Below are 72,089 nucleotides of genomic sequence, written 5' to 3' on the forward strand. Positions count from 1 at the left end.
GGACCTATCCTTTCATTCAGGAGCTTAAGATTGTGGTTCAAAGGAAGCCGGACAGAAAAGTCTGGGAGACACTTACTTCCAATTAACCAGCAAAACTCCAGAAGTAGAACTGTGGCTCAAGTGGTTGGTAGAGGGCCAACCTTGACTGAAAGAAACAAGCAAGAGTGAGGGCCGTGAGTTTAAACCTTAGTGCCAGGAAAAAATTGTGTTTCCATGTGCAATAGGTGAAAAGTGAGTGACTTGTATTGTGAAGGGAAAAAAGTTGAAGCATATTTATGTGATAAAGCCTTTGGCTATGCAAATTTTCATTATATTTTCTATTTAAAAATAGCCACCTCAGGGGGGGGAAATGGGTAAGGGGGAGGGGGGAGGGGGGTATGAGGGACAAGGTAACAAACAGTACAAGAAATGTATCCAATGCCTAACGTATGAATCTGTAACCTCTCTGTACATCAGTTTGATACTAAAAATTTGAAAAAAATAAATAAAAATAGCCATCTCTATAATTTGACAATAAAAATATTACTTGTTTAGCCATTTATAATCCTCTTGACCTTTTGAAAATATTTCCATGTCCATTTGCATGTTACATAACAAAACCCTGCACCATTTCCCCCACATAGTCCATCATAAATATTTCTTACATTTTTATGCCTGGTGGAGTAGTTACTTTCAATATTGTACAATAATTGTCCAATTTCTGTACTAGAAAAGATATATTTCCTATTTGTTGGCCCTCTAGGTTGTTTCCCACTTTTCATATCCGTAAATAATACTATGATGACTTGTACAAAATTTTCCAATGAAACAAAGAAGGAAACTTAAGAGATGTTTCCTGGATGCTCTCTGAAGTCAAAACTCCTTGTGGCAAAGGGCTCTGAGCTGAATGCAATAGAAATTCACACCAAAGCTTCTGAGGCTCCTTCTTTTTTGTTCTTATATTATCCCAAATGTCAAAATCCCAGCAGATAGGTAGTGTAAACAAATAGAAAGCAATCATGAAGTGCTTGGATTGACATTCAGTTTTCTGCTTTATGAACCCATTCTAGTTTGATATGTCCGAGAGACATAAAGTGTGGAAAAGAGGGCTCAGTCACCTTTCTGCTTTATCTATTTGTTTATTTGATCAAAAGGAATGTTTCTGTCCTTAACACCTCCTTTTCTACTGCACTCCAGATAAAGTAACCCTCCTGTAGGGCTGAGTGAGTGTCCTTCTAGAAAATACCTTCCATTTGCATTCTAGCAGTGTTTTCCAGTCTGTTAAACAATGGGTTTTCCAGATCTATCCTTGGAACTGCAATCATGCTCAGGTAAGCTCCTACCACTTTTGTAGCAGTCAGTTACCACCATGAGCTGGGGCAGGGTAGGACCCTCCTTAGAAGACGGTGCCAGTTAAACCCAAGTCCCTATCACCCACCATAGTGCCAAGATGGCACCAGTTAGACCTAATATCGTTATTTTACTATGACTACTATAAAAAAAAAGCTAGTTTTAAGTCCCAAGAAAACATATGATCTCTGTGCTGATTTAAGACAAGTTAGCTATCTGGCCTTATTACTTATCTGTAAAATAGCATCTTTATAAGGAACTAAATAAGACACAGGATGCATAGGGCTTTCCTCACCACCAAGCACTGTTAGGGGGTTTGAGAGGGGAGATTCCCCGTCCCTCCAAGAGTCCATCACCACCAGGCGAAGACAGTCTCAAGCAAAACGATGAATTTATTGGGGAAATTCCAGATGGACTGGTCCCAGGTTTCAGAAAAAACATATTACACATAAAGGACAGAGACATAGAGACTTACTTCCGGAAGACTGCATGCCCTTACCAACAAACCAATTCAGCTCCAATGAAGAGCGAATTTGGGACGCCATGGGGATGAGAGACAGGACACAGAATGCGAACATGGAGACATATAGCCTGGCCCTAAATAGGGTCAGATTAGGGGGCTGGGTCACAGGAAACTCCCAGTCCTAAGCACTTGACTGACAGGTTCAGTAACCTAGAGGGCATGTGCCCACTCCTGTCTCTTGGGATTCAGGAACACCCATTTCCTGGGGATGGGACTTCCCTTCCTGTAGGAATCCAGGTTCACCCATCAAAACAAGATGCTAGATACAACTTGCCATGTGGCCAATATGGTGCTGGCCAGATCTGACCTCCATCTTACAGCACAGAGTGAGTACTTGCTGAAGGGCGGCTATCACTATTACCTATGGACAGAAGCCAGCATGCACAGTTAACGGACTCCTACCTGTCACATGTCTTCAATGGTCCCTCCTGTTGGAAGTGACTCACTTATTTTGATCTTATTTTATATTCCATCATTAACTTGGTAATGCATTTTTTAAAAACAATATGTTGCTGGGGATTGGTGCTTTATACCTATAATTCTAGCTAATTAGGAGGCTAAGATTTGGAAGATTGCAACTGGAGGCCAAGCCAGGCAGAAAAGTTTGTGGGACTCTCTTTCCAAAATACCCAGCAAAAAGCAAGGGTGGAGACATGGCTCAGGTGGTAGAGTGCCCACAGAGCAAGTACAACCCCTGAGTTCAAGCTCTAGTACCAGCAAAAAGAAAAAAGTTAACTATAACAAACACACATTCTTTTAGATTTGGGGTCAACTCTTGAGAACAGGTGTGCAAAGACACTGACAACTAAAGTTCTCTTCAATAACTGATGTCAGAGGAGCAAAGAATCAAATTCAGGGCTGTCTGATATGCAAGGTCATGGTCTTTTCTCAGCATTGTGCTCTATTGCTCACCTCTGTAGATTCCTCCTTTGAGTCAACGGAATGTCAGCTGCCTCATCAAATATGTGGGGCTCTCTTTTGGAAACAGAGTGAAGTTCTTAAGATGGCAAAGAAATAGTCTAAAGGAAACATGGGGGTTTTACTTTCGCTCTCCAGACACCCCACTAGAAGGGACGGGTTTATAAAATCTGATACTAACAGCATTCATATTCTATCATTTATCTCCAACTACCTTGAAACTATTCAATACTTTTAAAAGTTCAGAAAATACATTACAGCAAAAAATAAATCATCTCAACAATTACTGTAATGCATGACTCCAATCTGTGGCATTTTCCTCCGGGGGGAAAGCTATTGCTCTGACTTATTTCTTTTCAATTGATTGCTGGGATTTCAGTCTCTTCAGACCTTTTGCATTAGAGGAAGAAAAGAGTCTGCTATTTTGTCTCAATTTGGGGAGTTAGAAGTTTATCACATTTTTTCCCATTTAACTTCCTGGAGATTACTTTTTTTTTAAAAAAGTTCCTTTTCTTTCAGGATATGAAGTTCAAAGGGAAAGTGCTACAACAGCACCATCATAGCCTCCAACTTGGAAAAGGAGCGGTTGAAGCTGTCACTTCTGCTTAGCTACTTGCGTGTGTGCGTGTACCTGTGCTCACACGCTGAAGCCTTGGCAGCCTTGTACTCTCCCCTTAGCTTTCTTGCTCATGGACGGTGCACTAACATTCGAGCCAGGCCTCAGCCTGGCTGTTTTGCTGTTTCATTGGAAATGGAGTCTCACACACTTTTCTGCCTGGCAGACTCTGAACCTCTGTCTTGAGATCTCCGCTTCCTGTGATGCTAGGATTACAAGCGTGGACCCCTGGCTACTTCTACTTTTCAACAGCACTGAAGAAGATGGATCTTGATGAAAACCTTGTGAAAGATTTTGTTAAAGCACTCCAAGGGAGGGCACTCCTAGCATTTTCTGCCCAAGGACAGCTGCTCTTTCCTGACTTTTGTTTTCTGTCACCATAGGGACATAGTGTGATGAGACCAGAAGGTCTGCTGAGGTTTCAATTATTTTAAAGCTCAGGAGATTTCAGGCAAATGTGCACTTTCCATCGGAATCACAGTTCAGCGGGGTCAATACATTACAGCTAATACTTTACCGGGCTACCAGCACAGTTTCAAGTAGTTCCCATCAGAAAAGATTTGGATTTAACTAAAGGTCTGTGATTCTGTGCAGGAAATTTCTACTTTAGAACAAAAATGTACCTTTATTAGTGTTCAACTATAAATGTTAACATCACTGTATCAGAAAAATTATAGTTTCCAAATTGCTACACATCGGTTGAATGAGCACAGAACACACTCACTCCGCCCCCTTGTCCTCAAATAATAGGATTTCTGAAGTCAGAAAGCACCTGGGAGATGATTTGATAGAACAAGAAGTTATTTCTTCCCTAACATTTAGATTTAGACTTCTCTTTCTTTTCTTCCTTCTTTCTTTCCCTTCTTTCCTTTCTCTCTCTCCTCTCCTCTCTCTCTCTTTCTCTCTCTGTCTCTCTTCTTTTCTGTTCTTAGAAAAATGGAGGAGCCTGAGCCTCTGTGTGCTCAAGGCTAGCGCTCTACCACTTGAGCCACAGTGCCACTTCTGGCTTTTTCTGAGTAGTTTACTAGAGATGAGAGTTTCATGGCCTTTCTTGCCCAGTCTGGCTTTGAACCACAATCCTAAAATCTCAGCCTCCTGAGTAGCTAGGATTACATATGTGAGCAACTGTGTCTAGTGAATGAACTTTCCCTTTCTTTCATCACTACCACCCAGGTTTGACTTCAGAGACTCCCACCTTGTTCTTCTTCTTGGATTAGCTGATGCTCTATCACTCAAGGCATGCCTTCATCCCAGAGTTTTAATGGTTATTTTGGAGATGAAAAACATCTAGCAGACTTTAATACACAGGATGGCCTTGAACCATTATCCTCCAGATCTCTGCCTCCTGAATTGCTAGGATTCAAAGTGTGAGCCACTGGTGCCTTATAGGAAACAACACGTACAGGAGGTTTGCAACACTGTTGAAGCTTCTTATTTTTCTCTTCTAGCTGGACCTCCAGTCTTGTAATTCCACAGAGGCCAGTTTTAAAAGACAGGTGAGGTAGAAAACCTTCCAGCGTGAATGTTACATGAAGATGTGCTTAATTCTACTTACAGCTTGAGTAGCAAATGTAAAAAATTTGAAATTTTAGGGCAACTTTAGATGAGTTCCCTTCAATTTTTCTCTGGTAGCTACTTGTTGTAAGAACTCCATCACCATGATTTCTCTCCCCATGTTTAACAATATAATCAATCAAACTATGAAAACAAAATAGGAGCAATAAAACATCCCAAATACCCATCTCCCTAATTCAGAGTTTTGAAGGTTTGTGTGTCCTATACATACACACACATACTTGAAGTGCCAGACTTTGAAGTCAGGCCCCACTTTACCACGTGAACCCCACTTTACCACGTGAACCTGAGATAAGCAGGCCCTGTGAGCAGACGCAGGACAAGCCCATTAGGGCCCAATCGGTCTAGAACTCTAACTGCTGGGAATGCTTAACTCTAACCGCCCCTAGAACGCCTCAAACCCTAAGCCAATCAGATTTGTACCTGTGTCCTAATCTTGCTTGCTTGAACACCTGATTGTTGTAACTTTGTTTTTTGCCTTTATAAGCTCTGTGTAATCGGAGCTGAGGGCTGCCTCCTAACCTCCGCTGTGTCGGTGGGTAGGACAAGGCCTGGGCCGCAGCCCTGCTTGAATAAAGTCTTGCCTTGCTATTGCATTTCGGAATGTCTGAGTCTCGGTGGTCTTCTTGGTGGTGGTCTCGCAACTTGGCACAACAATACTCTCTGCCTCTCTCTTCCCCCTCTCTCCATTCTTTCTTTCTCTCTTTCCTTTGCTGTAACAGAGCTTGAATATAAGAGTGTCCAGCTTGCTTGGATTGCTTGCTTAAGGCTAGTGGTCTGCTTTACCGTCTCAGCTGGTCCAGCTTTTGGAGCTGGAGTCTCGCAGGAGGCTCAGATCTAAAATATGTGGTTCGAAGCTGGCCTAGGCAGCAAACTCTGCGAGACTCTTATCACAAATTAGTCACCAAAAAGCCAGAAGTGGACCTCTGGCTATAGTGCTAGAAAGCCAGCCTTGAGTAAAAAAGTTAAGGGATAGCAACCAGGCCCTGAGTTCAAGCTCCAGTATCAGCACACATGGGCCTCCCTCCCAACACAATAACAAAAATAAACACAAATGATCCTCCAAACAAAAACTGTACCATGCTGCATACTTCTGGAATATCTTCTATTCCAGAGTAGAAATTTGTTTTGATGAGCTGTAATACAAAGAGTGTGTGAGGTTTAAGACAAACATCCAAACTTAACATGTCAAGCAGAAACTTGGAAGTACTCACATCCCTGGTGAATCGATCTTGTGGTGACGGTGACTGGAGGGACTCCAGCAAATGGGATTTGATCACGTTTGTATCAATATTCCATCACTGGCTGATTGTATTGTATACAATTTGCTATTTGCATTTTCCCTAAACTGAGTATCTGTGTAAAGAAGTTAGGTTGTGTAAACTCTAGGGCCCCTTGTTGCTCCAAGAGGCTCTGGGTCTTCATTATGTTTTGGAGCTCTGCTTGCCTAACTTTTCAGTCACCTTATTTCTAACAGATGCCAACTGTTTACTGAGCAGAGGTCTTCCACCATTGTGAAATACCCTGGAGAGGTCCCAAGACCCACTCAAACCTGTATTGTTACTATTTTTCTCATTAAGTTGTTACTGCGCATCAGCAAAGGTCAAAAGGGTCAACCAATATCTTGAATGCAGGGTACACACCATAAGAAATAATCCAGTAATGTGAAGATTTTTTTCTTTTCTTTTTGCCTGGTGCCTTTGGCTCATGCCTATAATCCTAGAAGGCTGAGATCGCCTCAAGAGTCCCAGAGACTCTTTATTATCTCTCATTAACCACCGGAAAGTCAGAAGGGAAGAGTGCCAGCCTCAAGCTAGTGCTCATGTCCTAAGTTAAAAAAATAAAAAATTCTATGGCCTTTGGCTTATTGAGTATCCACCTATGACTATGGGGTTCATTCAGTATTACTAAGTATTATCAGAGTGCAAACCCTGCCATTAGGGTTACTACTTTTGTTTTCTAATTGAAATGTTTTCTTCCTTAAAGCAGCACCTCTGTGGGTAAACAAATCAAAGTGTGGGATCCACTGTTAGAGAAACTATTTTAGGCACATACTGAAATTGTATCAATATAATCACATCAACCTTTATTAACATCTCTAAAAAAAGTTTAACCATCACTGGCATCCTTTCTTGGCGACTCGCGCAACTGTAAAATGAGCTCCGTGCTTTGACACAGGCTTTACACAAGCATGGCATCAACAAACGATCAGTCAAATCCACCACTTCAGCTTACCCAGCACCCCTCAAAATGTTCCGTTAGTACCCAGAGAAACAAAGGCCAGTGGCTCATGGGAAAGGCTGCAAAAATATCAGGGTGGTTTTAATTTCAAAGATAGCACGGTGACCTCTTTGCCAGCTTCTGAAGTTGCTGTAACAAGTCTCAAGTGTGCAAGACCTCAGCGCTTTCCGGGCAGCTGGGCGCCTGCGCACTAGGGAGGCATCACAGCTTAGGGGGGGAATGGGCGTGGCGTTCACTGTGGCGCGCAGGCGCACTAGGCAGCCTCACGGCTCGGGGATGGGTTTGGCGCCTGCTGGCCGGCCAGGCGCAGGCGCAGGCGTAGGCGCAGGCGCGCTAGGCAGCCTCACAGCTTGGGGATGGGCGTGGCGGCCATGGCGATGCTCTCGATGGCGCACTCGTCCGAGCCCCGGCGGATCCGGAAGTAGCCGTTCTCCCCCCAGTTGGTGCCCCAGCTGTTCTTCACGATCCAGTAATCCAGGCCCGCTTTGGGCTCGGTGCCGTAGCCCACCAGCAGCACGGCGTGGTTGGTGAGCTCGAAGGGGTTGAAGGGGTCGCGCAGGCCGGTGTGCTGGTAGACGCCGCCGCGGTAGTGCAGGAAGTCGTCGTGGACCTCGAAAGCCACCGCCAGGGGCCCGTGGCGGACCAGCTCCAGCTTCATCAGGGCCTCGTTGGAGCCCCCGTAGAAGCCGCCCACGTAGTGGTACTCGGAGGAGAAGTAGCGGAAGCAGTCCTTCCGGGGCGCGCACGGGGCGTCGGTGCCCTGGTAGGGGAAGCAGGCCTCCTCCACCACCCCGAAGTCCTGGGCGTGCTTCCCGGCCACGAGGTAGGGGAACCCGCCTTCACAGCCTGCGGGGACAGCGCGCCGGGTTCATCACCGCCCACCCGCCCGCCCCGCAGGGCAGCACTGAGTGCTTTTCTAACCCCGCCATCACCCACTCATCATCTTTGTATCTCACGCCGCCACTGGGGGCGGGGGGGGGGGGGGGCCTCAACTCGGCTCGGCTCTCTTCCTTAGTGTCTTCAGCTTAAGGCTGGTGCTCTACCACTTGACACATACCAATGCTTCTGGCGTTTGGTTAGTTATTTGGAGATAAGGGTCTCAGATCTGTCTGCCCAGATTGGCTTCGAACTCAGATCTCCGCCTCCTGAGTAGCTGGATTACAGGTGCGAGTCGCCAGCACCACGCAATCTGCTCCATTATTCTTTATATGCCAGTTCTGGACTTGTTCTTACACTTTACTCTCTTGTCCGTCCCCTAGCTAACTCTCGTCTCATGTCATCTAGTCTGGCATCTTCTCCTAGCAGCTGACATGAAGGTAATAAGCTATGGCACGGTTGTTCACTCAGGAGCTCTGAAGCCTTAGAAGGTGTACATCCAAAGCTGAAGGTCTGGGTGCTGGTGGCTCATGCCAGAAAGCTTAGCTGCTTGGAGGCTTACAAGGGAAGAATCTGTTTTGAGGATAGCTCAAGCAGAATATCACTGGGCATGGCGATTCTGTCCTCCCTAGCTTCTAGCAGGCTACAACTGGGAGGGATCATGGTTCCAGGCCAGCCCAGGTGGAAAAGTCTAGGAGATTACATTGTGTGGAGGAAAACTGGATAGAATGGAGCATGCTTGTCATCCCGGTGATGGAAGGCCTAAGGTTGGCTAGTTGTGACTCTGATAAGCAGTCTAGTGGGAAGTGAGTCCTGTCTCAAAAATAACCAGCAAAAAGCAGCTCAGGGAATGGCTCAAGTGACTGAGCACCGGCCTAGTAAATGAGATTGAGTCCAAACCACAGAAAGTAAAAAAATCAGACAAACAAAACCATGTTAAGAGTTTAACTTCTCTGTCCCTCTCTTTTCTTATCTGCTAAGTATGGCTGGTCAACTACATTCCTCGGGGGTTAAATTAATTATGTAATACAAAAGCATAAAAGAGATATTGTCACTGTCACATAGACAGAGAAAAACCTGGCTGTTCCTCAAGCAAATTCTCCATGTCAGTCTCATGCCAGAACGTACTCCCTTCTCTGGTAGTCCTCAGGCTCTGGGACATTTTTGTAACCCTATACCTATTCATCACTCTGCTCTGTTTATTATCATTTTAAATTTCCAGCAACAAAAATAGTTGTGGTTCTGTCTGACTTCTGTGATTCATCCGGATCCATTGTAGCTGGGCTTCCTACATATATGACCCAGGGCTTGCTCTCTGAGTGCCAAATGCTAAAACTTTCTCACAAAGAAGCCAGTATTGGTACAGTTTAATAGGACCTAGGTTTAAGAATGAGACCATAATCAGAACTGAAATCTCAATGAACAGAAAAGCCATATGATCTTCATAATGTTATACAACTTCTCTGTGCTATTTCCTACCTGTGGGTAGAGATGGTAACTGTCTCACACTGTTCGATGCACCATTAGGTAAAGTGTGTATGTGTTAGCGCTCAGTGCATAGGGACTGTCATCGCCATTGGCAGATGGAGGAAATGCCACAAGAGTCACCCATTAACAAGCACTGGGGCCACATGTCATGAGATTTTCTGGCAACAGATGTTCTGCTTCTACTCTGCCATCTTTGTGCCTTTGCCAATAACAGCTGATTATTCGCAGTAAATGAAGCCTGAAATCACACTTACCTTGAGCATACTGGCTGCAAGATACAACCTCCTGGGGACTCAACACTGGAGTTTGAGTATTGTTGGTTAATATACGAATTCTTGCTTCTAGCATACCCATGGAGGCAAAAGCGTAGCAGCTTCCACAAGGTCCTGTAGATGAAAACGAATTAAAACGCCCATGTCTATATCTTATATAATCTAACAGACATTTGATGCGTCATGAATGATGCAAAACCCGGTTGAATGTGATGTGGTAATGTATTGTTTATCTTGAGTTGTTGTTTCTAAGGATCCACATCTGAATTGTTACTGTTTCTAAGGAGATCGCATCTGAAATTCTGTTGAAACATTCATGTTTACAATATTCTAAGCCATCAGACCAAGAGAATACCATGAACTAAGTTTTAATTACCTCTAATGCAGTGGAATATTTACCCCTCCCTCCTGCTCCAAATTCATGTTGAAAGCCCAACCTCCAAAGGGATGGCATGAGGTGGTGTGCATGGCTTTTGGGTGTTAACAAATCATAGGGGTAGAGTCCTCATGAATGGGATTAGTGCCCTTATTAGTACCCTGTCCTGTGTATTCTACTGTGTGGGGTTATAGCAAAAAGAACAAGTCTGAGAACCAAGAGGGGCCCCACCAGAAAATGAACCTATGCCATTTTGATCTTGACTTCCTAGCCAATGTTTTTGGAACACTGCCAAATAAATTCCGTCACTTATGAGTTCCCTAGCGCATGACAGTTTGGTATTGCAGCCTGATCAGAGCAAGACAAGCAGTATCTTCCAAAGCACAGTAGGCGCATCTACCTCTAAGAACAGCCCAGCCATGCACTTGTAGAGTTGACTTTAACGGAGTTGGAGGAGACAAAACACAACAAGAGGAAGGATTGAATATAAAGATAAATATTGTGTTTAAGGTAGGTAACAGGAAGATAGGAGTCAGAGGAAGATGATAACAGGTAGATGAGAAAGAAGGAGAAAAGAGAAGCGCTTTAATTCCTGAATGCTCTTCCAGGGACCAAATACATTTCCTAAGAAGCATCTTTTAGGAGTGCAGTTGATATTTGAAGAAAAGAAAAAAGTATTGTTTTATTATAGTTTTTATGAACAATTTTATTCTTCCATGTTCTCCAAATTGTGTGAGTAAAAGAAAAAATTTTTTAAAGAAGAAAATATTAGAGATATGCAACAAAACTGGAACTTCCTTGTTACAGTTATGGAAGGACATACACACTTATCTCTATTATGACATCCACTTTCACCATATTGAGATACATATTTTCCAAAGCCAAGATATATGTCACTCAATTTATTAATATATTATTTTATCAAACTATCTGAATGGGAAGCACAACTTATATTGAGTGTAAAATAAGATTCATGAATGTCAAATTATATAGTTTAACTCATGTGCATAAAAGGAAGTCTCTTCAGTAAATCTGAAGTTGAGAATTTAGTAACTGCCTTTGTGACAGAGGAAGTGCTCCAAAGTTTTATGATGTCAAAATATTACCAGAGACCCTGTGGTTTTCCTTTTCCATAGGCAAAGAAAAGCTGGGACACTTCTCAGTCTCTAATACACTAAACCCTGTTCCCAATACTATCATCATTGTCCTGCAAGTAAGCTGCACGTTTTCTTTATCCTGGTGCCTGGCACAGTACAGGGACTCAAGGCAGGCTGGTAGGAAGTATGAGCCAAGGATAAACAAGTGGATGCATACTTATGCTCAGAATATTACACACCTTCAAGGGAAACACTCAGTCTCTTTTTTTCTTAGCTACTCAGAGAATATAGAACCTGAGGACCTAGTATGATCCTACTTTAAAATAAAATGAAAAAATAAGAAGTGAATCTGATCCATTTAGAGTTCTGTAATAACCAAATTTCCATAATCTTAAAGAGCTAATAACATAAAGAACATGTTTCCAGAATAAAGACTCAGGATTCTCTCCTCTCTGCTCTCTGGTTCTGCAATTCATTAGCTGTGTGACCTCTGGAATTTTCATTTCATTTTTTAAGATAGATTGGGTGGAGACAACTTTTTAAGGTTGCCTTTCTGCCCTAATAAACACAGTTTAAAACCTAGATATAAATGGACTCAATTTTATAAATCAGAAAAGACTGCATTCCCTAATTAATGTGACCCCAGAGAGCCATTCCTCCTTCCTCTTGCAGATACAGTAAGTAAAAGACCTCATGGCAGGAAAATAAGGAAGTCCACCTCAGTTTCATAGTTTCTCTTCCCTTCCCTCTCAAAGTAAACCTAGCAGGAAGGCGTATTCATAAAAGCTAGGGGCGTTTTTATTTTGATTTTTCTGTGCCAGTCCTGGGGCTGGAACAACTCAGAGCCTGAGCACTGAGCCTGAACTTCACGCTGAAAGCTAATACTCGAACATTTGAATCACAGCTCCACTATCTCCATCTTTTGGGGGATTAATTAGAGATAAGAGTCCCACAGACTTTCCTGTACCTACTGGATTCAAGATTAGCAGATCTCAGCTCTCCGAGTAGCTAGGAATACAGGCATGAGCCACCATTGCCCAGCATAAAAGCTGTTCTTACATACAAAAAGTACAACCTCATTGGCTTCCCAATATTTTTTTTCTTAAATCTCAATTCACTGTCTGAACACAGAAAAGTTGTAAAAATATAAAATATTGGTGCTGTTCAAAGTTAGCAGAAATTTCCCAGCTTTTTTCCTAATCTATAATACACACACACACACACACACACACACACACACACACACACACGACATGGGGTAAGGGGGGGGGGAAATCACAGCCTTCTGCTTTGAAATTGCCATATATCTATACAAATTGTATTTATAGTTTTCAAAGAACAGGGAGCATTGAAGACAAGAATAGCTTGCACCATGCCACAAGAAACCCATGTTCAAGAACTGGGCTTTAGAAACCCTAGTTTCTTTCCCTTGAATTATTACCACATATAAACTGTCAGACATTTTGAGGGAGAAGGGAGTAGAAATAAACCTTTCCTGCCTTGCTCCAGGGAATGCCGAAGCACTTAATGAAAGCTGATTTCATCAGATACCATATCTTATATAAAGTAGATTAAAAGGTCCTTATACTGCTTTAGGAATTTACTAGGATAAAAATTTAATGATCTGAGTTCCAGAGTATAATGGCAGATAGAAAACTTCTTCAGTAAGACTTAGGAACAGAAGATGCAGAAGATAGACGTTCAAGGCATAGTCTCCTAATCTTTGTCTCCCAAACAACCAGCAAGCCAAGGAAGCCCATAGCCCTTAGTACAAACCCTAGTATGGAAGACAGACAGACAGACAAACTGCACCATAAACCTAATGAATTTAATAGCCATCTACTGAAAATCTCCTCTAACAGCTACAGAAAACATATTATCAGTGGACTGACAATTTCTCCAAAATTAAACATACTAAAGCAAGTTGCAAAATAAAAAAGTAAAATAATGTCTATACTATATGGCTTTAGAATAAAGTTAATAGAATATTAACATCAAAGTTAATAGAATATTAATTAAATTAATATTAAAGTTAACAGAATATTAATAATTCAGTAGAAAAATTGTAGAAACTATAGAAACACATAATTGAATAATGATATGCTTTTAAATGATCAGTGTAGGTCATTAAAGAAATCAGAACTAGAGTTTAAAATTTCCTAGACTCATGAAAACATAAATTATCAGGATCTTTGGCAATTTTGGCAAAGACAAAGGCAGTTCTCAGAAAAAAAAAAAATCAAGAAAAAAGTAGAAGAAATAAATGTGACTTGCTGGCTGTTTCTAGCTACTGAGAGCGCATACTGAGAAGAACACTGAAGCAATGCTTCCCACTAGAAAATCCATCCTGAATACAAACAGGAGTGGGAACTTAGAGGCCACGTGCTTCTCACTTCTTTCCTAAAGCCATTTCTGTACATCTTTCCTAGAGTAGGGCTATCTGATATCTGAACCCCTCAAACCATTCTAGAATCTGGTACCTAACAAATGTGGAAATGGTCCTGAATAAGTTAATAAAAATTTGTGACTTCCTTTATCATTTTTTTCTTACCTTGGTTTCGAACAGGGCTAACAAAATTGACACCATGAATATTTCTCCAATCCCAAGACTTAGGCAAATGTAAAACCTCCTCTTGTATTTCAGCAGTCAATGGCGCAGGTTTGGGCCTAGGATGGAAACATATGTAACATCAACATGCAGTCTGTCTTTTGAGGATATTATCCTAACTTTTCCTTTCAAGAATTAAAAGAATTGGGGCTTGGGATATGGCCTAGTGGCAAGAGTGCCTGCCTCATATACATGAGGCCCTGGGATCGATTCCCCAGCACCACATATACAGAAAATGGCCAGAAGTGGCGCTGTGGCTCAAGTGGAAGAGTGCTAGCCTTGAGCAAAAAGAAGCCAGGGACAGTGCTCAAGCCCTGAGTCCAAGCCCCAGGACTGGCAAAAAAAAAGAATTAAAAGAATTAAATCTAACTAGGATCTAGATTCATACCCAAAGAGCACTTATATTTCAAGATATCATTATACAGTGGGTCAAATTTGATTGTGTGAACTCTTCATATCACTAAATAATCTACACAGTTCATTAATAAACTATACAGTAAACAAACTACCATTATTTATATAATCAATCTCTTACAACATTTACCTAGGTTGTCAATATTCTGTCATCAGCATAAAAGTGTTCCAACGAATATCATTAGGCACCGGAACTGAATATAATTCAAAGCCTGCATCTCAGTCATAAGCAACTTGCTAGAAATGGCTTCTCACTTTCTAGCTGGGTGCCATTCAGCAAAGAGCTGGATATCACAAACTACACTTCACTTCTATGAAAATGAGCACACTCGTGCTCACTTCACAGGGGAGTTGTACAAAGTGTGGTGGTGATGATGTTAATGATGTGATGGTGGCTAACAAGTCCCCGTCTCCGAGTCTTGAATAAATGGCAGCTCTTGTGATAACTACCACTATCACAAATTCCAAATAAACCAGTGCCCCATTTAAATGATGATCTGGTCCCATACAGGGGCTTAAATGTTAACTTTCATCCTTCTACCATCCTTTAAGGTAGAATATTTCACCACTGATACTCACAGACCAAGAAGAAAGAAGCAAAGCTTCAAAGCTTAGTAAGGTTCAGGTGAAGAAATAGAAATAGAGGATTTTGGGGAACACTAAAGTGGAAATTCCAAACATTTACAGATATTATACATTAATGATTTGGGTCTGGATTCCTGGGGAGGGGGTGTATGTGCGTGCGTGTGCGCACACACACACACACACACACACACACACCTGTCTGTATTGGGGCTTAAGCAGAGGGTCTGGGCAACATCCTTTAGCTTTTTTGATCAAGGTTAGCTTAGGTCTACCACTTGAGCCACACCTTCATTTCCAGCTTTCTGGTGATTAATTGGAGATAAGAGTCTCCTGGACTTTCTTGCCAGGGCTGGCTTCAAACATGATAGGGATACTCAGATGTGAGCCTCATGAATGTCTAGGATTATAGACATGAGTCACTACTGCCCAGCTGGGCTCAGAGATGTTAGAGAATCCTATAAAAATTTGGACTCGAGAGATGTGATTCCAGCAGTTTTAGACTCCATAAATCTCACATTTGGCTTCTATGACATCACTGAATTTTTACAACAGAGCTAATTAATATGTAAAAATGCTACTGGAAATCTAGTAGCTGAAGTACAATAGCTTCAGCATTTCCTCTTTCACTTGACTCTCTACCTTATCTTAAACTGCCGAGTGCTTCAGTAGGAAAGGCAGCTCCTCCTAATGTTAGCCATTCTTTAAAGCACAGGTGGTTGCGTGGAAACATCTAATTGTCTAAACACAGTAAGTTCCTTGGAAACCCTGAATATGACACATGGCAAAGCTGCTCTGTCTGAGGCGCAGGTCTTTGGGACAGAAGCCAGTCTTCAAGGCTAGCAGCCTCCCCGGCTCCCCTCCCCAGTGCTCCTCTCCAGGGTCCTTCACATTTTTATTTAGCAATCCTCAACTTCCTGTTTCACGCACTCACACTACATACTTAAGTGAATCTATGAGGAGATACTATATTTAGCTTACTTACCTGTTAAGCTTACCCAATTTTGATTTAAAAAACAACCACAACAAAACCTCTTAGAATATAATTTGAGCACTACGCTGGAAGATTGTTTTGAAAAAAAAAAAGGGCAAAGTTATGAGAGGCTGTTGCTGTGCAACCATTAGGAACAGACTTTGCTAAAAGCACTGACTACTCACTACTCTCTTGGGCCCTCAAGTGAACGAAAATCTGGATAAAATTCCCACATCTCTGCGTTCACTGTGCATCTGTCTCCTTTGCTTTTAAGACTTCTCCTTAACTATGTACATTGATATTTTCTAAAAGCCAGTGAGGTCTAAGCTATATCAACACCTAGCCTGAAGGCTCAAGGATAAAAGTATCAAAGGTATACATATTACTGTCAGCCTTTCCAGTGTGTCCTTCCAGACCTCTCCAAAGGTACATGAAAGTCTCCGGTCATCGGGTTAAACCTACAATCACCTTGGAATTCAAAATGATGGCACCTCACAGAAAGATCACCTAATGATGAGATCACCCCCAGGTAGGAACTCTCCTTTCATGGAAACAAGATTGTTTTCTCAAGTGATAAGGACCTCTTCAGAACCACCTTGAAGAACCAGAACTGAAATACTGATTACCCATACCATACTTAGACCAACACTGGGTAATTACGGATACATACCCCTTGTACCTGCCTCATTCTCTCCTACACCTAGAGCTCATGTCAGCACCCACTGAACCCCTTTATCTGTGCGTCCCAATTTGGCCAACAACCATTAAAGCTCCCTTTCCTGCCCCATACCACTATGTGTCATTTTGATATACTGGAAAGGGTGATTGAGGCAGAACTTTTTCACCCGAACTCCAATGAAAATATTCTATATAGTTACATAACTGAAAAATGCACTGCCTTAGGTGATAAAAGGTGATTAAAGGGTGATAGTTATGCAACAGTTACTTAAATAAGTAATCTATTAGTGGCTTGTTCCAGTAATAAAAAATTTGAACCATCGACTTTGTAGATAATCATTATATTCTGCGAAAACTGAATAATGCTTCAGTGTACTAAAAAAAAAAATCTACCTATATAATTGACTAACTCCCATAAGCCCCTTGTTGGTTTCAAGCTCCTTTTCCTTTAATCACATTATCAGTTTCTCCTGTAGAAGCTTCAGCCTTATAGTCCTATCTTTGGCCACAAGTTTAATGATAGGGAATCACAAATCCTTACTAAATCTAGATGCAGTTTTAAAGTGAGGTGTTAAAAGATTATATAAATCCCTTGTTGCATAAATTCAAAGTGTTATGACAATTTCTTGAAAGGTGGGAAATGTTACCTTTTAGTGACAGGAATTGAGGTGTACTGATAAATAAGGATTAAAAAAATGTTTCACTGAGATCTTCACATTAATTCAGATGGTTGATTTGAGCGTTATTATTTACAAGCTGGCTGTCATGTGGCAGAGGAGTGGCATCAATGGAGGTAAAATGAAAAGAAGTGTGACTTCCCCTCAGTGGACAAACAGATCAAGAGAATGTGCTATAGATCCATATGGAATTTTACTTACCCATTACAAAGAATGATTTTGTACTACAGCATGTAAAGAAATGGGAAGACCTGGAAAAATGTTAAGTGAAGTCAGGCCCAAGTAAACAAAGGATACATGCTTTTCCTTATGTGTGGAAGCCAGATTTAGATCACAAACTTTAAATAGTTTGGGTGACATAAAAGTGTATACAGATTAATTAACTGAAATATGGTAGATTCAAGGGAGAATTCAAGTAGTGTAATTCTTAGAAAGGCAAAGTTCAACAAAATAAGAACCAGGAAGTAGAAGTGGGTACTTGAAAGGGGTGTGGCAGTTAAGGGGGGAAAGTTAGGTGAATTAGGAGGGGGAAAATGTAGTCAGTAATTCAATGTATAGCCTAGAAAATGAAGAATGAGGGAAGAGGTGGAAAAGGGAAGGATGGGGGAGTATGTTGAAAGACGTGACACTGGTCAAGATGAATTGTGTTCACAAACTGCTTTGTTAAACAGCAACTCCTTTGTACAAATACTTAGTTTTTTTTTTATAAATGAAATATGTATTTCAATTATTTCCAGTACACAATTTTTAAAAAGAACTACAGAAGGGGCTAGGGGAACTCAAAACTTCCTAAAAAGGATGTATAGACACAACAAATCACAGGAAGACGCTAGTGGGACAGAATCAAACTCCAACAGAGGACATAGATAACAAACTAAAAGGAAAGTCCACAGAATAGGAGAAGAATTTTTACTAGCTATACATCACAGAAGAGCTTAGTATCCAAAATATACTTACAGCTCAAAAAATTAAGCCCTCAAGGAAACAATAACCCAATTGATAAATGGGTTAAAAGCTGAAAGAGAGTCTTTTCAGAAGAAGAAATAAAAATGGCAATACAGACGTGAAGAAATGCTCAGCATCTCTGGCCACAAACAAAATGCAAATCAAGAGATTTCCCCTCTCCCCAGTTAGAATGGCCATTATCAAGAAAACGAATAATAAAAATGCTGGTGATGATGAGTCCAAAAGGGAAGAACTCTTACACATGTGTTCAACCACTCGAAAGCAGTATGGAGGTTTCTCAAAACACTAAACATAGAACTATGCTGTGATCCAGCAATTCCACTGCTGGATATCTATCTAATAGAACACAAGTCTACAGTAAAACCACCAGGTTCATTACAGCACTATTGACCATAGCCAAAATATGGAATCAGCCCAGATGCACCTCAATGAACAAAGGGATTGAGGAATTGTGATATATATATATGTGTGTATATATATATATGTGTGTGTATGCACATATGTGTGTGAGTGTTTCTGTGTGTAAGTATTTTACCATCCATTAGAAAGAACAATATAGTACTATTCATAAGGAAATGCAAAAACTTCAGAAAGAATTACATTAAGTGAAGTAAGTCAGACCCAGAAAAAGAAAGATTGTCTGGTTTCTCCCATTAGTGGTAGATAGAATGTAAGTAAGCATGCTGAGTGATATGTAAGCAGTTACAAAAGAACTAAATTGTACTAGATGCTATGGAGAGCTTAAATAGTGTATATATATATGTGTGTGTATATATATGTATATATATATATTTTTTTTAAAGAAAGTAAGTCAAAGTCCAACAAAATTAGCACCAAGAAATGGGCACAAGCAAGGGGCAAGAGGTAGGCAATGAAGTAGGGAGGGGGAAGATGAAGTCAAGAATTCATTGCGTATAGCACAGAATCGAGAAATGTAAGGGAAGGGGTGGTTCAAATGGGGATAGGACTGTTGAAGGGGTTGACACTAATCAAGCTGCATTGTACTCACATACTGCTTTGATGAGTGACACCTCTTCACGAAAACCACATCTACTTAAAGATAACCACAGAAAGAATAAAAGGTGCCATATAGAAAGTTAAAAATTAAAAAGGTAGGGCTGGGGATATAGCCTAGTGGCAAGAGTGCCTGCCTCGGATACACGAGGCCCTAGGTTCAATTCCCCAGCACCACATATACAGAAAACGGCCAGAAGCGGCGCTGTGGCTCAAGTGGCAGAGTGCTAGCCTTGAGCGGGAAGAAGCCAGGGACAGTGCTCAGGCCCTGAGTCCAAGGCCCAGGACTGGCCAAAAAAAAAATTAAAAAGGTAATTTATACATGGAAAAAAGCATCGTGTTGTCATATTATTTGAAAGCAGGTCAAGGTTGTAAGTACAGTTGTGGCCTTATTTAGATTGCTTGGGATACCAGGATGAATTTATACCCTAGACAGCTGGAACAGGAAAATAAATTACAAGTATTTAAAAAAATGTCAAAAATGATGACAAGGAGCAGAAGACACAGGAAGAAAGAGCCAGGAGGCAGGATGCTAGTCATTCATGCAAAAGAGAGATGATGAAATCCTAACCCAGGCAGCAGAAAATGGAACCAAATAAACATCCGACAGTAAGAAAGCGCAAGTACCCAACCTAGGACTTGGAAAACGAATCAGTATGCGAATACATACGGAGGGCCTAAGAGTTGGAAATTGGAAGCCGGATGTGGCGGCGGAACACATGTCCCGCCCTGCACCTAGGTGGCCGCGGCAGGAGATCTGGAGCCTGAGGGAAGCATGGGCCACATGAGAGGCACTGTGTAGAACAAAACCAACCCAGGTCTAGAGTCAGCAATTACGATGGGTGACACGGGGGTTAACTGGAAGGAAGATCGTCATTCAGCAGTACTTTTTTGGTAGTAGTAAACAGATACCTTATATTACCTTGGAATTCTGTGATTGTGGCTACCACTTCTCCTCATCAGGTCCCGCAGGCTCAGAGTCTCATATTCCATGTATGTTGTTGCAGTCCAAGACTTCTGAATGGCATTGATCATTTTCACGAAGTTGTGGTTGTATTTGTAGAGTCTATTAAGATAGCTGCCAGCAAGTGAGATAATATTAGATAGGGTATTGCCTGATAAAAATAGATTCTACTAAAATAGACCCTCATGCTCTGTATCCAAGGGGAACGTGGAAAAGTCGGTCATAAGTACAAAGAACCTAAATTGTTAATGTCTCCTGCTCACGTCTGTAACAATATTTAGTGAAACATTTTATGCTAGTGATTGAATTTAGACCACTTAGATAAATGTTCTAAGTAAGAGACGAATTAAATAAATAATGGGGTTTCCTTTACTAGACGTGTGTGTGTGTGAGAGAGAGAGAGAGAGAGAGAGAGAGAGAGAGAGAGAGAGAGAGAGCGCGAGAGCTGGAACTAGTGCTTGAATTGAGCCACAACTCTATTTCCAGCTTTTTGCTGGTTAACTGGAGATAAAAGTCTCAGAATTTTCTGCCCAGGGTGGCTTTGAACTGTGATCCTCAGATCTCAGCCTCTTGATAATCTCAGAATATACACTGGAGTCACCTAGTGCTCAGCCATAATATTTTAATGATTCTATCCATTTCCCTTTCCACTTACTGCAAAGCATGAAGCAGAGGTGCAGTTATTATAGCAGCTATCGAAGTGCCAGGGCCTTGTTTCTGACACAAAAAAGTTATCATTAATTCTTCCTTTATAAGAGTAAATTTTAAATTGTAATGAAATACTTTAGAATATTTTCCATTGAGGAGAGATACTTTTTCAATGATTGCAATTATTTGAGAAGCATAGCTTGCCCTACTTGTCTTGCTTAATCCTTACACCTAGGAAAACTGCATATGCTGATATGTGCATTACCATAAAGGCAAGATGCCATCGTAGATCTTAAACACTATTGGTGTTTAAGATTGGTGTTTAAGATTGGAGGAGATTAAAAAGTAATGCATGTTATTACTGCAGAATAACAGATCATTGTAAGCTGAAAGAGACCTTGAAGGTAATTTAGGCCTAAATCTTCATTTATTGGGATGCAACATATAGAAGCGTCTTCATTAAATGGGATAATGTTTCTGAAATGCAAATAAGGCCTCTTAGTATTATCTCATTCCAAATGGTAAGGTGAACCGTGAAGGGCTTTGCAGAAAACTTGCTGCTAAAGGATGAAAACAAAGCTACTTAGACAATCAAGTCAAATGGAGTACTTAAGAGATACAAGTAGGATTAATCCTTTAGACTCATCTCCTTTACTTCTTTTCTGTAATCACTCACTGACTCTGTTACTGGGACTTTTAGTGACTTCTCCCAATAAATAACACAGAAAAGGTAAAGACAGCTTGTTTGTATGAGTTCCTTACAATAGACAGTTAGGGGCTGAATTTTGTTAGTACAAATTTGTGCTGGCAGCTCACAGCTGTAATCCAAGCTACAGAAGGCAGATGTCTGGAGACTGAGGCTCAAGGCCAGCCAGGGTAGGAAAGTCCATGAAACTTTCGTCAACAACTAGCTAGAAAGGTGGACATGGAGGGGTGGCTCATGTGGAAGAGCTCTATCCTTGAAATGGAACAGAAAGAACCAAGGGACAGTGCCCTGGCCCTGAGTTCAAGCCCCCGTTCACACTCACACACACACACACACCACACACACTTTGTACACTGACACCTTAACCCACAGTCTCTCAACACCCTATGTTAAGGTAGAATAGTCTTCAAGCGAATTATGGTGAACTCAGTATCACTGGTGTTCTTGGATGACCCGGGTAGGCAGACAAGGAAGGGAACATGAAGACACCTGGTAAGGTAAAGACAGGTGAGAGAAAAGCTAGCCATCTGCAAAAGGAAGTGAGGCCTCAGGAGAAACCAAACCTGACACCACTTTCATCGTGAGAAAATAACGCCGCTCAGTCCACAGTGCTTTGCTATCACAGCCAGAGTAAGCTGAGTGTACAGATGTAAAAAATCCTGATTTCACTAAGTTATTACCTTATTTCAAATGTGTTGTTTATATTCTTTGCACTTGAACACACTGTTCTACAGCTGCCCAATAAGATGATTTTATTACCTACTAATCTGTGATTCTGTAGTACTTTGTGTAATGCATTTTTTGTGTGTCAGTAGTAGGACTTGAACTCAGGGCTTCCCACTCTTGCTTGGCTTTTTTGCTCAAGGCTGGCATTCTACTATCTGAGCCACAGCTCTACTTCTAGCTTTTTGCTTGTTAATTGGAAATGAGAGTTTTATGAACTTTTGTACCCAAGTTAAGCTTCTAAACACAGTCCTCAGATCTCAGCCTCCCAAATAGCTAGGACTGCAGGCATGAGCCACCAGTGTCTAGCTCATGTAATGGATTAAAAAAAAAACAACTATCATTAGTCCGTTACTTTTCAAAAAAAAATTTCTTGGGGGACAGGGGGTGGGGAATTGCTTTTTGTCAGCTTCATCAGTTGATTTTTTTTTTTTTTTTTTGCCAGTCCTGGGGCTGGAACTCAGGACCTGGGCGCTGTTCCTGAGCTGCTTTTGCGCAAGGCTAGCACTCTACCACTTGAGTCACAGCGCCACTTCTGGCTTTTTTTGTTGTTGTTGTTCATGTGGTGCTGAGGAATAAAATCCAGGGCTTTGGGAATGCTAGGCTAGTAATCTATTCGTGATCCACAATTCCAGCCCATCAGGTGATTTTTTTATTCAGTACAGTTTATATAACATGGCTTAGGTTTTGAAGCCAAATGAATTGGAAATTTGTATTTTGAGTCTATATAAGACTCAAAATACAATATAAGATACAGTATAAATATAATATAAATATAAATATAATATACATGTATAAATATTTATATACATGTATAAATATTTATAAATATAAATATAATATACATGTATATATTTATATACAATATAAATATAAAATACAATATAAGATTAAATATGCATATATAGAAACATCCCATAAAAAAGTATGTATTTCACTTGAAACTCACTTTTTCTGAGGCCTTGAGATGTGGGCCACATTCATGTTCACACTCTCAGAACTGCTTTCCACCTTCTCCCCAGTGAAACAAGCCCAGTTCCGGCCCAGGACATCATGCACCCATCCAGCCATTGTCTCATTGCAGTAACTGGTCACCTGTTTGCCCTTGACTTCATACTGCAATCAAATAAGAAACAAATTGAAATAGAAATTCTGTCTGTGTTCAGCTCTCAGGTCCGGTTCTCTGGTTCTCATTTACCATAAAGATGCTCTTTATTATCGTTTGGCAACCAAATAAAACCTTCGCCCAGGGAGGTTACATTCTGAGAATTATTACTGAAAACAAAAAGAATGAAACTTTTCATGGTTACCATCATAAGCCACCGAAGACAATGTGCAGAACCAAACACTTGTGGAAAGGAAAGGCCAGGAACAAGCTCAGATTTTTACAGCATGAGCCAGATGCAAGGCATTTTATAAAAGTTACTTAGTTCTCATAATATGAAGAAATCACCAGTAACACGTTTTCCACATAGATCTCCCAAGGCCGCAGAGCTGCTAAGGACAGACATGCGCTCCTCAGTCTGTCTGATGACACGTTTCCAGCCAGGAAAAGCTCCTGTCAGTCACCCTGAGAAAAATGGCAAACATTTTCTACATAACTAAATAAAATCCTCTCTTTCAGTCAGTCTTCTGATTTACTAGAGCATACTAATTAAGAGGGGTCTGAGATTAAGATTGTCTATTTCGCTGGTACAGCCTTTTACATATTTAAATGGTAACACTAAAATTTTTGTATGAAATCACAGACCTGGGATTAGTACTCAGACACTTCCTGGTTCTTGTGTAACCATGTCTCATGTTTAAGGAGTAGCACATAACCAGGAATGAGAGCAGAGAGTATAGCAAGCAGAAAGAAAAGAAATGGCATATGCCGGTTAGTAAAGATGTTTAGAATGGCTAGACAGCAAATACGTTAGGTTCTTCAAGACATTAACATGTTCAACATCAGTTTGACAGAAACAGTCAGTAGGCTGGCTTTGGCTCAAAGGGCTATACATTGTGGGCCATGAATCTAATCTAGTAGACGCTAATTTTCCCGTTTATAGACCCTGGCAAGCTTATTATTACCATTTTTTTAAATGGGCCACAAAGTAAACGTTTAAGTCTTGCAGACAGTAGGGCATGTCTCAACTTCTCAGCTTTGCCACTGCAATACAAAAGGTACAAATAAAGAAGGTAATATGCCAATAATATTTTATTACAAAACTGTTCCATCCTTTGCTCACTTCTGGTTTAGAAAATGTGCCAGCAACAAGGACCTGCAGGTTCTCATCAGACATGTTTCTGATACTCTATAGTGTATCACATTGCTAGGCAATGGTGTTAGGTTAGAGGCATTAAGTGCATTTCCATGTGATTATTCTCAGTGTACAGTGTGCTTGCTAGGATGTATCCTATGTCTGGGGCATCTGTCGAAAGTTACATAAAACTTATATGTCATGGATCAGAAACAGCTAGGTATTGGTAGTCTTATTTTTATTTTTATTTTTTTGCCAATCCTGGGGCTTAAATTCAGGGCCTGAGCACTGTCCCTGAGCTTTTTGCTCAAGGCTAGAACTCTACCTCTTGAGCCACACCACCATTTCTGGCCTTTTCTATTTATGTGGTGCTGAGGAACTGAGCCCAGGGCTTTGCGCATGCTAGGCAAGCACTCTTCCGCTAAGTCACCTTCCCAGTCACGATACTGGTAATCTTATTCAATGAAAGCTAAAATCCCCAAATTTTAATAATGTCTTTCTCTCTGGTACTGAGTTCTGACAATTTGCTCTTCTTTTGGAGGCTCAGTTGGGGCCCTTCTATCAGTGGAAGGGGAGAGGGTGAACGTATAAGATGAAAAAGAATGAATATGGCTAAAGTACTTTATAAGAGAGTGCAAACACAACAGTGAAACCTGTTGAAATTTTTTTAAGGGGAAGTTGAAGAGAACGGTAGAAGGTATGAATTTCATCGGGAGTCATTGTATACGCAGGTATGAAAATATCACAATGAACTCTCCTTAAGAGACAACTTCAAAGATGCTATTTCTGAGCCTAAGGATTCCTTTGCACGCATGTCCTTTGATCTGTGCCATTCCCCGCTGCAGTCACTTTATAATCACCTTGCAGGATTCACCTGGCCACACAAGATAGCTGCCCTCACACAAGCAATGCCACAGTCTTATCCTGAGCGGGACAGCGGAAAGCTAGACTACCTGCCAGGGCTCCAGAGTATAAAAATAAAGTGATGATCAAGCAGGCTCTACCTATGACTCAGGGTACCTTTCCTCACCCTTTGCATCTAATTCTCCCTATTTAATGCAAGTCTAATTAATGGTTGTACCCCTAATAATGGCTGAAGATGAATATAAGTGCTGTCTTTCCCTTGTTGGCATGAACTAAATATCCTTTCTCCGCCAGTCACCATGTCTCTTCATTTGGTTTATGGGGGAAGTTGGCTGGAGCAAACACAGCATTTTAGGCCTTGGGTCTGACACCTGGTTTCACTTGTAACAACCAATATGTGCTAATAATAAAGAAAAGAGTCTCAAAAAAGTAATGAGCAGGAAGTGGTGTTGTGGCCCAAGTGGTAGAGAGTGCTAGCCTTGAGCTGCAGAGCTCAGGGACAGAATCCAGGCCCAGCGTTCAAGTCCCACAACCAAAGACAATTAATCAATCAGTCAATGAAATAAAAGTTTTATTAACAAATACATGCTCATTTGCTCCTATGATGTTTACAGCTGCCCCGTTACACTGGCAGAAACATCATCTTTTTATAGATGATGTAGAAAGAATAGAGAGTGAATAAGGAGAGAGCACAATACTGTGTTCTTGTATTACAAATGAGGACCCAGAAGTTAGTTGAAGTAACACTTGTACCCAGGATTCCTACAACTGAGCATTACTCCCAACACCATGCACAGCTGCCTTTGCCTCATAATTATCTCTTGGGAGAACAGTCAGCTTCCTCGAATCAAGAAAAGGTGGAGGCAGACACGGGGCTCACACTGGTGTTCTTAGCTACTGCGGAGGCTGAGATTTGGAAGATCAGTGTCCCGGACCAACCCCGGCAATATGTGTGGAAGACACCCACCTCAATCAGTAAAAACCCTATGACTAGAATAGGAAAAGCAGCTTTGTGGCAAGAGTGCTTGCCTAGCATGTAGCAGGCCCTGGGTTCAATTCCTCAGTGAACAAAAAATAATCATAAAATTAGAAAAAAGAAATGGTTTGGGATATGGCTTTGAAAGCCTGCTGTATTTGTTCACTGTATCCTCCGCAAGAGAAAAGTTCCCAATTAAGTGACTCAAATTACACATGCCCTTTCAGGCCTGCCTCCATTTTCTAAGCAGCCTTCATGGTCATTGCCCCAACTGCCCGGTTAGCCACATGACTTTCCCATTCTCGCCAAGGGATTAATACACGCAGCAGCAGAGGTAAAGGACATCAGCCACTCCCAACGCTTGGATCACTTGGGCGAAATGGAGCTCTGCCACTTGCTGGCTGTAAGAATCTAAACACGTAACTTCTCTCTGTACCAGCACTTCCTGCAACGTCTGTAAAACGATGATAGGCTGCGTGCTATATATTCTACCCCAGTGGCCTACCCACTATGAAGCTGTTCGTTCTATAAAGGCACAGTGCTGTGTGAGAGCAGGACTTCTGGTTTACTCTGTATTTAGGAAACTATCTGGCAGTAGGAAGTAATCGACTATTGAATGAGTTAATAAGTAAAAGTGAACAAAAGGAGAAAGAACACATGCAAGTCCCATTTCAACACTACAAGAAAGGAAAGGTTATAATGGATAGAAGTATAATGATGGCAAGATATCACAGAGCCCCAAATTATAAATGATAGTATAACTTCCAAAATACCAAATTTCCTCTCCAAATTGATTCCCCTGTCTGCACATTTAGATTGACCTAGAAATCCTAAATATTCCCTTCAAGCTTCTCAACTGCATTCCTTACAGCTGTAGTTATATATAAACTAGAGAAACCAGGCCAGTGGTTCTTTAGCCAGGCTTTTTTGACTACTTAGATTAATTCTAAATATATACATACATATATATTACACATAACATATAGGATATATGAATCATTTTTATTTTTGTTGTTATAATGGCTTAAACTCAGAGCCTTGTACTCCTGCTTGGCTTGCTTGTTCACAACTGGTACTCTATCATTCGAGCCACACTTCTAGCTAACTGGAGATGGCATCTGGAGAACCTTTGTGTCTGAGCAGAAAAGTGTAGCTAGGGTCATAGGCATAAGCCTGGCTCAAAAAGAGAAAAAAAAACAAAACAAAACCCTTTGTTGTAATTTTAATTCCATAAATCTGCAGAAATTGGATCCATTTGGGATCACTTCTGATAGGGAATTACTTTCTCCTTTATGACTTCATTTTACACAACCTGAAGCAATTTGGTATTTTCTGTTTGTTTCTGACACTGGGCTTGAACTCAGGACCTGGACCTTAGCTTTGTCACTCAAGACTGGCACTCACCAGTTGAGCCACACTTCTATTTCCTATTTTTTTTGCTGGTTAATTGGAGGTATGAGTCTCATGGGCTTTGCTGTCAGAACTAGCCTCCAGTCTCAATCCTTAGATGTCAGCCTCCAGCATAACTAGGATTTCACATATGAGACACCAATGCCTGGTGATCTGGTATTTTTTAGAACCTGAAATTGCCAGGCTTCGCTCTACCCCCCCCCCCATCTACGTGGGAGGGGGTCCTGGGCTTGTCTGCCTCTTCCGTGTGGGATCCTTTCTCGCTCTCTTACGTCCCCCTGGCCAGTAGGGATTAGTCGTGGAAGCGGGGACCCAAGGTAGCCTCAGTTCGCATGTGGTTGCGAGACCACATGCCCTCCAGCCCAAGGAAAGACACGGGCGCGTGGGAGTCCCGGAGAAAGCCTCTGGGGCATTCTGCTTTATTCAAATGAGGAGCCAACAGATATACCCCCCAAAGGCGGGCACAGGGAGAGGGGCCACTGGTTGGCCACAAGGGCTGTCCCTCAAGTGATGTCACGGGACTTCCTCTAGACACGTGCTCGCCCCAGGGGCGGGCACTTCTCTTCCTGTTAAAGGCGGAAGGAGAGGGGACAGGCTAAAGCCAGCTGTGCCCTCTTAAAGGCACAGCTGTTCCCAACATGAAATTGCCCAAGAAAAGGCAAAGTAGGGCTGAAGTAACAGCAGGATAGCTTGATCAGGGATAAACAATTAGTAGTTCAATAAGCAACAATCAGTATCCTAATTTGAGGGGCCCCCCATTGGATCTGTTACCTTCTTGACTTGAACATTTTTAGGGTGTCACCTTTCAGCTACCATAAATCTTACATGATTTCTGATAGTATCACTAATTAAGAAGTTCAAATTTTGGCCACACTACGCAAATTTTTTTTTTCCAGTAAAGAGTTTTTTTCTTTGGTCTCTGAAAACTGGTTTGCACAGATGGGACAATTCAAGTTTCCATTCATTTATTTAATTTCTACTGCAACAAATAGAGAATTTCCTAAAATCTGACCAACCTCCAAACCCTTCTGCTTAGCTTTAGAAAATCACTATGATTCAGGAATTATTCACTCACTTTTTCAAAATCACCATCAAGTTGCCAAATACTTTGAAACTTCTCCTTCTTAAACTTTCTACTCACTTCATCAACTACTCAAGTAGACCTACTTGGAAATATTTACCAATTGAAAAAGAACAGCTTAGGACATTTTAAATTTTAAGGTATTATACTGGAAGTCTTTCTCCACTCCCATGTGACTTTCAGGAAGTCTGTTTTAATAATCACGTAAGCCTGTAATCCTAGCTACTCAGAAAGCTGAAACCTGAGGATCCTGGTTCAAAGCCTCCTGGAGCAGACACATTCAATACAGCCTTATCTTCAATTAACGAACAATAAACAGAAGTGGAAGTGTGGCTCGAGTGGTAGAGTGCCAGTCTTGAATAGAAAAGCCAAGTGAGAGTCAAGAGGCCCTGAGTTCACACCCCTGTCCTCGCTCGCGCTCTCTCTCACACACATACACACACACACACACACACACACACACACACACAGTTCTTAACCAGGCTGGCTTTGAATTGGGATTCTCAGATCTCAGACTGCTGAATAGCTAGGATTACAGGATTGCGTATGAGCCCTGGCACCTGGCTAGTCTGGAGAGTTTTGAACAAGTAACCATACTAACATTGCCTCCTGTTGCATGGGGATGCAAAGCTGCTTTTGATGCATCCACACCAACTCTTCAACTGTGCAGCCACCACCAGGTCTGATCCTCACACCCATTGTTTCCAAACTGCGGTGAAGAGATCAGGGGAATTGTGGAAACGTTTTTAAATTGCGAATTATATTCATAACATGAAAATAAAGTTGAAAACCAAGTTTCATTATTATTTAACATACAGGATAATGGTAGAGACCCCTCCCCCTACTTAGTGACTGTCCCAAGTGTTCACCTGTTACGAATCCTGTGGCAGTATTCACTTCCACCTGCCCCTGCTGTAACAGAACTAAGCATCTCTCGTGATCTTGTCATGCTAACCGTAATACAATAAACAAGTGGTAGCCGGATGCCAGTGGCTCACGCCGATAATCCTAGCTACTCAAGAGGCTGAGATCTAAGGATCATAGCTCAAAGTCAGCCCAGGCAGGAGACTCTTAGCCCAAAAAAATCACAGAAAAGCCAGAAGTGGCGCTATGGCTCCAATAGTAGAATGCTAGCCTTGAGACCAAAGCGCTTAGAGATAGCATGGGGGCCCAGAGTTCAATTCTTAGGACCAGCAAAATACATACATACATACATACATACATACATACATACATACAAGCAAAGTCAATAAGTTGTTTAATATACATATATATATTTCCAAAGTATAATGATGTAAACATGAGAAAATGGCAAAGCTTTAGTTTGCTTTATGCTAAGTATAAGTTTTGCCATATATGCTTATATTGATGTCTAGTACGGGGGTTTGATCTCAGGTTGAACTTTCTGGGCTTCTTTGCTCATGGTTGGTGCTCTACTACTTGAGCCATGCCTCTAGCCCAGCTTTCTGTAGGTTATTTTAGACATGGGTCTTGAGAACTTTCTCTAACTAGACTGGTTTATACCTGAGATCTTCTGGATCTCAGACTCCAAAGTAGCTAGAATTACTCTTATGAGATACCCATGCCTGGCACAGATAAGGGTTTTCTTTTAAACCAATGATTTGAATTTTTCCATCAATATAATATTCATTTTTAATCTTATATATAAAGAAAATATTGCTAAAATGTAACTTTGTATTTTGAGTATTTGTATATCAATAGCTATATATATATCAATAGTCAAGAAAACAGTGGAACAAACTTGTCCTTTCTATTCCCATGAGCTATAAAGACATGTAGAGAAATTTGTAGGGCCAATTTGTAACATGTAGAGGCAATTTGTAATTACAAAAATCCTGGTTTCCTCAGTACTATGCTTTGAGCTCAGGACTTAGTACAGTTACGTACCACTTGAAAGAAGAGTATTCGACATCAAGTTTAATGACTTCATAATAAAACTTTTATTAAATACATGAACTTAAAAAATTATTTTGAGTACAAATTTAGTGGTTGCATTTGTTTCCTAGCTTATAGAGTGAAGACAAACAGTTAAAATAAAAGAGAACAAAACAAATATTACCAAGCTGGTATTTGGCCAAACCCTCAAGAATATCATTATCGTTCTTCCACATGAAGCCAGCTGCCTTTAGTTCTCAAAATTAGTTTTTGTTTTCTGACTATTAACAAGACTGAAGTATATTTAAAAAGCTGAATCTTAGCTAGCCATTGTGATCCAAGCTATAATCCCAGGACTTGAGAGGCCAAGGCAGTAGGATCATAAGCTGCAAACCAGCCTGCGTTACATACTGTGCCAAACAATCAAAGAAAAGTTGAGGGCTGGGGATATAGCCTAGTGGCAAGAGTGCCTGCCTCGGATACACGAGGCCCTAGGTTCGATTCCCCAGCACCACATATACAGAAAACGGCCAGAAGCGGCGCTGTGGCTCAAGTGGCAGAGTGCTAGCCTTGAGCGGGAAGAAGCCAGGGACAGTGCTCAGGCCCTGAGTCCAAGGCCCAGGACTGGCCAAAAAAAAAAAAGAAAAGAAAAGTTGAAGTTTAATCAACTGCAAAACTGCCCAGAAGTTGCTGTAGTGACTGCAACCAAATAATGTCTAGCATTTAACAACAACAAAAAAAGACATTTAGATTTACATATGAGATCCGCTGATCTTAAACAGGATTATTCCCTGTGCTGAATATACTGAATTTAAAGCAAAATATATATTCCAGAATAAGCTAACAAGCACTCAGCACTGTAATCAAAGTTCCTCTGCTCATTCAGCATCTTCCTGGTCATAAACAAACTGTGAGGTGGGGAGAAGTCTGAAGACTTCACTCATTGGGTTTTGCTCCTCTCTGGGAGGTACGGTATAATCTGTAGTCTTCTTGGCCAGTTTGTATCATTACAAACCTCACCATTTTTCTTGAACTTTCAGTAATTCCAAAAATTACAATTTTGCTGTTTTTAACAGAGAGACCCATCTTGATCTCAGTAGGCTGAGCATAATTAAGGCATAAATAAGCAGAATAAAAATTTTGATTCTAATCATTTTTCCACTAAGTCATTCAAGAATCATGGCCTCAGAGTCCACTACAGCTCTAAGGATATAAAGATTAAAAACACTTTCCAGGGCTGGGGATATGGCCTAGTGGCAAGAGTGCTTGCCTCGTATACATGAGGCCCTGGGTTCTATTCCCCAGCACCCCATATACAGAAAATGGTCAGAAGTGGCGCTGTGGCTCAAGTGGCAGAGTGCTAGCCTTGAGCAAAAAGAAGCCAGGGACAGTGCTCAGGCCCTGAGTCCAAGCCCCAGGACTGGCAAAAAAAAAAACACACACACAAAAAAAAAACACTTTCCAAAACATTCATAAAACAATACCATGTGATGGATTAAGCTTTTTTATATGCAAATATTTACTGCGGATTATTTTCCACTAGTTCATTACATGCTACGCCATACACAGAGGATGGAGCGATCATTGCAGAGTTGATCCTTGCTTTCATTAATTTAAAACACCAGATGGGAAACACACAAGGATTAGCAGAGATTAGCACCAATGTACCATGTGACCCTCTCACATGTATCTACTCATTCTCTTTAGTAATCAAAACATTCTGATGCAAAATTACTCAGAGAAACAAAAATATTTAGTGATTTTTACAATCTCCATATTAAATGTTAATATATATTTTTTATCACCTACCTTCTATCCATCTACCTATTACCTATCACTTTACTATCCATCCATCCATCTCAGTTGCTTCAACATGATTTACTTCCTGAAAATCACTGTAAAATGTACCAATCTTTCAAGGCTCTGAGGGCAAGTAATTGGACCATATTTCTTGTAACAGCGAGGTAAAAAAGGTAAATACAGCACTATTCCTAATTTGTGTTTTACAGCACAAAATAAAATGAATTCTTTGTGAACTAATATTACTTGCGAAAAGTCCGCAAAGAGAAGTATAGTTTATGGCCCACAAACGGAAAACACTCTGTGTGCATTATGGGCTGAAGAAGGAGAAATGGAGACTTTCAGCTTGGAAGAAGACATGTGACACGTGATCAAGTCATGCATTGCTAGTCTGAACACAGACCACAACAGGAACCATAGTAATGGGGTTTCTCCTTTCAGTGGAGTGAGCTGGGGGAGGGGGGGAAACACCACAAGTCCTAAGTGATCAAGAATAGTCATGCAGAGACAGGATGAGAAGAAGCATTTGTCAGTCAGGCACAGCCTGAGTTTAGGAGGTATTCTCTCCAGAAAAGCAGATTAATACTAGTCACATGGGACAAACTGTCCTCTGACAAATGACTGCTTCTACTCAAGAAGATAGGGGAAAAGCCTCCAAGACAACGACACTGGGAGTGGGCCCACATTTGGGGCTTACCAAGTCAGCTCTAAGCCAAGTAAGGAGGAAATGAGCACAACTGTGCAAGAAGCAAAGAGGAAAGAGCTAGAACATAGCCATCAGTGTCAACAGCGCAATTAAGAGAAGTCAGATGGGCAATGGATTGATTTGTACTTAATTTGAAGTTTAAAATTAGAGTTGCTAGGTGCTGGTGGCTTACACCTGTAATCCTAGCTACTCAAGGGGCTGAGATAGGTGATCAAATTTCAAAGCCAACCCAGTCAGAAAAGCTTGTGAAACTCTCATCTCCAATTTTAACCAACAAAAAGCTGAAGGTGAAGCTGTGCCCCAAGTAGGAGAGCACCGATCTTGAGTGGACAAAACCCAGAAAGAACAAGAAGTCCTGAGTTCAAACCCCAGTACAGGACAAAAAAAAAATAGTCTCTCTTCCCAATTTTTAAGATCACAAAGGGAAAGATAAGCTATTATTTTTTCTTGAATGGAAAACATCTGATCTAAGCAGAAAGTGAGTAGCTTCTTTTGTAAGGAAACCCAAGTTTCAAAGGGCAATTCCTCCCCAAACTCAAATGCCAATGCAGTACATTTTCTAGCATTCTAAGTTAACACTCACGAGACTACAGGCTGGAATCCACCAGAAAAGCTACGCAAATGTGATTCTAAATACCATTTCCTTCTTTTGAAGATGGGTTTTATTTGACTTTCTAGCTCTAGGGAAGTTCTTAGACCTAAAAGACTAGGTCTAGCATTTTATATAAATTAAAAGATGTGGGTATTTAAGCATTTATGAGAGTAATTTTCTCTATCTGTAAAATGCAATTTGTAATTTCTACTTTATTGGGCTTTAAAACTGATAGCATGTCAAGTTCTTTGAACATGGCTAGCACTTAATTTGAAAAGTAAATGATTAATGACACCATTTCTTTGGCCATGGGTACGCAGGGGCACAGTTGGAAGAATGATACTGCTCTAGCAGGCTGCCCTATCTGATCTGGCCTTTCCTCCATAGGACTAATAACTTACTCCTGTGCATCTCAGCAATTTTTTTTTTCCTCCAAATTTTAATTTCCCCTTATGATAGGTTCTGAGCTCAACGTAGTCAGAGAAAGGCAAAGGCCCTCATTAAGAAGTTATCCAATGAGCTAATTTTATTCTGTGAATAAAACAAAAATCCAAATCTTGTCCAATTTAGGAAAAACAAAACAAAACATATTTCAACACAAGAGTATTCAAATAGGAGAATAAAAAAATTTAATGTTGCGTATTTTTCCTTTTAACACTGAAGCCACCTGAGATTTCCTCTTCTTTCTCCTGTGCAGTTTCTGGTTGACACATTCCAGAACGGTGGTCTTACTGCTTTTCCAGGGGATGTTCGGGAAGGCAGCTGCCTTGGAGGTGGGTCGCCAGGACTCTGCATTTTACAGACAGACAGATTCCAGCAGGGACTGGAGCCGCCACAAGCCTGTGGCTGGGTGCTAGAGGTAAGTCCACGGCTGCCGGCTGCTCTGCCTCTTAGAGCCCAAGTCTGTTCTTGGCTGGCTGAGGGCTAATAAGAGCCCCTCAAGAGATGGCTCTACTTAATAACTACAAGACAATAAAAACTAGGGTTACAAGCCAACCAGGATCATACGCTTATTAATAATAACTATAGTAATTTCTGTTAAGTAAAAAAAAAAAAATACCAGCATTCAGACTTTGGGTCCTGGTATTTTTTTTAAGGTGTTATTTAAGACAATCACAAGCCCCCACTCTCAAGCTTCATGCTGAAGCAACATGTGTCAGGCATGCAGTCAACATGCTTACAAAGAACCCGTAAGTACATGGACCCAAAAGGGACTGCTGCTCCAAAATGCTACTACTAGAAATGGAAAGTGTACTTAAAAAAACAAGCTAAATTCCAGCCAAGCAGATGTATTCTTCATGCCTCTTACAAGGGAAAGGAGGCTTCGCGTGGCTTGGATCAAGGTCTGATAGCAGGGTATTTATTATACCCTTTCTGGAACCAACACCAGGGTAATGGTATTTTCTCTGAGTGGGTGTACCTTTCTAACTAGCAGAAAGGCATAAGGCAGATTTTCACGAGCTACATTCTGAGAGTCATTTATTGGGGGGGGGGGGCGGACAGTGAAACTCATTTTGGCAATGCTTCCTATCCTCTCTTTCTCTTAAGCTACCACCATACGGTACATGAAAATTCTGGGAAGTCCTGAAATAAAGCATTCTCTATTCAACCCCCCCCCCCGCAAACATTGGAAAGCCTCCCTCAGTCTCCACTAGCTCAGGTGGACCTGTCACAGCAGCTGGAAGGCGCCAATAATCTATCTGGAAAGCCGAGAACACCAGATGACACACTGCGGGTAGACTTGTGTCTGCAAAGCGCTGACACAGGCTCTGGTACCTCCAACACTGCTTCCCAGTTCTCTATTTCCTCTCACTTTCAGTTCTCAAGAATCAAGGAATAAGGAAGAAAAAAGGGGAAACCGGGTTGTTTTAAAACACACACAAAAAAAGGGTAAGTGCCTATTTATCCAATCAAAACTTTAGGCATCTAAATTTATGGATTTATATGGGTTCAGCGGGAGCAACCATTTAAAGATCTCGTCTGAGAAATTAAGAAGAATGGGAATCATGCAAAGGCTACTCCTCTTTCCAGTCAACACTCCAAGCTCTTAGTAGAAGCCAGTTTACCGTCCTCATCCTCATTCTCATCGTGCTGGTACTAGAGCTTGAACTCAAGGCCTTGAGCATTTTGGTTTTTTTGGATTTTTTTTGCTCAAGGATGGTGTTCCATTTGAGTCACATCTCCATTCCTAGCTTTTGGCTGGCTAGAAATGAGTATCTCAGACTTTTCTGCCCAGGTGGGCTTCAAGTCTTGATGCATGGATCTCAGCCTCCTGAGTAGGTAAGACTACAGGCGTGAGTCACCAGTGACTGGCTAGAAGGAGCCAGTGGACAAGGGATGAGTACTGGCTAACAAGTGGCTGGTTTCCCTGGAGCCACTGGAACAGCGCTGGAGCCCATCTTTCCCAAAGTGACCCTGTCCCCTTTTGGGTTCACGTTTCGACTCCTATTCCAAGTATCCCTCTGGGATTCCGTGTGTACCAACAGAGCGCCCAAGAATGGAGAAAGCGCTCACATGAAACCATGCAAGGCAAATCAGAAACAGCAGACATGCAGGCTCAAGTGAGAAATCGCCAAGAAAACCTTCATCTCCCCACTTTACTTCTCTGAAGAATAAACACTGACTTGCAGAAGCTACCAGGCAAAGAGGAAGCTGGCTTTTAATAAGGAAGTTAAAAATAGTTCAACAGAGCTCACCCAATGTGTTCCTCAGCTGTGGCAAATCATACATTCCCACACTTCCCAGCTGCATGAACAACTGACTGATAAAGTCTGTGACATCCTACAAAGATTTCATAGTGGTAAACAGATTCATGTTGAAGCATCAAGAAAGAAAATACAGAGGTATATTATGTGCTATACTTCTGACACCTTCCCTCTAGTAAAACGCTCTTAAAAACGTGGCTGGTTCATGCCTGTAATCCTAGCTACTCAGGAGGCTGAAATCTGAGGAACCACGTTCAAAGCCAGCCCATGTAGGAAAGTCTGTGAGACTCTTATCTCCAATAAACTCTGGAGCTGGGGCTCAAGTGATAGAGCACTAGCCTTAAGCACAAAAGCCCAGGGACAGTGACTAAGCCCAGAGTTCAAGCCCAAGGACTGGCACACACACACACACACACACACACACACACACACACACACACACACAAAACAGATGAGACCCTAATGCTATATCAAATCTATAGTTTTTGAAAATTTACCTCTAAAATAATTCTTTTAAACTATATTATACTTTTTTAGAGGGAGGAGGGGTTCATAGGGCTTGAACTTAGCATCTCATACTTACTTGGCTGGTGCTCTACAACTTGAATCATGCATCCAGCCTGGTTTTCTGCTTGTTGTTTTAGAGGTAGAGTCTCTGAAACTACTCAGCCCGAGCTAGCTTCAAACCTGGATCCTTTGGATCTTTTCCTCCTGAGAAGCTATGAGTACATGTGCAAGATAGCAGCAACAGCTTCACATAACTTATACCTTAAAAGTAAGTCCCAGAAGGCATGGGGAAAGGCTAGCATGGGTTTGTGATTGTGTGTGTGTGTGTGTGCGTGTGTGTGTGCGCGCGCACGTGTAACAGTACTGGGCTTGAACTTAGGGTGTGTGTGCTGACCCTTAGCTTTTTCACTCAAGACTCACACTCTACCACTTGAGCAACATGGATTAGTATGCCTGGGCTAGCTTTGAACTAAGATCTTCAGATCTCAGCCCCCTGTATAGCTAGGATTACAGATTTAAGACACCACTGTTTAGCTGTGAAAATATTTACTATGGAAACATGATAGACACAAAATCACTACAAATTGCATATCAAACAGACAAGGGCTTCTAAGCACATAGTTCTGGTGTTGAGTAATCTTGTAGTAAAACTACCATAATTGTGTTATTTTAATTTATAATTCTATTACCCATGGTAGTGTTGTTTTAGTTTATATCCGTTAAGATTGGAAAACTCATCTAGAAATCAGTAAGATTTCCTTGATTAGCAAATAAAATTCTTAAGGTGAGTGTTGGCCAGCCAGAACATGAAAGTCCATGAGACGCTAATCTCCAATTAGTCACAGAAAATGCTGGAAGTGGCGCTGTAGTTCAAGTGGTAAAGTGCTAGAAGGAGCTTAAGGACAGTGCCTATGCCCAGGGTTCAAGCCCCAGGACTGGCAGAAACATTAATTAAATTCTTAACTACAGTGAGTCTTGTTTGACATTTTATATACTTTGTTCAGCCTTTGAATAGCTTAATCTTCAAAATAAAATCTGAAGTCTTTCTCTACTGCTCTCTTTTCTAAGTTTTTGTTACTGCCTCAGAGAAAGTAAAATAAGAACCAGTAGAGGCTATAAAACCTACTCAACTTGAGAGATAATTTGGAACTATAGTTTCTTTCACATGACTTCCTCTGGACAATTTGGCAGGATTGTCTGGGATGATGTACTAAGTAGTTTCATACATGTTTGTCATTCCAAAAAAAAAAAAAAAGGAATGAGTGGCACACATCTCTAATCCCAGCTCCTGAGGAAATAGAGATGGAAAGAAATAAGGCTTGAGGCTAGCCAGGGAAAGCAGTGAGCTCCCCTCTCAACAAAATAAGACAAGTGTTTGGACTCATACCTGTAATCCTACCTACGAGGGAGGTATAGATAAGAGGATCACAGAGAGGCTGGCCACAGCAAAAACTATGCAACACTATCTGAAAAACAGGAGCAAAACAGGGCTGGCAGCATAGCTCCAGTAGCGGAGTTCCTACCTAGTGAGCATGGAGTCTAAACCCCAACATAGCCAAAACAAGACAAAGAAAAAATATCAAAAGAAAGGGGAGGGGAATCATACGTATATTTATATTTCAATAAGTCACACATAATTAAGTATTCTGCTTGGTCTATATAAAAGGCCGGCTACTTTTAGTAAACAAATACTTTGAAGAAGTGGGAATTTGCTGAAGAGTGCTGGTCTAGTGCCAAATGATATTAAAATCTCTAGGAAGTTTCCATTTTACCATAACCTTAACCAAACCTAATTAATTTAGGAATAGACCCTAAATTCATCATCAATCAGATGACCTTCAGATAAGGGAACACATGAAGGAACTTGAGTAAGATTCTCTTGAAAATATACACTTTGTGCTTCCTACCCAACTTGAACTATGTAAAGGCATTCAAAGTTGAGATCTCTTGCTTTCCAAGGCTGTATCTTGCTTGAAATCACATGATTGAAATCCCCACAGGTACTGAGAGCATGAGTACGTGTGCTCAGGGCACAGGGACACAAGGGCACTGCAGGAGGACAGCCTGGATCAAGTTACCAGGCTCTGAAATCCTATCTGCAAAACAACCTAAAAATAAGGCTGAAGAGCCGGGAATGGAGCTGGAGTGTACGGTATTTGCCTAGAAAAGTACAAGGCCCTGGGTTTATTTATTTTATTTTTTTGGCCAGTCCTGGGCCTTGGACTCAGGGCCTGAGCACTGTCCCTGGCTTCTTCCCGCTCAAGGCTAGCACTCTGCCACTTGAGCCACAGCGCCGCTTCTGGCCGTTTTCTGTATATGTGGTGCTAGGGAATCGAACCTAGGGCCTCGTGTATCCGAGGCAGGCACTCTTGCCACTAGGCTATATCCCCAGCCCTAGGCCCTGGGTTTAATTCCCAGAAGTGGGGGGAAAAAAAGAAACGCTAACAAGCGCTCAAGCACAGGCTTCTGTCTACGGAATGAATGAACCGCCATCAACTGCAGCGCCCAGCGGCTGAACAGCAGATCCAGCTACTTAGAAAGGCCTTGTTTTCCCCTCCATCTCCTTCTTTTAGTTTTTCATAATCAAGAGAGGTCTTAACCTGGTACAGGCGATTAATCCTACCTACTCCAGAAGCTGAAATCTGAGGGTCAAGGTTCAAAGCCAGCTTAGGCAGCAGAGTCTGTGAGACTCTTATCTCCAATGAACCACCAGAAAACCAGAAGAGGAAGAATGCCTCAGGGGGTCGGATAAAAGCCTTGAGTGAAAGAAAGTGAGAGGCATCAGGCCCTGAGTTCGAGCAAAAAGAAAGTACAAAAAGAAAGAAATTAAGGAAGTTCTTTAACAAATTACTGAAAGTCATCATTCTAAGAAATATGATTATCTCAACTGGAGTAGTATATCCCGATTCTCAACAAAGCATAAATCATAGGAAAAGTCACAAGCAATTCAGAGCTAAGGTCTCTATTGCTGCTGTGTCTTCATTTTTAACAGCTTTACTTCCTACCTTCCTCTCAGTCTCTGTGAGTAGGCAACACTAACTGGATACTCCCAAGACTGGAAACCTTAGCTCAGGACAATGCCTGTCTATATATTTGTACCCTATGTGTCTTGAGAGATAACTAGTTTCAGACTTGTAGAATCGCTTAATTTATTTGCCTTGCAGGAAGCAACACTTCCAGGAGGATAAATGGGATGGATTGGAATCTCTGCTAAAATATTTTAACTCTAGTATGTCTAAATAAAAAGCAGTGTGCCTGAACAAAGAATGAAAAATAGCACTTAGCAAGAGAAAACTAAGCTGGATGGGCTGGTCCTTAACTTCATCAGCACAGTAACTCCAGGGCTCCGCCCTCCAGTGTCTTCCTTCCTGACGTTAACTTACCTAGCACTCCGCATTAATTCAGTGAGTCAAGTAGACCAATCTCAGAATGAGAACCAAGGAGCAGTGCTAAAGAGCATGCAAACCTAAAATTATCTTACCTATCCTACAGATTTCATACAGAGCCGTGTGCTAGCCATGCCCCCAAGCCTCCCAAAATGTAATTTGTGTGTGTGTTGCCTATACTGAGGCTTGAACTTAAGACCCTGCACTCGCCCTTGGCTTTTTCAATCAAAGCTGGTGTTGTAATCCGGGAGCCACACCTCCACTTCTGGCTTTTTGCGGGTTAACTGGATAACATCCCTGCCTGAGCAAGCTTCCAATAGCACTCCTCAGACCTCAGCCTCTTGAGCAGGTAGGGTTACACGTATGAATCTAATGTGTAAATTTTGATGTAGTGAATTATTCATATTTGAATATATAAATTATTTTTTCTACACCTACTAAAATAATTTTCTTAAATAGTAAAATTACGCTATCTAAAATCTCTTGGAAAATATCTCAATCTAAAGTTAAATATTGGAGTCTCCTCATCAGCAAAGGACACAGACACCAAATCAATGGAAGCAGAAACTAACCTTAAAGAAGGCAAACCACTTGTAGTCATTCAAGACGATCTCAAAACCTTGGTTGTAAATGAGGGTAAAATGCCCGGAATTGCCCAGTTCATCATATGCTGTATCCAACTTCTTAAGATGCACCACTACTTCTTTTTCCACTGGTCCTGGTCCTACAGAAAAGTTAGAGAAAAGGAATGTTATTTGAATTTCAAGGGGAAAGGAAGAAATGTCTTCAACAATTTCTACTATTTGGCTAGGCGCTGTAACCTGGGCCTCAAGTTACATGAACAACTCAGATTCCATCTTCTGGAAGGTTCTCAGGCAAAACTATAATGTGATGGGTCTCAAAACCAGAAATGTCAAGTAGCTCAGCAGACATATATCTTGGAAATCAAGTCCATAAACCTTTTTCCTTTTTCTTTAAAATAAGGCATAGAAGATATTCAGTTTCTTGGATGAGATGAAGTGTGGTAGTTACAAAACCAAAATCCCAAAGATAAGATCCCTGGGGAGGGAGGTGCGTGCACTGGGGCTTGAAATCAGCTCATGCTCTTGCAAGGGCACTTGGCATCATGGCCAGGCTGAGGTTTTGGGGTTTTTTGTTAAAGGACTAGTGATTGTTACTCACACCTGTAAGCCTAGCAACGCAGGAGGCTGAGATCTGAGAATCACAGTTGGAAGCCAGTCCAGGCAGTAAAGTCCATGAACCTCTTACCTCCAAGCAATCAAAAAGCTGGAAGTGGCGCTGTGGCTCAAGTGGTACTAGCATTGAGCAAAAAAAAGCTCAGGGACAGTGCCCAGGCCCTGGGTTCAAGCCCCAGCACTGGCACAAATAAAGAAGGAATTAGCTATTATATCTGAAGAGAGACACTATCTTAAGCCTAAGAGAAGAGGAATGATGTGGTCAGAGAAAAAAATGGGGTATCTTTTTGGCTCTCCACATGGCTCAGTATCTGAATCCTAAAATATAGCAAAAAAGTGATTTAAATAATGTACTCAGCAACCTTAAGGTCACTATACTGATAGGAGTCAATATGTGTAACTCTTAGAGGGCCTCAGATCCATGCCTGTCTTTAAATGATTGGACTCAGATCAAAAGTAGGTCTGCAGGCACAGGAGTGGAGCCGTGTCCAGCCGAACTCCTGCGGAGAGCTACACACGCTGGCCAGTCTACCCTCCTTCTAGATTAATATTCTGAATGGCAAAAAGAGCAGGCGACGGGCCGTTTCCATCCAGGCCTCACTTAGGCCCAGACTTGCAGGGCTCCGTGTACAACACAAACACTGGTCTACAATGCCCAGGATTACGGGAAACCATAGAAAGGTCTGGAATCCGTTAAAAGGTCAAAGCAGATTACTTGACAACCACGCATCTGCTGACGAGGGAATTACAGCCGAGTGCTTTACTCTCCCCGTGCCGGTCACAGGCTGGGAGGTGGGGGCGGACAGGAGGGTGACTTTTACACTCTTGTGGTGCTCGGGGTATCTGAGGGTACATGGAACATTCTAGCGCGTCCGCACACTAGCTACTCTTATTGAGATCCTTCCACCAGCCTCTCTCAGGGTGCTCGGCTCAGGCCATCAACGACATCTCTTTTATTTAATAAAGAAAAGTGTGGGGGGGAGTTGGGGTGTTCTTCCTTGTCATACACACCACGGCGGGAGGGGTCGGGGACGGCGCCCCGAGGTTTTGAGCTAGTGGCCCCCCCCTTGCGTCCTCCCCGACGGACGGACGGAAAGGAAACTTCCACACGGGTCCCCGCTCGTTCCCACCGGACTCCGGCGCGACTAAAGCAACCGCGCCAAAGCTGGACAGGAGAAAGTTCTCGAACTCAAAGAGTTGGAAGCTTTCCCTTCCCCTCCCCACTCCTGAGCCCCCGGCGAGGGGACCGGGATGTGAAGTTACTCGGGGCGAGGGCCGGCGGGGAGGCGCGCGGGGCCGGCGGGGCGGGCGGCGGGGTGGCGCGCGGGGCGGCGGGGCCGGCGGGGAGGCGCGCGGGGCCGGCGGGGCCGGCGGGGAGGCGCGCGGGGCCGGCGGGGCGGGCGGCGGGGTGGCGCGCGGGGCGGCCGGGCCGGCGGGGAGGCGCGCGGGGCCGGCGGGGCCGGCGGGGAGGCGCGCGGGGCCGGCGGGGCGGGCGGCGGGGTGGCGCGCGGGGCGGCCGGGCCGGCGGGGTGGCGCGCGGGGCGGCGGGGCCGGCGGGGAGGCGCGCGGGCCGGCGGGGAGGCGCGCGGGGCCGGCGGGGTGGGCGGCTTACCCATCGCGGAGCAGTTGGCGTCGCCCCGCGCCCCGCTGGGCCCCGCGCGGAGCACCCAGGTGCCCAGCACGTCGGGGTAGGTGCAGTTGGCGGGGGTGTCGCCGCGCACGGCGCGGGCCCCGCAGAGGAGCAGCAGCAGCAGGGCGGCCAGCGAGGCGGCGCGCGGCCGGGGAGGCATGGCTGGAGGACGGGGCGGGGAGGCGAGACGGCCGGGACGAGCGCGGGCGGCGGCTCTGCCGGCTCCGGGGCTGGGGTGCCGGGTATAGGGTGCCGAGTGCGGGGCGGCTCCGGGAGCCCGGAAGCCCCGGGACGGGGCGGGGCGCGGGCGGAGGCGGAGATCCCGTGGGGAGGGGGGCCCTCCTCCGTCGGGGGGCTCCGGGGCGCCTGGGGACCCTAAGCCTGGCGACCTGGGCAGAGCGTCCAGGGCTGAGAGACCTCTCCCGCCGAGGCGCCCAGGCGGAGGCGATCCCCGGTGGGGAGCGGTGGCCCCGCGGGCCGGCTCCTTTCCCCACTCTCCTTGCCCCCGGCCCCCGAGCTGCCTCCTTCTGTGGCTCGGTGTCTTCCGCTCCACACTTGGCCTCGCCAACCTCAGCCACCTGCGCCGCCCTTCACCACTTCCCTCCGGCCGTCGGTTCCAACCACCTTGCGCCGGCCCTGTTTGCTTTTTCCCATTCGCGGTGCGTGCATCTCGGCCTGCAGAAGGATTTTCCCCCTGGAGTGCAGATTTGCAGGCCTGGAGTAATGGCCTTTCCTCCCCTGGAACTTTATGAGGTTTAGTTACACAGAGGGGGGACCAAACCTGTTTTCAGGGAGTCTATTTCTCATGGGCTTCCGTGTGACAGATGAACAGCAGGAGCCCCAGAAAGAGGAAGTGGATTGCCCAGGGTTGGGGGTTGCGGGGTGCAGAGAGCTACTCAGAGGACACAGGTTTTACAAGTATTTCCAGTATGTCAGATCTGGGGGCCCCAAATGAGAAGCAGGTAGCAGTGTTGTGGGGCTCCTCCTTGCTCGCTTTCACCTGTACCCCTCTCAGGGAAGAGCTTCTCCAGTGCCTTTGAGGGTCCCGGGCCCTGTGGACAGCCTTAAGTGGGGCTACTCTCTCAAGCACGTGGACTTTTGACCTTCGTTATTTGGGTCACACATATTTGCATGTGTGCCCTGTCTAGCAAATTGCAAGTGGTTAGAGAGGGGGGTCAAATCCAACCCTTTTACTTCGATTCTCATATTCAACATACTCCTAAAGGGTATTTGAATGTGAAATGGTATCTTAGAGTTTAAACCTACATGCCGGTTTTGAGGTGGCAAAAGCACATTGAGAACTCCCAGGTGAAACGCTCTTTTTTTTTTTTTTTAATGCTACCAAGAGCTAGGGACAGGAAGGGGTCAACACCTTACAAGTTTTAGAGACAACATGGAGAATTAAAATCGGACGTACTACATACTATATTGCCAAAAGCCAAGATCCATCCAGAGAGGAATGAAGTTCAAAGTCACCTTAGGCAGAAAAGTCCACGAAAGTCCATCTCCAGATTAACCACCACAAAGCTGGGCTGTAGGTGTAATTCAAGTAATAGATTGCTAACCAAGCAAATGCAAAGCCCTAAGTTTACATCCATTAGCAAATAATAATAACAATAATAAAGTAATAAACACTGACAGAATAATGTTGCCTTCCTAAGTCTCTAGGGAAATATGTTGTTGAGATAGAGAAATGTAGTAAACATATCTATAATGGATTTAGTTGCAGTAGCAGGCTTAATTGTGAAGAACGTTTAATACAGTCTGTAACAAGTGACAAGTAGAAAGGGATCCTGGAGATCCTTTCATTTAATAAGTTCATTTTAATATTTGTAATGAAGATCTAGAGAGGGAAATTACTTGCTGAATATCATATGACCACTTAAGAGGAGTTATACATAAATCTGAGGCCAGGTATTATGGCACTCACCTGTAATCCCAGCACTCAGAAGCAAGGCAGGAAGATTTTTGAGTCTTGCCTGGAGTATATAGCAAGATTCATAAAACCAAAAATCCAGTGTATGTAAAATGGTATAATATGTAAAAGTTCACATGGGAAACGGAGTTGGTTGCTAGGCACACACATAATAAGCAGGTTCACAGAAGCACATTGCTTAGCGATGGTCTGTCTCCCAGTGTCCCTGGACAGATGAGCAGGCCCAGCGTCACCTGAGAATCGGTTAGAACTGAAAATTCCTCACGCCGCAGGTCATACCTACGAAATCAGAAAAAGTCTAGGAAAATTTCAAAAATCGGAGCCTTATCTTCCAGAGAATGTACACTAAAGTTCAAAGATTACCACTGATTCAGGGATTATCAGCAACTGATTCAAGTTTGAAGCCTGGCTCTAACTTTAGTTTTTTCATTTGAAGAGTTATTTTATTGCTTTTAGTACCTTCACTTTTTGTGTACAGAATATGGCTAATTATATCTTGTATGTCCTTTTTATTTGTTTTTGAGAAGCCTGAATTAATAGAAATCTCTCCAGAGATCAAATTTATCACAGTGTCTGTCTTTCTGTCTTTTTTCGTATTGGAGTTTGACCTCAGTGCCTCCTACTTGCTAAACTGCCACTCTGCCAGCTCCCGCTGTGTGTATTTCTATTAGAAAATGTTTCCTTTTTAATTCAACCAATAGGTCCTAAATCCTATGGATTACAATCTTATTACCCTATGAAATTTATATCATATTTCTATCAGTGCTCAGTATTTGTTGAAGGAATATAGTAGTTATAATTGATCAGTACTAAGGCTAAGACTTTAGTATGATGAGTTCTTGCTCTATATTTCATGAGTTACAGTGAAACCCACTCTTCTGGATTGTATATAAAAACTAACATCTTAGAAACAGAGAAAGAACTTAATGTGTTAGCACTGTATGGTTATACTTTTCCTTTGTGCAAGTACTAAGGCTTGAACTTGGGGCCTTGTGCTCTCAATTAGCTTCTTCACTCAAGGTAGCACTCTGCCCTTTGAACCTATGCCCTTCCTTCCAGCTTGTTGCTGGTTAATTGGAGATGAGAGTCTCTGAGATTTGTCTACCTGGGCTAATTTAGAACTGTGATCCTCAGATCTCAGCCTCTTGATGAGGATGGTGGTTTGAAGCCAGCTCAGGCAGAAACGTCTTCATGAGACACTGATCTCCAGTTAACCACTCAAAAGCCAGAAGTGGCACTGTGGCTCATGTGGTAGAGCACCATGCGCACAAAGAGCTCAGGCACAGTGCCCAGACCCTGAGTTCAAGCCTCACAACCAACCAAAAAAGAAAGGAAGATCTCAACCTCTTGATTGGTAGGATTACAGGCTTGAGCCCCCAGCTCTATAAAGCGTTTTGTTTCGTGCATACTTCTGGCAATGGTAGCAACAACATTTAATCATTCTGTATTTTGAGCATTTTACATTTTATGAATAAGCATATCATCCCATTTGATTGTCCCACAATTCTATGATGAAAGTATTGCCTCATTTCCATTTTACCGCTAATCAAACTTACACCCATACACTTTACGAAGAACAAATGATAGATGAATGACTATGAAAGAAAATGGAAGAGAGAACAGGAACAGAAAGAGAATGCCTCAGATAAGGTAGTCTAGCACCTGTTGTGGACAAGGTAAGAGCCTTAGGGAGAAAAAGACGTGGAAATCTGACTTTCCAGCCACCCCAGCTAACCCAGTGGGAACTCTGGTGCCAGGACTCCAGCCTGTACAGGAGTCGGGTATGGGCAGAAATGGTCAGGCCCTTCACCAGAGATACATTCAGACCTGGTTCCTGAGGTTGTGCTGCCAGCAGCCTATTGACAGTGCTCTAGAAAAGAAGTGAGTGCCATTTGCCCCAGTGGGAGCCACAATGGGAAAACTTGCTTGCTCTTCCCCCAAGCATACGGAAGAGGTTGGACTGTTTATTCAGGTCTCGTGATGTCTTGAGACCTTTACCTCCCACCTCCTTTTTTTTTTTTTTTAGTCCTTATTTCCTAGGCAAGTGTCAAAAACTCCCTGTTATCTGAACTCATGTCCTGCATGTACCATTCCTTTTATTTATTTTATTTTTTTTTTGGCCAGTCCTGGGCCTTGGACTCAGGGCCTGAGCACTGTCCCTGGCTTCTTCCCGCTCAAGGCTAGCACTCTGCCACTTGAGCCACAGCGCCGCTTCTGGCCGTTTTCTGTATATGTGGTGCTGGGGAATCGAACCTAGGGCCTCGTGTATCCGAGGCAGGCACTCTTGCCACTAGGCTATATCCCCAGCCCCTGTACCATTCCTTTTAAATTATCTTTTTGACCTTTACACCGGTGTCATGCTCCTCCAAGGCAAGGGACCCTTGAATTTTATCACAGAGCTTGGCCAATGTTTTATTCATCTGCCCCTTCAATAAAATAGATTGGAGGAAGAGAGGGAGGAAGATCAGCAGAAAGGGAGGAAACAGCTGATGAAAGCTTCCTGTCTTCCCAGGAGTGCTGCATAGGCGGGTGAAGAGCAATGCATTGATCTTTCTCAAGCTGCACTCAGGATGTCTTTTCTTTTTTGTTTTTGTTTGTGTAGTGTGTGTGTGCATGAGCACTTTGAACTCTGGCAAGGCCTGGGCACTGTTTCTTAGCTTTTCCACCCACGCTTGGGACCCTACCACTTGAGCTCCACTTCCACTTCCAGCGTTTTGGTGGTTAATTGGAGCTCCCAGTCTCACAGACTTTCCTGCTCAGGCTTGCTTTAAACTGGGATCCTCAAATCTCAACTTTCTGAGTAGCTAAAATTACAGGTATGCGCCACTGGCACCCAGAAGCCTTTGCATTTTTGAAAGTCATGATCTTCAAGATTCCCGGGGAACATATCTAAGTGAAAAGTTTAAAGATTGAATATTAGTTTGGGCATTTAGTAATAATGAAAGGAATCCAGGCGTGCATCACTTAATCACTGAAATATAGGCTAGAAAATGTGTGTTAGATGATTGTGTCTTTGAAGAAACACCCAAACCTAAAGGGTGGAAGACATTTACGCAGTGTGGCTTATTAATATGAGCAAAAGCTATGGTGAGCAAGATGTACCAGGCAGCTGCCAGCATTCATACTTTTTCAGCCATCTTTCTTTTGTGTTCTTTTGTGCTAGTGTGGGGGCTTGAACTCAGGGTTGGGCACTCTTAGCTGTGTTGCTCAAGGCTGGTACTTGAGCTATAGCTCCACTTCTGGCTTTTGGTGATGAAATTGGAGATGAGAGTCTGCCACATTTCTTGCTGGCTTCAAAGAGTAATCCTCAGATTGCAGCCTCCCAAGTAGCTAGGATTACAGATATGAGCCACCAGAACTGGGATAGCTTTCTTTTTTAATAAGTAGAAAATGTATACTCTAAAATAATGTTAATAATATAGTTTGGTATGCTGGGCATGGAGGTACACATCTATGGTCCCAGGAGTTTTATAAACTTACAGGCAGCATGGGCTACATAGGACACTCTGACTAAAGAACAAAAATTAACCCATCAACTAATAACATAGTTGATTATCATTATTAATTAGTATGCGTCAGACAGAGTTGTATTGCTTTTACACAGCTGGTAACAGAGCAGGAGTGTTTACACCGGCGTGCCCAGCATGTCACTGAATAGTGTGCTGTTCTGAGAACTTCTTCACTGAAGTAATTCTTCATCCTGAGATTCTCTCCCTGACTCTAAGTAATACCAAGGCTCTGTACAGTGGGTCACAAGACTCACTGGGACCAGCAGTGTGGTAAGATAAGCACAACACACTTGCAACAATGGAAACCAATGAAAGCATAGTCCCTGTTAACTGTGGGTCACTGGTGATATTTTACATATCAGGTATGATTCTATTTTAGGTTTAGCTAATTATTGTAGCGAAAATAGAGAATACACTTGAATTTGATGGAATAAGAGCTTATGAATTTGGAAAAATAATTGCTCTATTTGAACAGCTTGTTTTCACATGCACTGTATATGTATGTTAATTTGAGATATTACAACTCTCATTTTACAGATAAGGAAACCAAGAGTGTGAAAGGAAAAGTAACGTTGGTGTTGCACACAGCTGGCGTGCCATGAAAAATACTTCTCATTTTATGTTATATTATTAAATGCAATTAAGAAAGTGTGGCTTTGTCATTGGTGCAGTAAAGTATGAAATTAAAAGAGATAGAAGGCTTTCACTGAGCAGTAGACAAGGCCTGGTGAAGCAGCTGCGCTGTGCTGAGTTACCAAGGCAGCCTCCCTATCTGGTCTCAGCCTCACTTCGCTTCTTACTTCTGTTACAGAAAACAGGGGTTTACAATGAAGATTTGGGGAAGCATTATTTTTCTTTTCTTTCCTTCCTCCTTCCCTTCTTTCCTTTCTCTCTCTCTCTCTCTCTCTCTCTCTCTCTCTCTCTCTTTTCTTTGGTGCTGGAACTAGGTACTTGAACTCAGAGCCTCAAGTTCTCAGATGGATTTTTTTTAAACTCAAGGCTGGTGCTCTATCACTTGAATCACAGCACCCCTCTAATTGGAGATAAAAGAGTCTGGGGGACTTTTTTTTTCCCCCAAAGCTGGCTTCAACAATACATCCACACAGATCGTAGCTTCTTGAGTAGCTAGGATTATAGGTGTGAGCAGTAGCTTTTCCATTACCTTTACACTTACTATCTTCTCTGCCTGAAATAATTCACCTAGCTTATAAGAGACTGTGCTCTCGCTATTTATGCAATTGTTTCTGATTAAGTGTTTTACTTCATCAGGAACGCCTCTTTTAAAGTACCATCTAAAGCAGATTTCTCCAAGTAGAGTAGTTGGAATAAAATAGAGTATTTTATCTTTATTACCCTGTTTTTTTTCCCAAACAATTTTATTCTTTTCCCCTAGGGACAAATGGCCTGGTTTTATTGTTCTGCCAAATCTGAAAAGTCCTTTCCTTCTTTTTTGTTTTGTAATTTTTATTCTAAAGGTGATATACAAAGGGGTTACAGTTACTAAATCAGATAATGGGTACATTTCTTGCTGAACAGTGTCACTGCTTCCCAAGTTTTCTCCCAGCTTTCCCCTTCCAACCATCCCTTACCCCCACACAATTTGTGTAGTTCATATCCAATATAATGCCTTGTGTCACTGATCACCCTTTGTCCCACTATTTCTTTGCTTCCCCTTCTCCTCCCCCAATCAGATAAACTTACGTGCAAGACAAATGGTATAGAAATAAAAAACAGCAAGGAAACGAGAGAAAACAGAGAGGAAAAAAAAAACAAAACAACCCAAAACTCATCTGTTTTCCCTTTCTTATAGTTTATTTCCATAAGCATCATTTTATATAATATGTACATAGCTATTGAGCCCCTGTGATCATCTCCTAAGAATATCCTCCTTTGGTCTCACTGTGTGAAGGTTTAAAGTTCTGTTTAATTTATCATGCCCAAATGTAATTTTTAGTCTTTTACTACCCATTGGCTTTACTTGTAGAAACTTATAGGCACATTCTAACTATTACAAATGAGGGAAGTAGTGCAACCTATGTTTCTTTGGGTCTGGCTTACTTTGCTTAATATAATTTTTTCCAATTCTTTTTGATGGAAGCATAAAATTCCATTGTGTATATATACCACATTTTCTTGATCCATTTGTGCACAGAGGGGCTTCTGGGTTGATTCCATACCTTGGCTATGGGAAACAATGCTACAAGGAACATGGTTGTGCTATTAGTAATAGTAGGGAAATATTAAAAATATTCCATTTACATCTGAAGTAACAAAGGCATAGATAATATATAAATTCACATTATACTGTACACACTTAACACCCTTAGAGTAGAGCGATAGATTAGATGATAATAGATCTGTAGAAGATAGGTAAGTGATACATAAATTAGATAGTTATTTAAATAAATAATTTTAGTACTTATGCTAAAGATTAAGGTAACTACGGGAGAAAAGGGCCTCGGATCTATGATAATTCTCATTTGTACCTATTTCTTTTACCTTTGTTCCTTCTATGTAACCGTGTGTGTGTGTGTGTGTGTGTGTGTGTGTGTGTGTGTGTGTGTACGTACCTGTCCTGGGGCTTGAACTCAGGTCCTGGGTACTGTCCATGAGTTTCTGTGCCCAAGGCTAGCACTCAGCCTCATCTCCACTTCCAGCTTTGTATTGGTTAATTGGAGATAAGGCTTTCCTGCCTAGGATGGCTTCAAATTGAGATCCTCAGATCTTAGCCTCCTGGTTAGCTAGCATTACAGGCATGAACCACTGATGTCTGACTCCATATTTATATTTTTGATGTAGGAGGCATAAAATTCTATAGATTATTAAAATTATGCTCAGTGTATTTTGCTATAGTGCTGTAGTCATTTGGTCCTTCCCCTAATCCTTTTTTTTCTCCTCTCTCTCTTTCTCCTCTTCTCTGTGTTTTCCACACCAAAAGGAATGTGAATACACTCCAGAAGGTGTATGTACCCTTCTTCTTTTTATTGAACATATCCAGTTATTAAGCAACATTCATAAGCAGCACACATAAGGTTTACGGGAGCACAGAAGTTGGAACTTAAGTGACCTAGTTTGAATTTTGGCTCCATTTCCTAATGTGCTGTGTGGTCTTAGGACATTTACATTTCTGACTCAGTTTCCTCTACTATAAAACTGGTTTAGTAACAGTACCAACCTCTTAGAATTGCAACGAAATTTTTTAAAAAGTTATTGTGAGAAAGGCTTAGAACAATACTTCCATAGAGTACACACTATTGAAGAACTTTGATTTTTAATGCATATGTGTTATAGGGTTTATTTCTATTATATATATATATTTCTTCTCAGTTACATTTTCATGATACCATATCATTTTCCTCAACCTGATTTTATTCTTGAAAATACATAACAGAGATCCTTTCACTTCAAGAAATTGGATTTGCCTATGGAATACAATTGCATCATATTTAAGGCCTGTAACAAATCTATGCAACTCTTTTCTCATTAATGGACATTATTTCCAAATATTTTAGCATGGTTGCTATTCTCTGATATTGTAGTAGACAACATAGCAATGATTTCCTTTTTCATTACTGGTGTTTGAACTCAGGGTCTTTGTGCTTGCTAGGCAGGCACGCTACCACAAGCAAGCCTCTGTTTGCACTGGTTATTTTTGACACATCAGATCTCACTTCCTGCTTGACTGTGCCTGAGCTTTCATCTGCCTATTTTAGGTTTCCTATCATAGCTACCATAACAAATTCATAACCCTATGCCCAGCTCTTGGTTGAAAGAAGTCTGAATGTTTCTGCATTGGATGGCCTCAAACTGCAATACTCCTAAGTTCAGCCTCTCAAGTACCCAGGATTACTAGCATGAGCCTCTGACAAAACACTTGAGACATTGGCACCCAGCTAAAAATTTTTCAACATATTCCCTCCTTTTTTAAAAATAGTAAATCACTCTACTTTTGTGTCTACAGTAACCTAATTAGTAAATCAAATTAACATTGATAGTGTCTAGCACAAACTTATGCTGTTCACCACTCAAAACCTTTCTTCGAATTGTCTTAAATATTTAAAGTTAAGTTGTTTAAAATACATTGAAATATTTCCAGTGACTCATATTTAATTATATAAATTTAACCTGTGCATCGACAGCACCAATGATCAGGTATGAGGGGTGATGTGATTCAATTGTATTTTCATCTAGTCAGTAGTAACAGCACCTAAACATATCTAGTCCCTAGGCACTTAATAAATGAGCCTCACTGTCCTTGAATTTTAAGTACCAAATTTGCATATATTGAATTCCCAGACATAATGGAGCATTTGGTTTTCTTTTCTTCTACAGATTTTCTTAAAGGTATATTCCCTCACTATTTTCATATTTTTTCCTCAGGTGTTTTCCCTCCAAATGAATTTTAGTATCATTCTACTTGTTTGCAAAATACTTCATCACTTCGAAATTATATATTTTTCGGAGCCTTTTCCCCTCTGTTTTTTATTTGACATGCATTCAGTTTATCTAAATTTTGGATGTTAAATTATTTTTTACAAATTAATTATTACTTTTATTCAACAGAAATAATTATAATCAATGATTTATTTGCACTGTAAAGTATATAAGGTTGAGAAATGAGTACAATTCTGCGTCAGAAAAACAGGCTCAGTGTATGAAGGCAACACAGTCGTGTGAATATTAAAGTTTGTCTCAAGAGTTTACTTAAATCAAAGATGAAATAGCTGTTAATGTGAAGCTAGTAAAGAAAAGTCAGTGTTGTGATGATCATGGGTCCATTTGTGACGCAAAAGGAGTTCCTTGTTTTTTAGCCATATTACCTTTGAATGGTCTGTCCATTTTGCTGCAAATGACAATATTACCCCTGCATACCAAGCTAAGGCTGCTTCATCTAAAGCCACTAAGAATGACCATCACCAAGAATAAGAATCACAATGAATGCTGATAAGAATGTGGGGAAAAGGAACTCTGTTACCATATTGGTGGAATGAAGATAAGTGCATCTACTACTAAGTCAATATGGAGATTCTTCAGTGAACTACCCAGAAATCCACTCTTAGGAATTTATTCAAAGGACTTTTGAGTCAAGATACCAAAGTGCCATGAGAACATCCATTTCACGGATACACTATTCAGTCAACTTAGAGCCAGTTTAGAGTTTAGTCTAGTTGAGTTGCTAATGAGACTCAACTACCAAAAAGCCAAAAGTAGAGCTGTGGCTCAAATGATATAGAACACCAGCCTTGGAAAGAAAATAAAAATTAGACAGCACCCAATTCCTGAGTTCAAACCACTATACTGACAAAAAATAAAATAAAATAAAATATTGTCATGCAAATTGGTTTCATAGGGAGAAATACAAAGACTAATTAATGTGTAATCTCTAGGAGTCATTAAATATAATGCAGTCTATATATTACCTGTGAATCAATAATTTAAGGGATTCTGCTTAACCAAATCAGAAGGAATGTATTGTACCATTTGTAAGGAAAGGGAAAGACTTAGAAAACATTGTATTAAATAAAATAAGCCAGACCCGAAGAAACAAATTGTACCTTTGGAAACCAAAGTAACACTGATTCAGCTGAAGCCACTAAGAATGACCACCACCACGAATAGGAACTATCTTCCCTTGCATAAACCACACTTTAGTTAATATGTTGATGTGTATGTATGTATATTACACTATATATGTTTTAATATGTTTATAATGTAGACATAATTTTCATATATGAGAAAACACATGTACCATTTGCCTTTGAGCCTGACTTCACTTAATACATTTTTTCCCAGATCCATCCACTTACCTGGAAATGGAATATGACATATTATTTTTTCTAATGAACAAGCAAAATTCTACATATATACTTACTTATATACTTACATATATACTACATATATACTTACTTATATATTTACATGTATGTATATATGTACACCCACACACCCCACATTTTCTTGATTCATTTGTCCATTGAAGGGCATCTGGGCTATTCCTATAACTTGTTTATGGTGAATAATGCACCATTGAACACGGATGTCCTGGTGTCTTTAGTGTATCCTGACTTGTAATCTTTTGGATAAATACCTAAGAGTGATATTGCTGAGATTTTTTTTTTTTTTTTTTTTTTTTTTTGCCAGTCCTGGGCCTTGGACCCAGGGCCTGAGCACTGTCCCAGGCTTCTTTTTGCTCAAGGCTAGCACTCTGCCACTTGAGCCACAGCGCCACCTCTGGCCATTTTCTATATATGTGGTGCTGGGGAATTGAACCCAGGGCTTTATGTATAAGAGGCAAGCGCTCTTGCCACTAGGCCACATTCCCAGCCCTGAGATCTTTTTTTAATGGAGGGTAAGTTTAAGCTAAAAAACAACCAACATTAGTTCCATTTAGAATAAATGACACAAGAAGAAGTACTAATGCAATGGCAATGTATAGAACTTCACAAACGAGGATATTTGGGCTGTCAAGAATTGTGTACCCTACCAGCATTGTTAGGAGAGAAATGAACATGTGTATGAAGTATGAAGAATTCAGAGATAAAATCATGAGGGATACGTGGCTTTCTGAGGACACATTGGGACAGAGCTAGTGAGAAAATAACTTGGTTGCAACAATTTGGAAAGCATTCTGACACTATGAAATAAAAGCCTCAAAAATATTTCTTGCCTTTGATATAATTCACAGCTGCATGTGTGTCTTATTTAAAATCAACTAAATACAGAAAAAAGATCAAAGATATTCACTAATACATATTTGTAATCGAGAAACTAAGAAAAATGTGCATATAGGAATGAAAAAAAGCAATTTGGGAAATTGAGAAAATACATAACTGATAAAAGCCTGTCTTTGGAGTTCATAATAATATAAGAAATATTTAGGGGCTGGGGATATAGCCTAGTGGCAAGAGTGCCTGCCTCGGATACACGAGGCCCTAGGTTCGATTCCCCAGCACCACATATACAGAAAACGGCCAGAAGCGGCGCTGTGGCTCAAGTGGCAGAGTGCTAGCCTTGAGCGGGAAGAAGCCAGGGACAGTGCTCAGGCCCTGAGTCCAAGGCCCAGGACTGGCCAAAAAAAAAAAAAAAAAAAAAAAAAAAAAAAAAAAAAAAAGAAATATTTACACAAATATTTCCTAATATTAAAAGGAGGAAAGGGGGTTGCACTGAGGTAGACTCGGGTGAATGATCCCGTTATGGATGCGTGTTGCAGTTCTGGAGTGGTTTATCTGGAACGTCACCTCAGTGCCCGTGGGGTAGCTGTCTAGTCCTGCCTTGACAATGCTGGAAGTGCAGGACCCCAGCTCCCACTCTTCCCGGCCAGCCCCTGTGGTGGCTGGGGGCTAGGCACATCTCACTGTGACTTTCGGCCTCGCCACAGACTCAAAGCAACAGGAAAGAAATCTTTTAAACAGTGAGATCAATGAAACCTTTCCTCCTGAAGAGTGGATTTTCTTAAGCATTTGATAGTGAAAGGAAATTGACTAACAAACCTGAAGAACTCACCTTTGAGGACACCCAGAGTTCCCCCTCCCCCTCCCTCTCCTCCACTGCCTTCCCCTCTCCTTCCTTCTTCTCCCCCTTCCCCCTCCCCCTTTCCCTCTTTCACTCGCACCCCTCCCCTTCTTCCTCCTCCCCCACCCCCTTTTTTTTTTCTGCTAAGGACCAAATTCAGGGCCTTGTACTTGCTAGACAAGGCCTTCTGACTACCAAGCTAAGTCCGTAGCCCTAATATTCTGTATGGTTTTCTGTTCTTCTCTTTTCTGGAAAATTGTACTATTCTTATTACCCTGAAATAGCTCAAGGAAGAAAAGAAAATCATTTCACACTTTTATTCCAGTCCACAAATGAGTCTGTCCTTTGGCCAAGTGGACTCTCCAACTGCCAAAAAGGCTCTGCTATGGGAAGGTGGGGGCAGAGAAATGCCATGGAAGCATTGTCTTTCCAAAGCCTTCTTTTTTAAGTTTCATATTACTTTTTATGTTTTTATTAATAGTAATTCTCAGTGTTGCTTTTAGCAGAGATTACTGTAACAAATGCTCGATATCCATAATTGTGTCGAAATGAAGAGCTGACCACAGACTGAGTCACTCCTCTTTTCTATCACCCACAGGTTAGCCAATCTAGGGGGTTTCCACTCCAACTACATGGAGCAACTGCCCTGGGCCAGTTTCCATTAAATGGCAGGTCAGGGCACATTGCATCTAAAAACTGATCTACTTCAATTATAGGATTTACTCATACCTCATGCAGGAGTACAAAGAACTACAGCAGAGTACAATGAGCAAACAGAAATATTCAAATTATTCCCTTTGAGGGAACTTAGCCAGCCATGCTCTTCAAAGTACATAGTCAAATTAATCAAGTCCAGTGAGCTAATACATTACCTGTGGGCAGATTGACCTTTATAAAATACTTTAATGTAAAATTCAAATAGTTTGAACCTATGACCATGTTAATTCCACTGAATATTTCTAGAACCAAAAGTGAAGGGTAGTTTTGAAGAAATGTGTTACTACATTTTAGTAAGTAAAGCCCTCTATAAACATTATACATCAAAGAGTAAGTAAGGGAGGATTCAAGTTTTCTATTGTAAGAGTTTACATAAAGAATATGGGTTCAAATCTGATGATAGAATAAGAAATTGTGGAGGTTTCTTTCTGACATCCTTTGAGTGGAGGCAATTTAACTGTACTGCTTCTGTGTAGACAAGCTTGTGGAATCCACAGCCAAAAGTATGAGCACTGGGGGTAAAGTATTTCTGTATGTAAAACTGGTTTCATAAGTGCCTTTTTTCTAAAGGTCCAGATTCCCTGACAATTTACTGGAAAATACTTCAATGTATGTACACACAGAAAAATGTAATCTACCATTGTATGAAAACCCAGTTATTGTAAAAAATTGGAAAAGTGCAAACACTTAATTGATGGGTAATTTATTCTGGTATGAACCCTTCCTCAATATTGTTAAATATTTAAGCAATTTCAGTCAAGAAAAAGAAAATAATATGGGCTAATAATTACATTGTGGGAGAGACATTTTTGTTAGAAGTTATAACTTGGCAGCTGCTCACTCAGTGTGTTATTTTGGGGAATTTATCTGGACTTGAGGTACTCCTGTCTTCAAAGAAAATTCTCACTTTTAGAGCTGTTGTTTGGATCGTATGTGATACTACATAAAATACTAGGAAAATGTTAACCTGTATATTAGAGATGTGAAGATTTACTGTGAAATTGAGTGGTAATTACTTTAATACACAGGATATAATACACAAGGCTGCGAGTTATAAATACAGAGAGCAGAGTAGAGGAATAATTAACTCCCCTATTCTAAAGGTAAAGGAAGGTGAATCTGATGGGGTGAGGTCGTAGCTAATTTCTTATTATCTTTAGTTGAACAAATGTGTTTAAGTAGTTGTATGTACAAAGGGCTTTCAATTCAACATGTCAAAGTACATTTTGATCAATGTTGTTATCCCTTCCATCTTTCCCCCATCTCTCATAACTCCACCCACAGATCATGGGTTTTAGAAAACAGAGAGAATGGGGGGCTGAGAATATGGCTTAGTGGTAGAGTGCTTTCCTTGCATGCATGAGGCCCTGGGTTCAATTCCTCAGCACTACATAAACAGAAAAAGCTGGAGGTGGCACTGTGGCTCAAGTGGTAGAGTGTTAGCTTTGAGCAAAAAGAAGCCAGGGACAGTGCTCAGGCCCTGAGTTCAAGCCCCAGGACTAGCAAAAAAATAAAATAAAAATAGAAAACAGAGGGAAGGAAGGAAGAAGGCGAGAACTCAGTCTTACTGAGGATGTTTACTGTGGGAAAAATTAGCCAAAGAAGCAAGAAAGTTCCTACTTCACTGGCAAAATTTTCCAGGTAACAAAAATGATACTTCAGTGGTGGTAGCATGTCCCAACTAGCTCATCAGTGATGTCTGAAATTCCCTTTTGACAATTACTAATTCCTTTGAATTCTCAAGACAATTCTCCCTGGGGCACGAAATGCATGTCTGTCCTCCTCCCTGTCCTGCATGACTGCAGATTGTACAACCGCCACACCTGGCTCCCTCGCCCCGTGGATGACACCGAGTATTTGGTTCACCTATTTGTCTTTCCTCGAGCATAGTTATACATGGTGGGGATGATGGGAAAGTACAAGTGATAAAATACAGATTTGGAATAGCCTTCAATTCATGTTTATTGAATCCAGGTGTCCCTGATTCAAATGCAAGGTACCCATTTTGTAGGCAGTCAGAATTTTTGAAAGGGGCCACCCAGCTTTCATACTCACCAGATCAGTGTCCCGTGCTGTTTCAATACGCTATGTACTTTAAGTACCACTTTTTATCCAGGTGCTGGTGGCTCACACCTGTAAGTCCTAGTTACTCGAGGCTGAGATTTGAGGATTATGGTTCAAAGCCAGCCCAGGGAGAAAAGTCCATGCAACTCTGATTTCTTACTAGCCAGCAAAAGATTGGTAGTGGAGTTGTGGTTGAATGGTGGAGCACCAACTGTAAAATGGAGGTTAGATCTGGCCAGCGCCATCACTGGCTGTTGAGGGGTGTCAGATTGACTACATCTCAGATTAAAGAGAGCAGAAGCCGAGACTCCATCTTCACTAAGATCTGCCCCACCCTATCCAGGGAAGTTCCCCTTCACTGTGATAAGATTGTGTAATCTGCTTGACCACCGGAGGCATTGAAGGTTCAAGGAACGTTCAAGGTTAAACCCGTGCCCTCCCATGAGTAGGCAAATCCACCTGCATCATGTGAGCCCCGCCAAATCCATGCGCCAATTCTAACTAGAATGATAGGTTGGTTCAAACAGATACTATGAGGCAGACTGTAACCCCATTGGCCACCTGCGTGAGGCCTGGCATGCTCTGTAAGTGTTGTAACCTCATTGGTTACACCTGCATGTGGCAGGTTTGACCATGTGGTGTTTGCCTTTATAACCCGACCCTGAGTGTGGCCTAGGCACGTGGTCCCAGCTCCTGAGTCTGGGCTGCGGCCTTGGCTGGCCAGCCTGCTTTTTACGGTTGGGGTTCCAGCTCCCGAGTCTGGGCCGTGACCCTGGTCGGTCAGTATACTTTTTACTTCCCCAATAAATCCATCTTTTTACTTGAGACTGTCTCTGAGTGGTGGACTCTTGGAGGGATGGGGGATCCCCCCCCTCGGATCCCATTACATTGTGGTCCCCTCCCTTGGGGGGACCCCATTATACCAACCTTGAGTGAAAAGCCAAACAAGAGCATGAAGCCCTGAGTTTGAATCCAAATACTGGCACACCACGAAACAAGTACTGCATTTTTAAAAATTGTACAAAAATAAAACAAGACTCTTATCTTCCAAGACCTGAAAAATCAACCTTATCACAACCCTCTATTGACCCTCTGCAGATTGATCTCTGTGAATTTTTGTTGTATTTGTTGTTGCTTGTGGGGCCTGAACTCAGGGCCTGCGGGCTGTCCCTGAGCTCTTTTGCTCAAGACCAGAGCTCTACCACTTTGAGCCACAGCTTATTTCCCAGTTTTCTGATACTTCACTGGAGAGAAGACACTCGTGGACTCTGCTACCCTGTCTGGCTTGGAACCTCAATCCTTAAATCTCAGCCTCTGGAGTAGCTAGGATTCCAACAGCTCAAGAAAACATTAAATTAAACAAACATCTCCAGATCAGGAAGGAGCTGGCTTTTCTCCCAAGAGCCTTTTGGTTGTAGCATTCCTTCTGAGCCTAGAGTAAGTGAATTTCAAGTCTTGTATGCAGTTGTGGCAGGTCCAGACCGAATGATTTTGAGGGCCTTAGAAGTCTGTCAGGAAACTGAGTGCTCAGGCTGATCTCACAAGTCCACAGACGAGAGCTGTCACCTTTTGTGGATTGTTGTTTCCAACATTGTTGTTTTTGTTCATTTTGAAATAGGAGCACCTCGTGTTTGCCTGGCTCCTACAGCTTCCAGAGCAGCGCAGTAGTGAGAGGAGCTGAGTGGGAATGGAGGAAGATGAAGAAATGATGTAAAGGCCACACTTGGGTGTGGCCCCATGGGTTCCGAAATGACTTCTATAGATATTAATCAAACATTCACACACTCTGTCAGAATACACTTGCCACTCAAAATGAGTATCACTTACACTGTACATTCTTCCTTGACTGGTGTCCCTTTGCCCTCTTCCCCTTTCCCCTTCCCCTTTCCTTCTTCCTTTCCCTTTCCTCTTCCCCTTCCCTTCTCCTTCCCATTTGAGCCAATGAAGGTATTGAAAGAAAGGAACAAAATGTTTTGTGGGTAAAGATTATTCTTAATTTATAAAAGTTTGAGAGTTTGGCTATGTTTACTCTTGTAGTTTTGATATCTGGAAATTGGTATTTCATTTGTTTTTTATTCTATTTGTTTATTTTTTAAATTGTCAAGGTGACATACAGAGGGGTTACGGTAACATACATAAGGCAGTAAGTACATTTCTTGTCAAACTTGTTACCTCCTCCTTCATTTTTCTCCCACCTTCCCTCCGCCCCAACCCCCGTCCCCTCCACAAGTTGTACAGTTGTTTTACTACATATTGTCTTGTAAGTATTGCTGCTGCATTGGTTCACTGTTTATCCTTTGTCTCACCATTTTGATGTTTCCCTTCCCTTCCCTAATTCAGATAAACATTTTAAATTCAGATTAAATATGGGTAGCTAGGAGATAAATAAGTCGATTACCACCACCATTGCTCACATTACCAATGCTTCGCTGGGTCTGGTGAATTAGCTAGCAGTCCCTCAGCTTTGAATCTGTGCCCTTTGATCTTAGCTATCCTCTGCTGTGGTCAACTTTGCAATCATTATATGCTTCAAGAAAGACCAGATAGATCGATAAGCATGTTGTATGGAAGTCACACTGCCTCTCAAACTATGTCTTCTTATTAACTTAAAGCAAATAAAAGAGACCACCTTGTTCCTGTTCCAGTAATAAAGTGATAACAACTTTGAAATTCCTCCTAAGTCAAAGACTGAGTTAATGTGCAACCAGGCCACACCTGTGATCTAGGCTTGTTTTAACTGTGCATACCCTTTTTATCTTCTTCCTACAATTCTATTTTACCAGAAGCTAATGTCTGTTCCTCTCAGGGTGGCCACAAATTACTGAAGTGCTGCCTCCATTTATTCCATGGCTTCCATGAAATAAATCTTCCTATTCTGTTCTTCACTATGTCTTTATTGGTCATATGGGGGGTGTCTGTTCATGCTCTAGGAATGAGGGATGTGGCATTTTTGAAATTAGGAAATGCTTTAGAAATATCGGAATCATTATGGTTTTTATCTTCTGGCCAGCATTTAGTAAATTCTTAGCATTCAATTATAGTCTTCAAAACTACAAGTATTAGAAACTTTATTTGTATTTGATTTTTCCTACACTTTTATATCTACAGCAGGTAGAGATTTATCCCTACTTGAGTTTTGAGGGACACAGGGTTTCATTGTCCTTACTGTTTTGGTATTTTTCAAGATTTGAAAGCTTATGAAGTCTGTTACTCAGTAAAGCCTTTAAGGCAAAGACTGGACATGAAGTTTAGCTACTGCAATCTAAACATTCACTCAGTGAGAACAAAGGAGGATATTCTTAGGAGAGGATCAATAGCTATGTGCACAAGATCATATAAAATGATGCTTATCAAAATGAACTCCAAAAAAAAAAAAACCAAAATGAACTCCAAGGAATGTAAGTTAGAGGCTTTTTTTTTTTTATTACACTGTTAGTGGTTCTTTACTTTTTTGTCTTTTCTTCTTGTTTTCTGGTTTATTACCTTCTGTCCCTGTTTTTTATTTTTTGTACCCTTTGTCTTGTATATGTTTTGTAAGTTTTTCTGATTTGGGGGGGGAGGGGAAGCACAGAAACAGTGGGAAAAAGCGTGAACTAATTGAGCAGTGAATCCCACTAGACACTATGTTGGAAGTGAGCTACTATACAACTTACTTAATTCATGTACCTTTAACCCCTCTGTACATGACCTTTACTATATTTTTTAAGTTGGGCTATTGAAGATAAACCAGTTGTATTTAAAATTCTTTATCAAGAAAAGTAGTTTCATGAGTTTCAGTACATAACCACAAACTTAAGTGTTGACATCTGGGATTTTGGAAAAATTGTTATGGTGAATAGATACATGATTAATAATTTATCAAGGGAAATTTCCTTGCAAGAAAATGCTTATTTTGCTTATTACCAGTCCAGAACCCTTTTCATGTGTCAAATAATGCTACCATAATATTATGTAAATTGAATTTTGCCCTATTATATCATTGAGTCAGCCAAACATTTGTCTTGCATATTAATAACAGTCAAAATAGCCTATAGAGAAATGGAGAAAGAATATGAGCAGACAAATAAGAAGGAATAGAAACAATCAATAAATACTTGAAAAATATTTAGAATCTGAATAAAAGTGACTAATTCTTACTGAATTTACACTATTGCTGAAAATACAGAGATCAGTTAACATCGAGTACTGGTCAAAATTTGGGGTGAACTATACAACAGAACTTCCTGTGATGAAGGAAGTTCCCTGTATTGTTGACATCTGCTGTGGTAACATTGAGCTGTATGTAGCTGTTGTTCAGTTAAAATATTGCCTTAAAATATTGAGTTAAAATCTCTCCTAAAATTGAATTTTAAATTCTTTCTAAATTAGGTTTAAGTAGCTATATGTGGTTATTAGTGTTTGTGTTTGATATCATAGCTTTGGAAGTCATTAACCTTTGGATGGTACTATAAAGTCAAATAACGTTTTTGAAAAATTGTTTAGAAAAAAATAAAAAATTAAAAAGCCTATCTATTTTAGCTGGGTGCTAGTGGTCCACACCTGTAACCCTAGCCATTCAGACAGCCAAGATCTGACGAAAGGTTTAAAACCAGCCAAGGCAGAAAGTCTGTGTAATATTTATCCTCAAATAGCCAGAAAACACTGGCAGTGGCCAGAGGTATGGCTCGAATGATAGTGTCAGTCTTGCATGGAACAGGCCTAGTGAGTGTAGGAGGCCCTGAGCTCATGCCCTACCCAGTCCTAGCATTAAAAAAATCCCATATATTTTGACTTAGCAATATGGGTATTGGTATCTGCAGTACAATAATACTTAAAAGGGGTCCCAGTTTTATTCCTGGCATGTCCACCGGGGCTGGCTCAAGTGGTAGAGCACAAGCCAAGCAAGCTGATGGATTGCAAGGCCCTGAGTTCAAACCCCAATCAGTACTGCCCCCACACAAATATAAACAGCGGTGAACATTGGGATGCTGACTATACTAACTGAAGGAAAGGAGAGGACACACCATGTGCTTACCCTTGATTTTGCAGGTAATATTGTCAGAAGTATTTGCAGTATTTGTACAGGAATGTGAGTGAATCATCCGTTTAGAATCAGCCATCCTTCAAAGGCAAGATCACATGATATTCACCCAGCCTACATTCCCACCAGACTTGCTAACCAGGCAGACTCTTTCACTGATGAGTTTCTTCTCTTTTAAGCTTTCACTTATCACAGAGTCTCATATTTCTAAAATATACATGTAAATCTGGGCACAAGAATACCTGTAACTCCAGTTCTCAGGATGAGTATGCTAAGAGAGGAGAGAGGAGATGGAAGAATGTCAGACTAGCCTTAACTGCCCAGTTCCCTCCACTGGAGGAAAAAATAAGATAGATAGATAGATAGATAGATAGATAGATAGATAGATAGATAGATAGATAGATAGATAGATAGATACATACATACATACATACATACATACATACATACATAGTTACATAGATAGATAGAGTGATAGAGAACACTATAGATAATATGTCAAGTTCCAAGTAGCAAATTCATCTTTGTCTTACACTATTTCCCCATTCTCTTCCCTCTTGCATCAGAATACTTGTTCATTCCTGAAATATGACAAGAACTCTGAGACTGTCATGCTTGCTTCGTAGAATTTTATTAATACTTCTCTAATTTTGTTCCTCTGTCCCAAGCTACCAGCTGCACTTCAGGCCCTCACTTATTGCTACCTCTTTGAATCCCTCCTGGATGCCCTTAGGCAGAACAAATTTCTCCCATTTCTGAAACACTCTGTAATTACTCCTATCCTAGATTAGAGATAATGTTTAAACATTAAATTAGAGTTAATTGTTTGCATTACTTATTACCTTGTTCGTCTCGATGAGTTCTCCTGGCATCTCCATATGTAGTGTTATACATAACCAGCACATCATAAGCCCATGATATATGACCCATTATTTTGTTGTTTATCTTCTTAGTATCTTCTCAAATGTGCATTACAGAAATGGTATGTAATTGATTTTGCTTGAATATGAGAATTCTTTTAGCACTTAGTTAAACCCTGGCTAAGTGCTGTAACATAGATTACACTGTGCTTTAGAGAGTCATGAAAACTTCTTATCTTCCTTGATTTTAGGTAATTGTATTGCTGTCTTTACATGTTTATTTAATTTGTTCTAGAAATACTGATTTAAAACTAATTTCCCACAGACTTTAGTAGACACTGTGAATAAGAAGCAAATTAGATTTTTAAAAATCTTGTCTTCATAATGTCTCATGTCTAGCAGAGAATGATATCATTTAGCAAAGGACTATGTAGTTAAAAAATTGTATTTGTTACACAGGAAAATTATAGTCTGCTACAAATGATTCTAAAATGGGCTTCTAACTTGCTACGTTGCCGGAGGCTCACACTTTAATCCTAGCTACTACTAGAAGCTGAGATATAAAGATCATGGTTTGAAGCCAGCCTAGGAAGACAAGTACAAGAGTCTCTTATTTCCAGTTAACCACAAAAAACTAGAAGTAGAACTGTAGCTCAAGTGATAGAGCACAAACGTTGTGCAAAAAAGCTAATGGATGGCACTAGGCCCTGATTTCAAGCCCCAGAACTATATTGGTACACCTAGGTATCCACACACCATTCAGTAAGGGAAGTGGAAGGAGAAGAAAATGCTTATTTCACACAAAGGAAACCTAAGCTCAGAGAAGTAGTCCAGGTTGAGAAAGACTTCAAATTTTTCATGAGAGAACCAAGTTGATCAACAAGAAGCATGACTCCAATTCTCAGGAGCATTTAAAATCTTAGCCTTCGCTCAGTATTCCTGAACCTAATCTTCCTATGCAAATTGTTCTTTCAGTGTTTCCCTGAAAACATATGGCTTAGCCCCAGACACCATACCTTCAAACACACTGTCCTCAAACTGGAGCCCCCACTTCTTTGAAATCCTGGCATCCCATCCTCTCCACCATATTCATGATACTTTATCTACACAGAAGACATGCAGTAAAAGGGATTTAGTTCTAAGGAATCCCTGAATAAGGAGAAACCGAGTGCTCAGGATACATAGAGCTGAGTGCTCAGTGTGGTTTCCTCATAAAGACACCCAATTTCCTCGAAAGATACGCTGACTTTCAGCAAATCTAAAATTTTTACTTTATCACTGTAATTACTCATATTCACCTTTACCTTGCTTTGGGGCTACTGTTTTTTTTAAGGTATATTTTAACACAAGTGTACACATTTCTTTGAATTCGTATATTTTAAAATATATTTATCATTTTATCTTTAAGTAATCATACAAAGGAATTGCCATTCAACAAAGCAGTTTTTGAATATAATGTGCCTTGACCAATACCAGTCCTTCTGATGTTCTCACCAGCCCCCCTAAACCCAACCCTTCTTTCATTAATCTTAATTTTGTAAGCCATACATTGAATTTTTATTTCCCCCTCCCTTCTTCTCTTCATTCATCTACCTTCCTCCTCTTGACCCCCAACCCATCCTTTTTAAATACCTGTTTCCTGGTATTTATTTTTGTTGAACTCTGATTTTTGCCTTTCTAAGGAATTACACTGTGTGAGTTACTTTTTATTATTATTTGGGGGAATCAGATTTTCGTATGAATAAGAAATGGGAATGGCTCAGCAGATCACCCAGCAAGTATAGCTCATGCTATGAGACCCAAGAGCTTCACCTCACTGAGTGTGGGGAATTTAAATTCTTGTTTTTGAAAACTTTTTTAATTTCTGAAAATTTACTATAGTTTTGCTGTGCTTTGTCAAAAGTTCGTGTAATGAATCCATACATAGAACTCCTCCCTGTGGCCCCTCTTTAAATGGAGACTCTTGTTACTTTCCTTTCAAAGCTTTCCTTATTTGCAAATAAACTTGCCCTGTCTGCTTTAAAAATATCATAAATAGGATGGGCTAGCTTTATCTGCCTCACTATATTATAAATGCAACTTATATTTGATTTCTCTATATGTTTTCAAAAAGGTGTATTTTATGTAGTTCACTTGAATAAAATGACTTTTAATGAGCCATGTATGATATTAATGAATTAAGTAGGAAAAGGGATCAAAGGGCTAGAGTTTAAAATCCTCACTGTTTAGTTGAGCTTGTTCAGTCAGGAGTTGTAGATAAATATCTTATGCTTTGTCAGCAGCTGGTTGTCATAGTCTGAGGAACAAAGACTGTTTAGCTCTAGGCTGAGAGAAAGGCTTTTCTCTGGGCTCTGGTGCCATTCTTCCCCTCCCAATTCTTGTAAAATGATGTCAGAGCTTGAGCTTTCCTATAGACAGTGTTTTCCCTCCAGAAAAGAATATATATTTTCTTAGAACATGTTGAGGGACTCCCATGTCTTCTGATTTTAAGCCTACGAGGATTACTGTTGGCCAGAGGTCAGAGCTGGTTAATAATGATCTTGATGAGTAAGGACATATTTCTGGTGCCTACAGAGAGTGCTTCACTATGCACAATAAGAACTATACATCTGTGGGCACAGAATGAACTGAGGCTGGCCCTCTTAGTAACGTGGGCCTTGTAGGGAGCTGGTGGCTCACACGTGTAATCCTAGCTACTCAGGAGGCTGAGATCAGAGGATCATGGTTTGAAGCTAGCCTAGGCAAGTGAGTCCATGAGACTTATCTCCAATTAATCACCAGAAAACTGGAAGTGGACATATGGCTCAAAGTGTGCTAGTCTTAAAAGAAAAAAACGTTCAGGGACAGTGCCCAGGCCCTGAGTTCAAGCTCTAAAATCCTCCAAAAGAAAAAAAAAAAAGAACAAGAAATGTGCCTTAAGTCATAAGAGTACAAAACAGGAAAAACCACTGACAATGCCTCAATGATCTTACCTTCATGTGAGAAAAATGAAAGAATATTTAAAGCACAGATGAGTATTTCCTTCCACTCCTTTCCTCCCCCTGGCATGACATTATATGCCAATGTAATTTTTTCTCTAAGTACTATGTAGTCAATAAATTTAGAATGGAAAGTATGGATGGATTGAGGGTGTATGAGGTAATTTCATTGAATCAAATCACATTGACAGCCACTGCCAAAGTAACCCAACTGAATAAGGTTGATTGTCAGGAATTCAAGCCAGCTGGATCACAGGCATGCCTAAACAGGAGTTACCTGTGCTAGGGAAGGTGTTTCTCTTGATTATGAAAATAAGATATGAGTTAGTCTTGGGTTCAGATTGCATGGAAATCTGTATAGTCATCAAAACTTATTCTTCATTATTAGCTTTGCTCTCTGCTACCTGCAAATTCACTCAGGAACCAGAATAATGAATAACTTCAGTGTCAGATAAGGGAGACAAGGGTGAATAATTCACTGCAATGTTCTGAGCTTCTTTAGTTTCCAAGAATTTTATATTCATTGTCAAGTGTGACTGAAAAGTGAGACTTGGCCATATTTTACTGGTGTTTGTATAGAAATGAGAACTTGGAGAAAGAGGAGTCTGAAAACTGTAGCATCCTGAGAAAACATCTTTTCACTTGTCTCTCCTCTCTGGCCTATATGCTCCTCTGGAACAGAGAATTTAGCAAAGCTTGCTGTTATATTTCCAGTGCCTGTCTTAGAGACTGGCATGACAGTGAATAATTCTAGAATTGATAAACTGTACAACAGAAGGTGAGTTGAAAGACTCAGAGATGTTTTGCAGTACCAAAACAAATCTAAGAGGGACAGGAATGTTTCCTATTAGCTTCTCTCTCTTTATTTTGTTCTATTACTGGGGCTTAAACTCAGGGCCTGGGCTTCTTGCTTGGCTTTCTCCACTCAAAGCTGGAGCTCTACCACCTGAGCCATGCCTCTATGTTCAGCTTTTTTTTTGCTAGTCAATTGGAGACAAGAGTCTTATGGGCTTTTCTGCATAGGTTGACTTCGAACCATAATCCTCAGATCTTAGTCTCTTGAGTACCAAGGATTACAGGAGTGAGCTACCAGCACTGACCTTTCAGTTCCTTTAAAGGAGACAACTGAAGAAGTCAGTCTCCTCTCTGTTACTACAGATAGCAAATGCAGAGTTCTGAGTCAGAACCAATGAGTTTTCTCATGGGAAAAAAAATGTGCTACAAGGCTTAGTACTTTTTCAAACTATCACCAAGATGTTTATCTGCTACATCTGCTAATGTGAGTAAAATATTTTGGGAAGATTGAAGGAAGTCAGCATTAAAATGTGATTACTATCATTCAGTTTCAAGGGGACAGATTAAGCTACATGATTTATAGCACTTCAGGCTTATCTCCCTCTGCCAGCTTCCTCTAACCTCCTCCCTCACTGAGAAACCCTAGCCCTTTGTACGTCTCTTGTCAGGGAATAACCACACTTCGATGTGTTTTCCGTATATAAGATCTCTGATAGAAGGGGGAATTGGAAAGGGAAGTCTAGGTTGCTTGAGTTAGACTATCTGAAAGGGTATTCGATTTATAAAACTTTTTTTGTATTTTCATTTAATTTTTTTGTTATATTAGTTTAGTAATATTAACATTATTTGATTACTTGAGATGAGACAAGAGATAGAAAGAGCAACCTCTCTGGGATACAGATACTGAAGAATGGATGCACAGAACTGACAATGACTTTTGAGTACCCAAAGAATCAGTTTTGACAAAAAATGTATTATACATACATATATGTATGTATTTATACACACAGACACACACACTTTTGAGTACCCGAAGAATCAATGTATAGTGTGTGTGTGTGTGTGTGTGTGTGTGTGTTATTCCAACCCTGAGGGAACTCAATTGTAAGATGCAATTGGATTAACCATAGCAAATATAATGACAAAATCTTGTTTGATTTCTATTCAACTCAGGAGAGGTGCATTATTTCCATGCATAAATAGTACTTACCTCAGTCTCCACTCTTCACAAACAATGCCAAACACTTAAAGGAAAATTATTATGGAGATCTGGAAGAGCAAGAAATAATGACTATATTGTTGGGATTATGAGAGCACAAGAACCAGGCTCAGAGATGGCTAATAGTTACAACTAAGGGGTTCAGGGGGAGACAGAGACAGACAGAGACAGAGAGATATTAAAATAACTGTTATCGATATGTTAAAAGAAGTAAGTAAAAAGGGCAGAGTGTATATGTGCAGATGAGGAATTTCATCATAGAGATGAAAATAGTAAGAAAAAAATCAAATGGAAATACTAGAAATAAAAAAGGAAAATATCCTATCTCAGGTGAAGAAATGTATAACCAGGCTAGAAATAGATGGAAAAAGAAGATAAAACTAGAAGTTAGGCCGGCCATTAAAAATTATTCCTACTGAAAAAGAAAATGTTGATGTCAATATATAAGATATAAATGATAGTAATGAGAACTTAGTATTATCATCAATACTGGTATTTGGTTATTAAAGAAGACTGATCCTTCTTATCAAGGGCCAGTTGCTCTTTTTGAGTCCTTGATTGTGCCCACAGATGCTCTAATCTTGACCTTGCCTTTCCCTCTTTAGCCATCTCACTCTTACTAAATTATCCTGCCTAAACGCTCTAGTAGTTTCACTACAACAACAAAAGAAATGGAAACACTCATTTTTGGACTCAATGACCGGTTCTAATCATCTTCCTTCACAACACTCTCCCTCTTCCCACCCTTCTGACTCAGCCTTAGGTAAAGAAGTCATGAAATCCTTGCCTCTTGGTGGTTAGGTTCCTAAGAACAATTCTTCTCTTCTTGAAACATTTTCTTATTGTGCCTTTTGGCATAACATATTCTTTTTTTCTGCCTCCCTAAGAACTCATTCTCAGCCTCTTTCTGGCTCCATCCTTCCACTCGGTCTCTCTTTTTTTTTTTTTTTTTTTTTGCCAGTCCTGGGGCTTGAACTCAGGGCCTGAGCACTGTCCCTGGCTTGTTTTTGCTCAAGGCTAGCACTCCACCTCTTGAGCCACAGCGCCACTTCTGGCTTTTTCTATATATGTGGTGCTGAGGAATCGAACTCAGGGTTTCATGTATACAAGGCGAGCACTCTACCACTGGGCCATATTCCCAGCCCCTCCACTCGGTCTCTTAAGTGATAATGTGATCCAGGTTAGAGTCTTCCTTTTGCTCTAGCTACATTTTCCCAGCCCAGGGGCTTTCACAGCTATTTACATGTTGATGTTTCTCAAATCTCTCTCTCTCTTTCCTTCTCTCTCTATCACTCGTTCCCTCACCCTCTCCTTTTCTCTCTCCCTACCTCCCTCACTCTGCCTCCCCTTTCTCTCTCCTCCTGCCTCCCCTTATGGTGGTATTTAAGTTTGAACCTGGGGCCTTGTGCTTGCTAGACAGGTGTTCCACTAATGGAGACATGCCCTCAGGCTTTCATGCTTTGATTATTTTTTTTTAAATAGGTTCTTCTCACATTTATGCCCAAACCCTGCCTGGACCATAATCCTCTTGTTTGCATATTCTGCTATGCTGGAATGACAGGCTTATGCCACGATGCCTAGCTTCATATTGGCTAAAATGAAATCTTGCTAGCCTTTTATGTTTGAGCTTGCCTTGAACCTCAGTCCTCAGGATCTTAGTCTTGTGAGTAGCTAGGAATATAATCCAAGCCATTCTAAATGGTCTTTCTGCTTCAATTCCCGTTCCTCTGTGCTCTACCCTTACAGAAAATGGAATATATGGACTGGAGGCCTAGCTCAGTTGGCAGAGTGTCAGCCAGCTAGCAGAAGCCTGAAATATGAGTTTAAGTTCTCATTTTCCTCCTCACTCATGCTATGCCAACACCACCAGCATGTTCATTTCTTGAATACAGTGAAATTTCGCTTACCTGTTGCCTTCCTCTTGCTCAAAATGCTTCCTTTTTGCTCATGTCCAGGATCAACTATTCCTTCCTCACAGACATTTCCCTCACTATCTAAATGAACATTCTGCAATTCCAGTTATACAATCCTAATTGTTTTCCATAGTCTCACAAAGATTGCTCTTTTATAAGAAGGGAAATACAGGAAGGAGGATGAACTGGGGAAAGAGCCAAAGACAATATTGTCTCCATTGGACAGTTAGCTTCACGCTTCTCCCATGGTATGCTAGAGAGAGTCTGGAAAACAGTATGGAGGTTCCTCAAAAGGCTAAACATGGAGCTCCCC

At 41.3% G+C, this 72,089-nt stretch overlaps 1 protein-coding gene and 1 long non-coding RNA gene across 3 annotated transcripts; both read right to left on the reverse strand.

Annotated features, from left to right (window-relative positions):
- Window positions 1-7,026: 7,026 nt before the first annotated feature.
- Window positions 7,027-43,483, reverse strand: Ctsc (cathepsin C). Of its 2 annotated transcripts, XM_048359759.1 has the most exons (7): window positions 43,236-43,476; window positions 41,000-41,145; window positions 23,214-23,380; window positions 20,146-20,301; window positions 13,863-13,978; window positions 9,821-9,952; window positions 7,027-8,048 (listed from the first exon to the last, which is right to left on the reverse strand). In XM_048359759.1, exons 1-7 carry the CDS (start codon window positions 43,411-43,413, stop codon window positions 7,546-7,548), a joined length of 1,398 nt encoding a protein of 465 aa, XP_048215716.1. In that variant the 5' UTR covers window positions 43,414-43,476; the 3' UTR covers window positions 7,027-7,545. The 2 variants fall into 2 exon arrangements, with proteins under 2 accessions (XP_048215716.1, XP_048215717.1); XM_048359760.1 differs by lacking the exons at window positions 7,027-8,048; window positions 9,821-9,952; window positions 13,863-13,978; window positions 20,146-20,301; window positions 23,214-23,380 and adding exons at window positions 34,334-34,791; window positions 36,526-36,610 and having other exon boundaries at window positions 43,236-43,483.
- Window positions 43,484-47,218: 3,735 nt separating this feature from the next.
- Window positions 47,219-47,782, reverse strand: LOC125361345. Its single transcript, XR_007212937.1, has 2 exons — window positions 47,506-47,782; window positions 47,219-47,282 (listed from the first exon to the last, which is right to left on the reverse strand). It is a non-coding gene; the product is annotated as an uncharacterized LOC125361345 (long non-coding RNA).
- Between the last annotated feature and the right edge of the window lie 24,307 nt (window positions 47,783-72,089).

Source organism: Perognathus longimembris, chromosome 13 (assembly GCF_023159225.1).
Source record: "Perognathus longimembris pacificus isolate PPM17 chromosome 13, ASM2315922v1, whole genome shotgun sequence".
NCBI classification, from domain to species: Eukaryota; Metazoa; Chordata; class Mammalia; order Rodentia; family Heteromyidae; genus Perognathus; species Perognathus longimembris.

What these genes read in the sequence shown, in the direction of transcription:
- Ctsc (XM_048359759.1), bottom strand. Translation starts at nt 43,413, where the DNA reads ATGCCTCCCCGGCCGCGCGCCGCCTCGCTGGCCGCCCTGCTGCTGCTG. An exon ending in CGCCAACTGCTCCGCGATGG is followed by an intron (nt 41,146 to 43,235) that starts GTAAGCCGCCCA and finishes CTGTAGGACCAG; the next exon opens with GACCAGTGGAAAAAGAAGTA. An exon ending in CACAATCACAGAATTCCAAG is followed by an intron (nt 13,979 to 20,145) that starts GTAATATAAGGT and finishes TTTCCATCCTAG; the next exon opens with GCCCAAACCTGCGCCATTGA.